Source organism: Blennius ocellaris (assembly GCF_963422515.1).
Source record: "Blennius ocellaris genome assembly, chromosome: 10".
NCBI lineage: Eukaryota > Metazoa > Chordata > Actinopteri > Blenniiformes > Blenniidae > Blennius > Blennius ocellaris.
In genome coordinates, this window is record NC_137659.1 from 23,250,742 (window position 1) to 23,302,638 (window position 51,897).

A 51,897-nucleotide genomic window follows, 5' to 3' on the forward strand; every position below is an offset into this window, starting at 1 on the left:
GGCAGAACCCGGCTGCAAAGAAGACTGATGAGTTTACAAAGTGTTAAAATGGAGCAGTGATGCAGCAGTGAAACCGAGAGTGAACTTGGTGATAGCAAAAGAGCATTAGCATCAAGGACAAACATTAGTAGAAATATGAAGGAAACTGCAAAACTCTTAAATTCTGACAAGCTGTAGGCTTTTACCAAAACTGTTTGTATTGGAACTTGGAAAAAGTGCATTAAAAATGAACATATCAGAATGTTCTATGAGAAAACACATATTACTTAGGAGACAATGTATTTATAGGTTATTATTGTGCCATTAAACTATTCTGGCATAGTTTGGGCTTGCATGTTTCCCTTAAGTTAAACATTTTAACACCTATAAATTAAATAATCATTTCTGTTTATACAATAATGAGATTACCAAGTGGCATGTGCCACCCAAAAGCTTTATTTTAATCCATTTAACTTGGTAGTACTGTAGAAGTGATATATTCTCTTTGTGTTGTGATAAAAGATCATTGTGTTTGTGATCAAAGCACCACTGGAAGTTATGACGCCATCGTTGTTGCAGTGAGAAGAGTCACATGGTTCATAGCAGAGGTGTTGCAATGGGGCAGTGGAGACCACCGGCATTGGTCCTCATCAATGCATTATAATGGAACTCAACCCATGTGCCATAAATGTCAATTATTTCTGATTCAAATCCTGTAGGGGGCAGCGCTGAGCACTAATGTTTGTGTTTTTTCCAATGTTGTTTTCTTCTACCACTTTTTCTCTTTCGTTTGTGACCATCTATATAATTGTAATCTATAATTTTCTAAATTACTTCTACATATGATTAAAATAAGATGAGTTTTGATAAACTGTGTTTTTAAGCTGAAAACTTTACATTTGCCTTTTTTTCTGTGCGAGTTATTGGACATAGACAGCTGGTAGAAAAAGTGACGACACATAAAGAATGAGATATGAAATAATCTATTGGGTTCAGTTGTTTGGAGATCAGACTGCTTCACTGGTGAATCTTCAAACTGTGAAAAATAAAATAAGGAAAAAAGTAGTTTTCACAGAGACACTCTTCATGTTTTTCACAGTAGATGAAATCCAACAACAGATCCAATGGATTCTGAATATCAAAGAGAAACATCTGTGGTAGCTGTCTTCTTCTTTTCTTTTCTTCTAAACCACTTTGGATGACCTGGTACTTCCTGGGTCGCCAGTCTGCCATTGTCCCAGAGCTGTGCCTCCCTCTAGTGTTAAACACCAGTCAGCAGCCACGGATCTGAAACGCTTCATCAACATAATGCTTCCACACACTGCATCTCTCAGCACTTATTGCAAAAGAGGAACGATCAGATATGAGGCTTCCTGCTTTGCCTCCTGTGATAATCATCCCCTCTCAGAATGTGAAAAGAGAGGCAGTTAAAGATCTGACATTTACCTCCTGAAGAGCAACCATTGTCTCGGTGTATTGTTGGCCTGCTGGCGTTGTAGCCCTCATTGCTCAAGGTCAGCGGGCATTTCCATTCAGAGCTTTATCATTAGAGTAGATGATGAGCTCTGACAATGGAGCAGGTAGATCGATGCACCTGGCCGGCCTCCTTCCACAGATCAATAATCTCTGTCAGCCTCAGCAGGAGCCCTGCGACTGGAGCGCCGTGCACGCTCGCTGACGGGGGGCGACTGGAGCGCCGTGCACGCTCTCTGACGGGGGGCGACTGGAGCGCCGTGCACACTCGCTGACAGGGGGCGACTGGAGCGCCGTGCACGCTCGCTGACGGGGGGCGACTGGAACGCCGTGCACGCTCGCCGACGGGGGGCGACTGGAGCGCCGCGCACGCTCGCTGACGGGGGGCGACTGGAGCGCCGTGCACGCTCGCTGACGGGGGGCGACTGGAGCTCCGTGCACGCTCGCTGACGGGGGGCGACTGGAGCTCCGTGCACGCTCTCTGACGGGGGGCGACTGGAGCGCCGTGCACGCTCGCTGAAGGGGGGCGACTGGAGCGCCGTGCACCCTCGCTGAAGGGGGGCGACTGGAGCGCCGTGCACCCTCGCTGACGGGGGGCGACTGGAACGCCGTGCACGCTCTCTGACGGGGGGGCGACTGGAGCGCCGTGCACGCTCGCTGACGGGGGGCGACTGGAGCTCCGTGCACGCTCGCTGACGGGGGGCGACTGGAGCTCCGTGCACGCTCTCTGACGGGGGGCGACTGGAGCGCCGTGCACGCTCGCTGAAGGGGGGCGACTGGAGCGCCGTGCACGCTCTCTGAAGGGGGGCGACTGGAGCGCCGTGCACCCTCGCTGACGGGGGGCGACTGGAACGCCGTGCACGCTCTCTGACGGGGGGCGACTGGAGCGCCGTGCACGCTCTCTGACGGGGGGCGACTGGAGCGCCGTGCACGCTCTCTGACGGGGGGCGACTGGAGCGCCGTGCACGCTCGCTGACGGGGGGCGACTGGAGCGCCGTGCACCCTCGCTGACGGGGGGCGACTGGAACGCCGTGCACGCTCTCTGACGGGGGGCGACTGGAGCGCCGTGCACGCTCTCTGACGGGGGGCGACTGGAGCGCCGTGCACGCTCTCTGACGGGGGGCGACTGGAGCGCCGTGCACGCTCGCTGACGGGGGGCGACTGGAGCGCCGTGCACGCTCGCTGACGGGGGGCGACTGGAGCGCCGTGCACGCTCTCTGACGGGGGGCGACTGGAGCGCCGTGCACGCTCGCTGACGGGGGGCGACTGGAGCGCCGTGCACGCTCGCTGACGGGGGGCGACTGGAGCGCCGTGCACGCTCGCTGACGGGGGGCGACTGGAACGCCGTGCACGCTCGCTGACGGGGGGCGACTGGAGCGCCGTGCACGCTCTCTGACGGGGGGCGACTGGAGCGCCGTGCACGCTCGCTGACGGGGGGCGACTGGAACGCCGTGCACGCTCTCTGACGGGGGGGCGACTGGAACGCCGTGCACGCTCGCTGACGGGGGGGCGACTGGAGCGCCGTGCACGCTCGCTGACGGGGGGCGACTGGAGCTCCGTGCACGCTCGCTGACGGGGGGCGACTGGAGCGCCGTGCACGCTCTCTGACGGGGGGCGACTGGAGCGCCGTGCACGCTCGCTGAAGGGGGGCGACTGGAGCGCCGTGCACCCTCGCTGAAGGGGGGCGACTGGAGCGCCGTGCACCCTCGCTGACGGGGGGCGACTGGAACGCCGTGCACGCTCTCTGACGGGGGGCGACTGGAGCGCCGTGCACGCTCTCTGACGGGGGGCGACTGGAGCGCCGTGCACGCTCGCTGACGGGGGGCGACTGGAGCGCCGTGCACGCTCTCTGACGGGGGGCGACTGGAGCGCCGTGCACGCTCGCTGACGGGGGGCGACTGGAGCGCCGTGCACGCTCGCTGACGGGGGGCGACTGGAGCGCCGTGCACGCTCGCTGACGGGGGGCGACTGGAACGCCGTGCACGCTCGCTGACGGGGGGCGACTGGAGCGCCGTGCACGCTCTCTGACGGGGGGCGACTGGAGCGCCGTGCACGCTCGCTGACGGGGGGCGACTGGAACGCCGTGCACGCTCTCTGACGGGGGGCGACTGGAACGCCGTGCACGCTCGCTGACGGGGGGCGACTGGAGCGCCGTGCACGCTCTCTGACGGGGGGCGACTGGAGCGCCGTGCACGCTCGCTGACGGGGGGCGACTGGAACGCCGTGCACGCTCTCTGACGGGGGGCGACTGGAACGCCGTGCACGCTCGCTGACGGGGGGCGACTGGAGCGCCGTGCACGCTCGCTGACGGGGGGCGACTGGAGCTCCGTGCACGCTCGCTGACGGGGGGCGACTGGAGCGCCGTGCACGCTCGCTGACGGGGGGCGACTGGAGCGCCGTGCACGCTCGCTGACGGGGGGCGACTGGAACGCCGTGCACGCTCGCTGACGGGGGGCGACTGGAGCTCCGTGCACGCTCGCTGACGGGGGCGACTGGAGCGCCGTGCACGCTCTCTGACGGGGGGCGACTGGAGCGCCGTGCACGCTCGCTGACGGGGGGCGACTGGAACGCCGTGCACGCTCGCTGACGGGGGGCGACTGGAGCGCCGTGCACGCCCGCTGACGGGGGGCGACTGGAGCGCCGTGCACACTCGCTGACGGGGGGTGACTGGAGCGCCGTGCACGCTCGCTGACAGGGGGCAGTAGGCCGCACCGAGACTCACGTCCTGATTGATGAAATGAAAGCTAGCAAGATATCACACGGGGTAAAGAAAGGATCAGGGGCCTCATTTATAAACGTTGCGTACGCACAAAAGAATGCGTACGCCACTCTCTACGCAAACCGTGGGATTTATAAAAAGAGAACTTGACGGGAAAATGTGCGGTCCACCACGCCAACTCTGACCCTGGGTCACCCTAACCCTAACCCAACTCTGACCCAGGCGTACGCACAGAACTGGGGGAAGGAGAAACTGCGCCACCGATGGCAGAAGAAAGAAACGGGAGAAACTGTGTGAAACCGATCGTGTAAAATAAATAGTTATATGACCTCTCATATATGGACAGTTTATTTGCAAGAAGTGGATAGTAAAAAATAAAATTTCTACAATGAATAAACAAACATACTCCCTGGAGTGCACACGGGAAACATATGATTAAGACAGTAGTAAGACAACAGTAGGGTAAATGATGTTTACACTGATATGAATGCAGTGTAATATCCTATATCATAAAGCCCATATAGCAGTGTTGGGCGCAGACTGGAGGCCGGCGCTGTACGTGATGGGTGGCTTCTAGGTGCGGAGAATTAATGTGGAAATCCTGAGACTTGCAATTTTGTAGTAGTGTTTAACCCGTTCACGACCTTGCAGGCGACAGTGGAGAACCCTAACCCTCAAGCGGTGGCTGCTCACCCCTTTTCCTCACCCACAAGGCGCAGAGGAGAGGACCTAGAATCTGCACCACAGCCAGGCGCGCAGTATTGTGGAGCGCACCATCGGGCTCCTGAAGGGCAGGCGGCGGTGTCTCGACAGCACAGGAGGAACGCTAGCCTGCAAGCCCGAGAAGGTCTGCAGTATTGTCAGAGCGTGTGCTGTGCTGCATAACGTGGCAAAACTGAATGCGGGTCTTGGCCCCGCCCCGGACCCCTATCCCCGACCCGGACCCCTATCCCCAGGCCTTTGAGCCAAACGCTGCTGCCGTGCGCCAGCGTTTGGATGTGATGCGTCGTTTATGAAAAAACAGGTATGGAAACAAATTCAAAATAATCATTTATTGATCAACTCTTTCATGGTGGTGTTGAGCTCGGACAGGACATGTTTTGTCTCCCGCAGTTCTCTAGCAACTTCATTTATTGCAGTGATGGTGTCTCTCTGCACGGCTGCTGCAGGGCTGGATGCACGAGGTGCAGTGGAGACGCTGGGCGCACATGGCTCAGCTGCGGCGCCACTGACCTCGCTTGGACCCGCAGCAACTACAAGACATGTTGAATAAAGTCACTTGTTTTGTGAACGGAGTCTCAATCGTTTCTGTACATAAATGTGAACACAACTTTGGTTTACACTCATTTCAAATATGGGAATACAAACTACATACCTTGGTCTTCTGCTTGTGGGCCGGCATCGGTGTCCCCCTCCACCTCCGTCACCACTCCACTCAGGAGGGATTCCCCGATGATCCCCTCCAGTGTTTCCTCCAGCGGGGTGAGCTCCGGAGGGCCCGTTCCCCCGCCCGGGGCACAGACGCTCTGCCAGTGTGACGCCAGGCGCTTTTTTGCGTCTACTTTGATGTCTGACCACTTTTTTTCACCTCAGCCACACTCCGACCTTCTGAGGCCACAGCATTGACACCATCCGCCACATGCTGCCACTCTAGAGCCTTTTTGGCGTTGGTGACCCCAACACTGTGTCCACCAAATAATATCGCCTTCCTCTTCTCCACCTCCCCGACCAGAACTTCCACCTCACACTGGGTGAAACTGCGTTTCTTGGCTTTTCTTTCTGCTTTCGGCATGCTGTCAGTCATGAATCAATATTCATGAGAGGCGTTCCTCTGAATATTTACAGGCCAATATGGGCGTGGTCTGACCCGCACACAGGTGCGCCACATTTAGAGTGGATTGTGATTTATAAAGGGAAATCGGCGTAGGACGTGCGTGCGCACTGTTTTATAAATCAGGATATTTTTGTGCGTACGCACTTTCTGTGTTTCGTGCGTACGCCAATTTTGATGTCAATCCTACGCACAGTTTTATAAATGAGGCCCCAGGTCTGGTGTTTTTCAACACCCCCCCACCACACACACACACACACACACACACACACACACACACACACACACACACACACACACACACACACACACACACACACACGCCGACAGCTCCTTGACAATATCCTCTTAAAAACATACAACTTTTTGGTTTCATTGATTCATTTCATTCATTGGACCAAACGTTTTAAAATTTCTGAATGAAAGCAAGCAGAAAGAAGAATAAGTTATTTACTTGCCTTCGTCTTAATTGATCCTTTCCATGGGAAATTTCAATCAATCAGCAAATATCAACAAAATGACTCAAAAAAAGTCCCAGTAGCCGACATAGCCACTCCCACTTATATCAAATATATACTGTATTTACAATAAATCAATCAATCAATCAATCATCAATCAATCAATCAATCAATCAATCAATCAATCAATCAATCAATCAATTGATCGATCAATCGATCAATCAATCACCAATCAATCAATCAATCAATCAACACTTTCAATTTCTAGTATAATATTTGCTCTTTCAATAATAACCTTGCTTTATCTCATAAACAAACTTGGTGATAGTTTGATTCTTTAAATTTATTCTGCTCAGTCAAAAAATAATCTTTAACACTAAAGCAAGCGGATCTTTTTTTTACCTGCATTCACACACACAAAAGAAATTGGATCAGATTATTTAATCAATGATTTTATCTCCCACAGTTTCTGGTGAAAATTCACATAATGAATGCTGGGAAATACTGACCCCTGGGTTTTTGTTTGATTTTCTTGTTGTTCTGCTCTCTGGAGCCCCCTAGAGGAGACATCCACCACACTCAAAAAGACGCATCTTGCTTTTCCTTTTTCCATTCCTTTCATTTTAAAGCTTAAAAAAGTGAATAAAAGAAGTCTATTGAGATCTTTGTGTTGTGTTCTATGTAAGGCTACTGAATTTAGCGAGCTTAACAGCTACTGTCATCGTGTCAAATCACTGAAGTCCAGAATTACTTTGTTCTGAGGTCAATAATAACTCATATAGAATAGAATAGAATAGAATAGAATATCAAATGTCAAAAGCTAAAAGATAAAGTACTTGCTACAACAACCTTCTACTGCCACCTAGTGGCCTAAAGTGGTAAAAGTCTGACACACTGCCCAATAAACAAAGCACATGCCATATGACAGTGGAACATTTAGCTGATTTAATAGAGACACATAATAGCTGGATCTATGACGTGATTGTGGGTTTTGGTTTGTTTTTGTCGTATGAACTGGATTTAAAATCAAAAATAATGCAGAGAGCAGAACACTTTCATCAACGAACGGCTTCTGGAATACAAGGAAAGTGCTCCTTCCGTGTAATAAAATAGGAAGAGAAAAAGAATGAATTACACACTAGAGTGCTTTTTTTTTTTTCAATTTCATTCAGTTTCTTTGTGTCCAGAGATCACATAAGTCGAGCACAGCCTCGGTGTCTAATTGCTCTGACTGTCTGTCAGTGTGTGTGTGTGTGTGTGTGTGTGTGTGTGTGTGTGTGTGTGTGTGTGTGTGTGTGTGTGTGTGTGTGTGTGTGTGTGTGTGTGTGTGTGTGTGTGTGTGTGTGTGTGTGTGTGGGTTGCAGGGATTAAACACTGTTGACAACAGAATCAATGTGTTTTGCTTTGACACGTCGGTCGGGGTTGAAGCCTTCTTGCCCCGGAGCTCCGCCGGCTGCTGCTCCGTCTCCAGACCAAACCTCTAACAATGTTATCTCTCTCTTTTTTTTTTCCTCTGCCGTCTTCTTTATCTCTTCATATTGGCCCTTTGCTGCCACCCCCCACTCCGTTCTTTCATGTTCTTAGATGTCTTGCTGCTGCTTTCTGGGTTATTCCTCCTGACTTTGGGCCCTGTGGGTAAACAGCCCATGTGGGAATGAATCCTGAACATTTGAGTGACTGTGTGCCTTATGGCTCCAAATAAGAAAACATCTGATTACCTGTTTGCTTTTGAAAGACAGTGGAAGCGTGTCACAATTGAACACAATAATGCTGACTGTGGCTCGTCATCATGATTTGAATTGATTAAAAATACAATGTTGTTGGATACCAGTGAGAGCATAGACCTCTAATGATCCATCAATAGCATCAACATTCATATTGATAGGATTGCAGTAACAATCGATGTAATAACAACCAATAATGTAGAAATTCTGGCCATTTTAAATATAAAAACAATCCAAAAGCATGATAACTTTTCTAATAGAGTAAAAATAATATTTGGCATCAGTGGAATCATATTTAAAAAAATTTTAAATACAATAACTGCAGCCAAAAATATTATCTATTATTAATATATAATAACACTGCAATTCTTGGGGGGGAAAAATTATGTAGTTTTTATGCAGTTTTCTTTTCAACAATAGATTTAGTGTGAAACAAAGTCATCATCATCATTCATTTCCTTTACTCTTTTATTATCATGTAAAATATAAATGATTCACAAATGGTAAATGGTAAAGATTTATATAGCGCCTTCTAACCACACTGAGGTAGTCCCAAAGCGCTTCACATATCAGCTCACTCACCCATTCACGCTCACATTCACACACCAATGGGACAGAGCTGCCATGCAAGGCGCTAATGAACCACTGGGAGCAATTTAGGGTTCAGTGTCTTGCCCAAGGACACTTCGACACATAGACCAGTGTAGACTGGGATCGAACCTCCGACCTCTCACTCCGAAAGACGACCACTCTACCACCTGAGCCACGGTCACCCCAAATAAATAGCTTGGTTGCATTTATAATTACAAGGATTATGCTGTTATTGGCAATTCATATTATTATATTATTACATTGTTGGATCCTACAGGGTTTAGTAGTTTTTCCAACATGTTTTGAGCGCAAACGTCTCTCTCTCTCTCTCTCTCTCTCTCTCTCGCTCACATGCACGCACACACACACACACAGTTCAAGGTCAGCGTCCTCTCTTTGACCACAGTCATATCGTGTGATTGATGAACACCCGCGGAGCCTGAGGCAAACAAACACAACAGTCAGTCATGAAACGTGAGGTGGAGAAGAAACATCAGACACGTCGTCCTGACTCACCGTCAGCAGGACAGACGTCTGTCTTCTCGGTTTATTTGTAAAATCACAATTTAATGTCCTTTCTATAATGCACAGAAAGGTCTGATTAATACATGACCCCATCAAATACTGACAAAAATTAAATAAAACCTTTCTGTGGTCTGATTAAACGCTGGCAGAGTTGTTGGCCGTTCGGGGAAACAGCAGAGAAAGTGATGTGTGACCTTGCTGGCAGTGAGAAACGACTCCAGTGTAAATGTGTGATTCCTGCTTCGGTCCAAGGACGAGCAGTTCAGATGTCGAGAGACCTCGGTGAAGCTCACAGGCACCTGATCATCACTAATCCATCTGCAGCAGCTCCTCAGTAAACACACCAGCTGTCCTGCTCTTGTCATGTGCATGTTGTCCTGGATCAGGTCCAGTTTACACAAGTTCAGGAGAGATGATTATTTTTTAAAGAAATCTGTCCATCTTTATATCTGTAATTATATAATTGTGTGACCTCTTCAGTCATGTATTTTTAAAGAATTTAAAAAATCAGGTTGATAAGCTCTAATGTTTTCACAGATATAGTGAAAGGTTATTGTACAATAAGTCTTAATGAATTGATAAGTGGCTGTGTGTTTATAAATGCACTTCTTCAATGTGAAGTGGTGACCTAGAGGTCAGACACTCGGGATCAGAAGTTCTCAGGTTCAATCCAGTCACTGCTTTGGTCCCTGAGCAAAACCCCATCGGCTTCCTGCAACTAATGTGATTAATGTGACTGCACCTCTGCACCCTAGAAGTAGGACTGGTCAATGTGGAAAAGGAGAAAATATATTATGATGAGTTATTTAGTTGCTCAGACCTCGGACACACAGGCTTTCTTTAACTGCAGTAAAGGATTAGCCAAGCTGCTCAATCTAACCACCATCGGGTCTCCTGACTCCTGTTGCATTTTGCCTCCAAAGGTAGCGTTGGTCCAGCAGCACTCCGTCCTGCCAGGAGTCCTGCTGCCACTGCAGTACAGCATGTAGCCTCTAGAGCGGCGGTAGAGTCATTTAAAACACGTCCAGGGCCTTTCCACTCAGCCTCACCAGCACAGTGCTCTTCCAGACGAGCAGCATGGTAAAGCTTCCCCTCAGCAGCAGCACTGACAAATAGAAGGCGGGATGTGCAAGAGGAGGCGTGCTGTACAGGGCCTGCAGCAGCTGCAGTGAGGAGGGCAGGAAGGAAGAGCAGAGCCTGCAGTGGAGGAGGGCAGGAAGGAAGAGCAGAGCCTGCAGTGGAGGAGGGCAGGAAGGAAGAGCAGAGCCTGCAGTGGAGGAGGGCAGGAAGGAAGAGCAGAGCCTGCAGTGGAGGAGGGCAGGAAGGCAGAGAAGAGCCTGCAGTGAGGAGGGCAGGAAGGCAGAGCAGAGCCTGCAGTGGAGGAGGGCAGGAAGGCAGAGCAGAGCCTGCAGTGGAGGAGGGCAGGAAGGAAGGGCAGAGCCTGCAGTGGAGGAGGGCAAGAAGGAAGGGCAGAGCCTGCAGTGAGGAGGGCAGGAAGGAAGGGCAGAGCCTGCAGTGGAGGAGGGCAAGAAGGAAGGGCAGAGCCTTAAGTGGAGGAGGGCAGGAAGGAAGAGCACAGGCTGCAGTGGAGGAGGGCAGGAAGGAAGGGCAGAGCCTTCAGTGAGGAGGGCAGGAAGGAAGGGCAGAGCCTGCAGTGGAGGAGGGCAAGAAGGAAGGGCAGAGCCTGCAGTGGAGGAGGGCAAGAAGGAAGGGCAGCGCCTGCAGTGGAGGAGGGCAGGAAGGAAGAGCAGAGGCTGCAGTGGAGGAGGGCAGGAAGGAAGAGCAGAGCCTGCAGTGGAGGAGGGCAGGAAGGAAGGGCAGAGCCTGCAGTGAGGAGGGCAGGAAGGAAGAGCAGAGCCTGCAGTGGAGGAGGGCAGGAAGGAAGGGCAGAGCCTGCAGTGGAGGAGAGCAGGAAGGAAGAGCAGAGCCTGCAGTGGAGGAGGGCAGGAAGGAAGAGCAGAGCCTGCAGTGGAGGAGGGCAGGAGGGAAGAGCAGAGCCTGCAGTGGAGGAGGGCAGGAAGGAAGGGCAGAGCCTGCAGTGGAGGAGAGCAGGAAGGAAGAGCAGAGCCTGCAGTGAGGAGGGCAGGAAGGAAGGGCAGAGCCTGCAGTGGAGGAGGGCAGGAAGGAAGGGCAGAGCCTGCAGTGGAGGAGGGCAGGAAGGAAGGGCAGAGCCTGCAGTGGAGGAGGGCAGGAAGGAAGGGCAGAGCCTGCAGTGGAGGAGGGCAGGAAGGAAGGGCAGAGCCTGCAGTGGAGGAGGGCAGGAAGGAAGAGCAGAGCCTGCAGTGGAGGAGGGCAGGAAGGAAGGGCAGAGCCTGCAGTGGAGGAGGGCAGGAAGGAAGAGCAGAGCCTGCAGTGGAGGAGGGCAGGAAGGAAGAGCAGAGCCTGCAGTGGAGGAGGGCAGGAAGGAAGGGCAGAGCCTGCAGTGGAGGAGGGCAGGAAGGAAGGGCAGAGCCTGCAGTGGAGGAGGGCAGGAAGGAAGAGCAGAGCCTGCAGTGAGGAGGGCAGGAAGGAAGAGCAGAGCCTGCAGTGAGGAGGGCATGAAGGAAGGGCAGAGCCTGCAGTGAGGAGGGCAGGAAGGAAGGGCAGAGCCTGCAGTGGAGGAGGGCAGGAAGGAAGAGCAGAGCCTGCAGTGGAGGAGGGCAGGAAGGAAGAGCAGAGCCTGCAGTGGAGGAGGGCAGGAAGGAAGGGCAGAGCCTGCAGTGGAGGAGGGCAGGAAGGAAGAGCAGAGCCTGCAGTGAGGAGGGCAGGAAGGAAGGGCAGAGCCTGCAGTGGAGGAGGGCAGGAAGGAAGAGCAGAGCCTGCAGTGGAGGAGGGCAGGAAGGAAGAGCAGAGCCTGCAGTGGAGGAGGGCAGGAAGGAAGGGCAGAGCCTGCAGTGGAGGAGGGCAGGAAGGAAGGGCAGAGCCTGCAGTGGAGGAGGGAGAGCAGCTCATCTCAGGAGCTCTCCAAAGGCTCCTGCAGATGGGAGCGATCCTCATGAGCTCAGGAGAGTCACATTACTTCATGACTGCGTTGTTTCTCTGTCGATACGGAACAAATGTCAGGTCGTCGTCATGACGTCACTCTGGACCTTCGGCGGTAATTCACTGCGGAGGAAGTCGAGTTTGTGACGAATCTGTTGTAAGAGAGAAAGTCGTTGGTCGAGATGCCGGGTCGTCACACGCTTGAATTGTGTTCAAAGCATGAATGATTTCATTTAAAATGTGATTTGTTATAAATAAACATGAAATTGTTTTCAAATAAAATGAGTTTATTTCTGTGTATTTATGGAACAAACCAAAGAGTGTGTGCATGTGTGCGTGTGCGTGTGCGTGTGCGTGCGCATGTGCGTGTGGAAGGTTTTTGATTTTATCACAAAGAGCGAAATCAAAAAGCACGATAAAAAAAAATCAATAACTGTAAAATAATTCTAACATTATACAGCATGTCACATAAACATAACATAGACACAAACCTTTATCTAATAAACTTGTTCCACATAAAGTGTTATAAACTTTCCATTTTTATATTTGTTTCATTTGTTGTTAAAGTTAACTATATTGTCCTGGAAAAAGACTGAAAACATAATTCAAGACACTTTTAATCCTCTTCTGTAGAAAGTGAAGGGTGGCATCGTCTTAAGACTGATTATACATATTTACATTTGACGGCTCATTGCGGTGTGTGATATATTGTGTATACATCTTATTTTTCCATTTGGTAATTTAGTTAGTGTGATGAAATCACATCATTGTGAACCTGGATAAAGGCTGAGTGTGAAAAGAGGGAAGCGAGTCAACCAGCTGAAGACGGAGGACAGAGAGGAAGGAGGACAGGAAGGTCATAGAAGGATGTGAGCTGGGGGGTGTGTGGGGGGGTTGGGGGGGGGGGGGGGGGGGGGGGCGTCAGTGTTGAGAAGGGAGCTGGAGCGTCTGTGTGGCTCCATGTCAGTTGAAGGGCTTTTTCCATCATCTGCCAGCGCCCTGTAGAGAGAATCCTGACGGCAGGGCGATCCCCTCTGCCAGGTCAGCGTCTTCCTGCAGGCGGCGTCACGGGGTTTTGAAGACGAGGTGGAAACCTCAAGGCTGATGGCATCAGGGCATGAGAGTCAAGAGGAACATCACTAAGCAGGCCAGTGATTAGTCAGCTTGTCACCAGAAAGCGGCTCATTCACCTGCCACTTTTTTAAACCAGTCACAAACAGACATAGACGCACAGAAATCCCTCCCCCGGAGCAGCGGCCGTGTGCAGGTGTTGTTTCTGTCTGGTGGCGACCAGAGGATTCAGGAGCTCGACGGAGCGACACGCTACGAGCATCAAGAGGTCGCCAAACCACAGACTGGTGTGTCACATTAACCGGTTTCCCTGTTAACTGGTGTCTCGAGCGCCCTTTGTCAAGGCAGACGTTAAAAACCAGGCCGAAATCCGTAGCTGTCATGTCGAACGGTGCTCGGACAACTAACCCGGACAACTCTTCCAGGACTATTTTTTTCAGCATTATTGATTTAAAAGATTGGATTTAAAAGTATATTTGACACATGTGGAAGGTTATTAAGTGTATTTGACACAAAAACAGAAACACTGGCAGCTGGCCAGAGCACAAACTCAACAGGGGGCGCTGTGCACCGGCTCACATGCCGTCTTCACAAATACTGTTTTCAGAAAAGTATTTCTGAAAACTAATAAGCCGTAAAGTTAAAACGCAGATTCGTAGATGACGGCTTTGAGTGGTGCGTTCAGGTGCTCATTAACATGTCGGAAGCCTTCCAACATGTTAATGAGCTGCGAGGCTCATACAGTAGCGATGTTACCGGCTTTTTCAGCATTATTGATTTGAAAGATTGGATTTCAAAGTATATTTGTAACGGTGTAAAGTCTATGTAGTGCCCCGATGTCGGAACGGGATAACACTGCTACGTACACAGTCAGTAGTGAGCTGGAACGTGCAGCACACTGCAGTGCTGGAATTTAGCTGGGGGGCGTCATGTGCACAAATAAGACTGTTCTTTGTGAGAATAAAAAGTCATATGATGCCATATTAAATATATATGGACATACACTAGATATATGAAACATATATAAAACATCAATTACAAAGAAAAATATTTTCTCAAAGAATTCTGAAATCTCATCCGTGGACGAGTTGTCCTAGAATCATGGCAAACGTCTATATTAAATCTTTTAAAGTTTAAAGTATCATAAAGTTTGTTTGTCTTATTTTAACATCAAGCTGCTGCTAACGGCTGGTGGCTGAAGCCACCAGTTAACACGGGCACCAGTGAAACCGAAACACCGGACAGTGAAGCACGATCTTAACAACCCACATTTTGTAAGATTAATAATAAATATATAAAAATATATATTATATGATTTATTATTTGAGCTAATATCTAATGCATGTTCACTCCACATCATATTGGGATAATTACTTGTTTCACAACGGAGAAAAGCTCAGCCGTTGTATTGTTGTGAAACAAAGGAGAGTGAGGGGAGTTGAGGCGAGGCGATGCAATCCCAGTCCAGTAAGGCTGAGGAGCCACTGGAGGAAAAGCACCACATGTGTTTGTTCTGCATGGATCAAGTGAACCTGGTTGTATTGAATTAAAGTCCATTAGTGGGACTCACACTGCTACACTGCAGTGGCTGGTAGGAATCAGTCCAGGTGAAAGATAAACCAGGGTTTTCCTCTAATCTTTGAATTGAGTCCTGCAGGATCTCCGGGAGTGGAACAGAAATTCATAATCTGATCCTCCTGCTCTTGTCGGGTGTGAAGCGAGTCGATTAACTTTTCTTTTCTTTTTCTTTCTTTTTTTTTTTTTTATTAAAAGAAAGACATTTTTAAATACATTACAGTCATTCCAATTTGCTTTTATAGAGAAAATAGAAAAGTCCAACATATCCACATGAGCAAGCAGGTGTGTTTGCGACTGTGGAAAGAAAAAACTCCCCCAACAAGGAGAAACCTTTGCAGAAACCAGAGTCAGAGGTGGAGGAATTCTGTGGACCGGTTGGGGTGAAAGGATGGAGGAGAGGAGAGGAGAGACAGAGAAACACTTGGTGGAGAAAAAAAAAACAAAAAATACATACAATACCCTTGTTAGTGCTAAATAATTTTTTTTTTCCTTTTTCTTTTTTTTCTTTTTGATAATACATTAACCACAGTGATCTAACTATTTTCCAACTGCCATGAGATTAAGACCAGCCTGAGCAACAACAGAACAAAAGACCTAAATAATGACAACAATTATAACAAAAGCAAAAACAAAAGGACATAAAACAAAAATAAATAAATAAATAAATAAATAAATAAATAAATAAATAAATAAATAAATAAATAAATAAATAAATAAATAAATAAATAAATAAATAAAACAAAAAAAAGCAAACAACAACTTGGTTTTGATAATTAACAGAACAATCTCGTCAATGAGGAGTGGAAGTGTGTGCGTGTGTGTGTGTGGTTTGTCCTCTGGATGTGATGCGATAAACTTTTCTGATATCAACATATTTGTTTGTTTGTTGCTCTCCTATTCTGTTTGATTGTTTTCTTTTTTTTTCTTCCCAAGTGTGGTTCTGTGGAGGTTCTTACTGCTCGAAGGAAGAAAGTCGGGTTTTGATTTCCTTTTTTCATCTGGAAAACATAGAAGTATAAATAAGAAGTATAAATACATGGGAAAACACTAAGTTAGTCAGTCTAAAAACATGCATGTGAGGTTAATTGGTGATCCTACCTGAACTTTTGTTCCGTATTGAATTCGAGGGAGGCGGAGCCTCTCGATCACATGGATCCTGGAGCTCCAGGCCGTAATGAGCTACAGGGAAAACTGGCGCTCTCGAGTGAACACCATCTCAAAACACATGATTCTGGAGTCACTCTGTGGTCTTGATTGTCCCTCCATACCAACACTCGTACTGAGGGTCTCCAAAATAAACCTTCCATCCAATCAAGAGAAGGAAAAAGAAAGGGAAAGGTGGATGTCCTCCGTCTCCTTCCTAGAATGTATGTCTTCCATGATACCTAATTATTTTTCTCCTCCTTTCACCATGTGTCCAGACACCCGCTTCCTAAATGTCTAAATAATGTAATGAAATGATGCTAAAACAAATGTGGTTAATGCAAACACAACAAGTGAATGTGTTGGTTAGATATGTTGATTAAAATCAAAACAAGCAGCAAAACCAGCGTCAAAAGGCAGAACGGATCAAGTCAAAGCTCCATTAAGATAATGAAAGTTTCAAATGTGTGTGCCTCTTGAGCGCCATGTTTCCTGCTGGCTGCACTGGTGAACCATGTCACCACCCATGTTGCATATGTGGTGTAATTCACATGCACCGCGCATGCTGACGTCAATGACGCCTCCTGGACTTGATGAGGGAATTGTTTGCAAAATATTTAAACGATTCCAAGGAGTTGAGACTCCGGCTCTCAACAAGAACCAGTTTTCAGTCCCCATCCTGAGGACTAGATGTGTTGCAATACAACAAACAGCACATTACAACCAGCGAGGCTGAATGAGTCTGTGGCTGAAGCTCTTGAGGTTTCATGATGGGAGACACGGTCCAGCATTCTGTCCTCAACCAAATCCTCCAGTGACGAGCTGCAAAGAGAACATCAGACCCGGCCTTTGTTATTGACTTTATTTAGTCTGTTGGCCTTGACGCCTGCACACAGACACGCCACAGCAAAGGAACTTGAACCGACATGCTGGGAGAAGATCTGGAGCATCTTGCATGCTGCCCTCGGGCCAAGAGTATAGAGAAGGAGAGATAATATACTGTATGTATATCTGTGTCTGATAGTGTATACGTGTGTGTCTGTGTCCATTTTACCTCCACTTATTCCTATTTCGTCATGATTTCTGAGGCGTCTGTATAGAACCTGAAAATATCTCTCAATGCTGTTGTTTCAACCGATGATCAGCTTTGTTTCTTAAACGCGCTCATTCTTCCTCAGTTCATGACCCTGAAACAAATATGAGTTAGATTATATCAAATACACATAAAGATAAGGAAGAAGAAGAAGTGATCCTGCAACACTAATCGCTCTTCTCACGAGCTGCACAAAGAGCCCTGAAGCATGGGCACGTGTTTTCTTTGCAGACATCGCCACCTGATGGTCAACAGCGGGGACAGGCTTTCCCGAGTGGTGTGTGTGCGTGTGCGTGTGCGTGTGCGTGTGTGTGTGTGTGTGTGTGTGTGTGTGTGTGTGTGTGTGTGTGTGTGTGTGTGTGGTCATATTTGTTATTACTATACAATCATAACATAACATCAAGTAAATATAGAATAAAGGCAGCAAAAAAAAGGTTTAGCTCCCCCACAAACATCTGAAAATTAAAAAAAAAAGAAAATAGACCTAAAATACTGCATTGTAATGCTTTGTGGATGACGAAATACTACTTTCTAACGTGATAAATTGTAGGGCCAGTTGAGATTGAACAAACCAAACACCAAATAATGTATTATGGAAGAATTATACTTATTAAAAAGCACATAACTGAACCAATATAAAGATGATTCAATATATATCCATGAATATAACGTATAGAAAGAGGTATACAGAAGAATTACCGAAAACAATATGTCAGGGGCCACAGTCAGTCCAGTTTCATCTCGAGTGGGCTGGGCTGGTAATATAACGCTATAATAACCTTTGAATTTACACTTGAAAGTTTTGTTTTTTTGTGGTGGACGGGGTAAGTGATGAAACTCTATAAGTTTGCAAGATAACAAAAATAGTTCTGAAAATGATTATAATCTAACCCTAACAAAAAGTTCATTTTAAGGAAACGTTCTACTGCACAATACGATGAAACATTAAACCCCCCCAAAAAACCCTCCTATAAATCCAATGTAACCAATATAGCTTGATGGTTTGTGAGGCCAGATTGGATCCTTTTGCGGCCTAAATCAATATGTATTCTGTTTTTACCTTTGCTGTTTTGCAAGATTCTAAACTTTTGTTTTTTTCCTTTCTTGAAATTAGATTGAACTTGGATTTGAAGGCACTTGTTAAAAAGGCAATTCCGTTGGGTTGATGCCTGGTATTGATGGAGATACGCAGCTTAAGCATTACCTGGATAGGATGATTGGAGTTCACATGGTTTTCATCGTCTGGGGGTGAGATTGTGTATTTTTCCGGGGGGGTCGAGTTCTGGCATTAGTTTTGTTGGGTTTAGGAGGGACACATGCAGTTTTTTAAATATTTCTATTAATTTGTTGATTCTATTCTTTTTTTTACTGTTTTTTGTTGGGGGGGGGGTTTGCTGTTACAATATGGAGGGCAACACATAGAAGAATTCCTCAAACAGCTTCTGAAATGGCTAATACATTAAAATAGGGATGTCCCAGTTGGATTGGTAGATATCGGATCTGAGCCGATATTGGTGATTTGTGAGTGATTGGGTGTTGGCAAATCCAGCCGATAACCGTGCCGATCTTAAAAAAACCAAAACAAAACCATTTCACATCAGCTGCCGTCAAGTGAGCCCTATTTACAGCCATTGACAATGACGATTCAGGGCAAACCTCTCATACTGCTTTCAGTGAAACTGAAATTTAATACACAGTGAAGTTACATTGTAGCCTAAGAGCATTTGATTAAGATTTATTTATTTTGATTATTGTATTTGCACTTTTTTAAGGACTTATTTTCAACCCAACCTGCCTAAGACACTTTGAAGTGGAATTGGGTTCTTCTGATTGGTAGAATACTGTTTTTTATTTTCTTTTTTATAGTTTGTATGTTAGTCAAACTGATTCCCTGGGTTTCTATTTGTTGTTTTTTTTTATATTTGCTACAAAATCAAGGTGAAGTTGTTAAAGTTAATAAAAACAAGAGATACAAGAGTGCAGAGTGTAAGTGGGATTTTTTTTGTTGTTATGACTGAATAAAGTTAAAATAAGTTCTTAAGTCATTCTGAGAAGAACTTTGATTCAATAAGTGAGTTTTACAATAATTTCTAGCTAAGCAAAGCTTCTGCCAATAGTGCTTTTAGCTTCAGACATCTTAGTGGCTCCAATAATAGACTATTGAGTACCATATTTTCACGACCAAAAGGCGCACCGCACTAAAAGGCGCAGTCTCAGTTATGTGTGCCATTACTGCATTTAACACACACATACTGCACACCTGCTCATAGGGCGCGGGTTTGATATACAATCCATGCCCACACTTCCCCCTTTAACGTTCTCATGGTGTCCGCCATACAACCACACACACACAAACATACAAGTGTGCGTATTTAAAAATAGAGCGGGAGCCAAACTGAGTTTGGTCGTGCTTTATTTAAGTATTGATTACAAAGTACTAACATTTTTTTTTTTACCTGTAATGGTCATCAATCAAACCCATGGAAGTCCTCATCCTCTGTTTCTGAATTGAACAGCTGCGCTAAATCTCCATCAAACACACCAGGTTCACTTTCTTCACTGTCAGAGTCACTTTCCGTGCGGCTCCTTGGAAATGATGCCGGCTTTTGCGAAAGCTGGAACCACAGTGCCAGCAGACACGTTGGCCCAAGCATCTACAATCCATTTGCAAATTGTGGCGTACCTCGCCCGGCGCTGCCTTCCACTCTTAGTGAAACTGTGGTCTCCATCGGTCAGCCGTCGCTCCCACGCCGCTCGCAGCCTTACTTTGAACGGCCGGTTCACACCGATGTCCAGCGGCTGGAGTTCCTTTGTCAGGCCTCCCGGAATGACAGCAAGCTCAGAGTTCATCTGCTTCACTTGTTTTTTCACATCGGCTGTGAGATGAGCACGCATAGAGTCACAGATCAACAGCGATGGTGATGCGTGGAAAAAACCACCTGTTCTCCTTACATACACCTCCCTCAGCCACTCTTTCATCATTTCCTCCTCCATCCAGCCCTTTTCATTGGCCTTAATGATGACTCCTGATGGAAACTTCTCTTTAGGCAAAGTCTTTCTCTTAAAAATCACCATTGGCGGCAGTTTCTGTCCATTAGCATGGCAGCCAAGCACAACAGTAAAAGAAGAGTTTTGGTGCCCCGTTGTGCGTATCGCTGGTCCCCTTCTTCTCCACAGTGTGACTCACCGGGATGTCGAAGGTGACGGCACCTCGTCCATGTTAGTGATGTGGCTGGGCTGGATGTGTTTGCTGCAGTCGGAGCGGAAGATGGCCAGCTTTTCATTATAATCCGCTGGAAGTTGCTGCGCGACCGTCGTCCTGGTCCGGATGGAAAAATGGCACAGTTTCATGAAACGAAAGCACCAAGACGGACCTCCTTGGAAATGTTCCATTTTCATTTCTTCTGCTAGCGTTACTGCTTTTAGTCGAATGGTGACCGTGGAAACGCTTCTCCCACTCGTTCTTTGCGCGATGATCCACTGCTCGAGTCTTTCCTCCAGCTCGGGCCACCTCGCCTTGTGTCCGCGGAAACTCAGCTGCGTCTTCTTCACCTGTCGGAGCTCGTTTTCCAGCTTCATCCACTTACGAACCATCGATTCATTAATCTTAAATACTCTCGCGGCTGCTCGATTTCCATGTTCCTCCGCGTAGCTGATGGCCTTCAGTTTAAACTGCTTCAGAAGCGTGTCTCTTTGCCATCTTCAGGGTTGGTAAAACAACGATGTTCTGCATAACGCACATACCCGTTCATTTATATACCCGCTACAATCCACGCCCACACTTCCCCCTTTAACGTTCTCATGGTGTTCCCTACTACGTCCGCCTTACAACAACAACACACACATAGGGAGCACTGCAAAATGTGCGTGCCGCACATTTTGAAGAAAATCTAAGACTTTTATGTGCACCTTATAGTCGTGAAAATACGGTATATTTGCAAGAGCGACGCAAGTATCGGATCGGGAAAGTTAAAGGAATAAGAAATCCAGTTAAAAGGTCGAGTGTATTCTCATCTACAGCGTCATGATGCAGAGATCACATTAATATAAGGAACCCATTTGCAACATAAATAACTTGGAAAAACGCTCATGCCCATGGGCAGAAGATACTTTTTTTTCACTCGGGCTTCACCAATAAAGCCAGAGGAATCTCTATACTTGTTAATAAAAGGATTCAGTTTTCTCACACCATGATCAAGTCAGATAGAAATGGAAGATACAGTTACTTTACTTTGTTCTAATGTGCCAATAACAATCAAGTACAGTGGGGATCTAAAGTTTGGGCACCCCTGGTCAAAATGCGTATAAGTGTGAATAATGAAGCCAAGGGAAGCTGAAAATATCTCCAAAAGGCATCAAATTACAAATGAGACATTCCCATAACACGTAGAAAAAAAAACTGGGTTTTATTTACACCGTTTACACTTTCAAAATAACAGAAAAAGAAAAAAGGCTTGTGCAAAAGTCTCTACACCCAATATAGTTAATACCCTGTAGCACCCCCTTTGACAATATCACAGCTTGCAAATGCTTTTTGTTGGTCGCCATGAGTCTTTCAATTCCAGTGTGAAGTATCTTCGCCCATTCTGCCTTAAAAACGTCTTCCAGTTCTGTGAGATTTCTGTGCTTTCTGTCACGCACGGCTCTTATAAAGTCTATCCTCAGACTTTCCATTATGTTGAGGTCAGAAGACTGTGAAGGCCATGGCAAGACATTCAGCCTGCACCTCTTCATGTAATCCGTCTTGGATTTTGAGGTGTTTTTTGGGATCATTGTCCATTTGTAGAAGCCATACTCTCCTTAACTTCAGCTTTTTCACAGACGGCATCAAGTTAGTGTCCAGACTTTGCTGGGATTTAATTGAATCCATTCTTCCTTCTATCCGTGAAATGTTCCCTGTGCCACTGGCTGCAACCCCACAGCAACATGGATCCAGCTCCATTCTGAACAGCTGGACAGATGTTCCTTTCATGAAATTCTGTTCTCTTTCTTCTCCAAACGTACAATTGCTCATTCCATACAAAAAGTTCTGCTTTTACCTCACCAGTCCACAAGACTTGTTTCAAAAATGTCTCAAGCTTATCCACACGTTCTTTTGCAAACATCAAACTCTGTTTTTTGTGGTGAGGACGTAGGAGAGGATTTCTTCTGAGGAATCTTCCACGAGGCCGTGAATGCCATCTCGTAGTGCTTATTATGAACGTGGAGCTAAAACAGGCAGACTTGGAGCCCACCATATGAGACAACAAACAGCCTCTAATATTAGTCCCCAGGTTAAGAGTTCTTTGGGTTCAATGCTTTATGACACCAAATAAATGAGTGACACATTTAAGAAATGGTATTTATCCCTTTACAGTTCTGAATGTTTACTAGAATTACTTGTGAATTTCTCTTGGAGATCATTAAAGTATTTATCTATCTATCTATCTATCTATCTATCTATCTATCTATCTATCTATCTATCTATCTATCTATCTATCTAGATTCCACTGACATGACCTTGTTTCTTGATAATCTGGGAATTCCTATTGTTGATTCTAATGTTACTGTGGAACTAGATTCTCCATTAGGTTGAGAAGAAACAATGATATCAATTAAGCCCATGTAAAACAACACAGCCCCAGAAACAAATGGCTTCTAAGGAGAGTCTTGTAAGAAAAAAAAAGTCAAGATAAGCTGACTCCCCTTCTTCTTTCAGTGTACAATGAATCATTGAAGAGAGGTTTCTTGACTCTGTGAAGCTGCGTCCTACTCTATGCCAGCGCTGCAATAACGAATCAATAAAATCAATTAAATACAATCATTAAAAGTGCTTTTCAAAAGATGCTTTTCATTGTAAATGAATCAAATTTTTGGAATCATACTTGCTGTTTTATTAATGAGCACAAAGGTGAATGAAATGTCGACCTCTTCTGTGTCAAGAACTCCAAAATCCTTCAAGCTTTACTGTTAATTCTGGTAATTGTAATTAATTTAACTATTAATTCAAATTCCTGATTAACTGTTTAGTATATCTAATAAGACTGATATAACTGAACTGGCTATCATTTCCTGTTAAGACAGGTGGTGCTCCGAGGTTCTGATACAGATCAGATTAAATTTCAATAACATTATTAATAACTATTAATAATAATTGATCATTATTAATCATTATCGATAGCCAACCACAACATAAATAGTGATCCTTATGAGGTAAGAAATCCCGACATAATTGGTGCAGCCTGTGTGAGGCATCGCAAAGTCGACTTTCATTCATATTTGTGCAATATTAATATCAGCGTACTTTGGTACAAACCAAAAAACAATCTGATTCCGGTGTGAAATCTCCCAAAGTTTTCACATCCACCATTGTCTTCCTGCTACCGCAGTAGACATCCAGCAGTACTTACAAAAGTGCGATGTGGTGAAAATTATTTTATTCACAACTGAATGAAAATTGAGAGACAGTGTGTGAGTAAATAAGTCCTTTGAGTTTCACTAGAGTTGCTGCTCCAGCTGACGTTTCCAAGTCACTGCCCTGCAGTGAAACATTAGCATTCGAATGACACCCATTCAACTAGAAGCAAAGTTGGTGATTCCATTGTCCTTAAACTTATCACACCAGTGCCACCGGCCGTGTGATACTTGAAGAGTGAGTGAGAATCAGCTGATACTGCCAACGCATATCAGCATAAGAGCATTTTAGCCACAGTGACCAAAACACTGTGAAGTTTTTACCTCGCTGTTATTCCCAAATTCCAGCTTGAGTTAAAGTTTAAAACTATTCCTAACTGATACTGCCATGCATTTTAGTTAGTGTATGTTTTTACCCTGGTACGCATTTACAATCGTAAATTCCTACCTGATCTTATCTGTGTGTGTGAAGCCTTCTCTCCACAGGGGGTCCCCCTCACCACACAGAGAAGAACAATCCTTTGATCAGGCTAACCACAGGAACATTTATGGTGTCTGCTAGGTAACTCCATAAACACACATTTAAGTTTTCAAACAATAATTTATTCTTAGCCTCATCATCATCATCCCTTTTGAAACAATGGAAATCAATAATTTGGACGAGTTGATCACTTCAATTGCAAAAAGCTTGAAACCTGGTTTCACGGAACTCATTGGCAGATTGAGTCTGGTTGAATGCAATGAAGAGATAATCACTCTAATTAGTGGTTTTGGTAATGCACAGACTGCATCCCATGGTTCATTGTTGAGATGTTTGCTTCTAATCTTTCATAGGCAAACCACCCTCGCCTGTAAAATTAAAGCAGACTTAGAAAAGGAAGTAGAACTGTTAAAAGTGCAAAATGCTTCTCTCCTCCATGAAGCTGGAACGGCGAGTAGAAAAGCATTACACTACTTAAAAGATCTACATGCAGCAGAGTCAGAACTCTGCTCACAAATAGAAGAACTGTTCAGGCTTAGATCAGATAATCTAACCCTAGTCAGATCTTCCAGCCAATGTGACTCTGGTTTTTCAGATTCATCTTCTGTGGAAGAGGAGCAGGGACCCCACAGACGGTGAAATCTGTCCCAACCGAGTCAATGTCTTTGGGACTCCAGTCATTTGCAACCTGTCTGTCAACAGACAGAGTCAGCAATGACTTGACTTCCCAGTTTTCCGACTCAGATTTTGAGGAGACAGTAAGATTATCTTCCAGATTCTCTGATCCAAGTCCCTCTCATCCATCTTGTGACTCCCAGGTCAACAGGAGAAGGGGGGTCAGCTGCATCACAGCTCCCCCCCCGACACACCTCCCAGACCTGAGGTATGTGAGTCAAGCCAGACCTTTTCAAATGCTAATTTAGTCCAGCCTTTATCAGAGAGGAAATCCAAGTTACCTCAGTTTAAAGAGCTGACATGTTTAGCAGAAGACATGCCAATATTTGATCCAGACAACTCTGATCAACATGTTGAGGATTATTTGAGAGAGTTAGACACTGACAAAAGGTCCCCTGGTTGATGATGAATCTTAAAGAAGCACATTTCATTATTATTTCTAACAATGCTGCTTTTTGTGTTTTGAAAAATGTGAAGTTAAAATGTTGTATGAGCAGATGTGAACTTTGAAGAAATGGAAGTAAAATGTTGACATGAATCCAATGGGTTTTGTTATTCAGTGTTTTTATTGAACATGAATGAGTTGTCATTTCATTTTTCACTCTTTTTACACCACGTAGGAAAAACTAGTGTTTGTTTACATGCAACATGTGCTGAACTACATATCATGAAGGAAGACATTTCAGTGGAAACATGCAATGATTTCCTCGTCTCAAACTATTTCTTCAAACAACAAGTGACGGCCGTTTCCAGCTTTGTGGGGGCCCTCGGCGCGATGCTGTCTGGAGGTCCTCAGTTTGTCAAACTAGAAAGGGGAGATTCCTCATCCTTTAGATTTTCCTCCAACAACCTCACATATTAAAATGAAGGAGCTCATTTGGAGCCACTCAGACACGTTAAACTGTTTAAAGAAAAACCTAGAATATGAGGAAAACAACAATCCTCCATACCTCAATAAATAAAACCAGACACTGAGTGATTTAAAAAATGTTTACTTTAAATCATAAAGTACAATCAACATCTAATCTAAAGTGCAACAATGAAAACCAATCAACACTAAAAGTGTCTCACACTTGATGTTTTTAGTCTCATTATTAAAGGACCCATATTTGTCTATATTTCATGTTTCACAGTCCATCCTCTGCTCATGTGGGATAATCATTTGGGTGATACAGTATACAACACTCAAAACATGTGAAATTATAGCTATTTCTTGGATTAAGCTAACGTCACTTCTCATGAAACGGGTGGTTCTCAGCTCCTCCACCTCCTCCACCCACACGGAGACTGCAGCCCAGCCCACAGCCGCCTCCTCCACCCCCTGGGTGACGTAGCCAGCAGCTCACGCTCGTAGTTGCAGTAATGTACTTACAGATCCCGGCGCCTCGTTGGCGTCTTTTATTGTGGGAATAGCAGCAGGTTTCAAGATGAGCTTCTGAGTAAGTCCAGTTTCAAAGTACCGTAGTTCTGGAAGCTTGTTTGGTGAAGAGTCCCTTGCAAACAGATTGTTTGCGGAAAAGAAAAAAAGTCCAGCCACATTCACCGCTGTGCTTCTTTCGGCAAGCCAAATAGTGTGGACACATACTTGCACCTGAAAACACATTTTCTCCAAGTGGACATGAAGGTGAAAACAGTTATCGACAGTAACAAAAACAGCAGTTCAATGTGAAGCAGCAGAGACTGAGATCGCACAGAGAAGAGGTTACGCTTCTTGGCACATTCGTGGGCGTGTCTTGTTTTGGTTTCTCCTCGTCAATTTTCCTGGAGGCGGAGCTTCTCCAGCTCTGTGCTGCATCAGCACGGTGGTGCGTCATCAAATTGAATCAAGGTGTTGAGCTCCCCCACCAGTTAGAATGGAGAAAGATCGCTGTGAACTCAAGCTGGAGGGAATCAATGAAAAAAACACTTTGGGGATGCATATGAACCCCAAATAACACTTTTATGATGTTTAAAGCACAGAAAAGTCGATTTAGTATAATGTGGGTCCTTTAATAAGACACATGTAAGGTCACAGTATATTGCCTTCAAAATGTCTGCTTCCTGGCTTGTTTTGACTTTAAAAGTCATCAATGATGTCCTTATATGACGGCTGCTTGTCTTCTCATGGTTGATGCTGATTATTGCAGGACCAGTGAGGCCATCCTGTCCCTGGATGACCTCTGACCTCAGGTTGGTCTTGATGAGCTTCAGCTTTGAGAAGTTCCTCTCTGCTGAGGCCACAGGCAGAGTGCAGCTCGTTCTCAGGGCAATCCACAGATTGGTTCCACTTCCTCCGACAGGCTTCAAGATCTCACTTCATTTCATTGTCAACTGTGGAAAAACATCAACATTTAAAAACCGTCAGCATAGTGAAGGTAGAAGTAAAGTGAGGCAGGAAATTCCTGGCAGTGTGAAAATAATAAGTGTTGTTGGAAAAGAAACTTGCATTTCTACCATTTCTCCATAAAATCAGTGAACATATAACTTTGATATTTCTATTATTATTGTTTACAGCAGGGGTGTCAAACTCCGATCCTCGAGGGCCGAAGCTCTGCACGTTTTCCACGTCTCCCTCGCCTGAATGTCCTGATGGTTCATCACCACATTCAGCACAAAGCCGGATAACGAGCTGCTCACTGCAATCAGCTGTGGGGAAGCTGGGAGACGTGCAAACCTGCAGGGCTGCGGCCCTCGAGGACCGGAGTTCGACACATGTGGTTTACAGCAAAGTCACCTTTATTCAGACATATTTCTGTTCTTATAAAATTTGTATTTTTTTCTCCAGCAAGATTCACGCCAGCATTTTTCCCCCGTTACAGAAATGTGGAGATGTGTTGACATGTTTTATTGGAATCAACTTGTGGCCAGTCAAGCATGAGAGGCCACAGTTTAGTTTTGTCTGGGAGCTGATTGGATGATGCAACATGAATTGAAAGGACTGATTCCAGCCGATCACTCTGACCTCCATGTAGAAGTACGGCCCAGTGTGGCTGAGCTGAGGTTTGGCTTTATCCTCCTTGAAACACAAAATATCGTGTAAGATGAACCACAGAGATGAATCTAAGTGTCTTGGTGAAACTTTGAAAGTTTTCTACTGAGCTAACAGTTTGAATATTTGCACAAGCAGATCTGTGCTCCATCTGAGGTTGTCACATTCAAATGCATGTGTCTCGTAAGCGATTAGAGATTTAGCATTTTGACTTCAGAGTCACAATCCTGATGATTTTTGCATTATGTATGTACGTCTTCAGATTCATGAAGCAAAGTGGATTTTTCACCTAAAATGGCAGTGGAATGTAACTCAGGTCTTGAAGCCTGTCCTCCAAATGTTTATTGTGATGAAAGTGTGAAGCTCTGGAGCAGTGATGTCATCAGAAGGTAAGGTTGGAATGTTTTCTTTTGACCTCCTACTGCTTCACCAAAACAGGGAGCTGATCATGTAAATGTGCAGATGAAGACACTCTGCTGCTTCCTGGTCAGGAGGAGGTTCTGAGGAAGTCAGTCAGTCGGTCCAGTCCGGTTTTGTGAAGGCTTCATGGAGCCACTACAGAGGGTCTCAAGAGCCACATGTGGCTCCAGAGCGGCAGGTTGCAGACCCCTGGTGTAGATACGAGTACACTTCAGTTCTCTTTGTTGATTAGAGCTGCTCCGTGATGCTCATGACAGGACGAAGACGTCATGGGAAGTGACCACAGTCCTTTTTCTCATGTCGTCCTCTCAGGTCACAGTTAAGGAAGGATGAGGCAACATGTTGCTGTTGGATCATCTCAGCTCAGTTTTCATGTTCCCACTTTAATATCCTGGTAAGCTGGTTTGGTATGTTTAATGGTACTTTTATTGATGAGATCAAAACACTGGGCTGCCTCCACCACAATGTCATTTATCGGTGACTGGAAGTGTTTCAGACAAAATGCAGAAGAACAGAGAATTGAAAGTGGGCAGAGTGGAAGAAGGTCAACAGGAAGAAACGGCCCTGGAAAGACAATTCTCCCACTGTCAATAAAGCAACTAAGTAACTTTTTTAAAGCTCTGAGTGCCTTTTCTATCAGCTACTTTTCTTTTACTTGAGTATATTTTCAACTAGAAATGTACTCCTGCAATCAGTAGCACACAGTAAAATATATTTGTTTGGGGGTAAATCAAAGCATGGAGGCTATTTGGTGGGCGATGCTGCAAAATTTGATATTAATCTGATACCAAGTAATAACAGAACCAGTATTGTAGATACTGAGGCTTTTTACCTCAGAAATGTAGCTCATCTACTTTGTTGCAGAGGAGAGCAATGTGTAAATATTTATCGAGGGAATCATCAATATGCAAATTTGAATGAAAATAAAAATTAAAGGTTTTTCATGATCTTTGAATGATTTTGGAACTTTATTCATTGCTTTAGTTGATTATTACCATAAGAACATGCAGTACAGAGATTGTAGGCAAATAAAATTGAGTTGTTATGAACTCATTCAATATATGCAGGGTAAATAAAATCTGTAGAAAAGTATCACTGCAGAACAGGTCGTTATGACACAGAACGTTTTTATAAGTATTGTGTAAAATAAAAATGTGGAATTTCGGGCAAAAACATTCACGATATCACAACTTTAAACACATTTCCTCTCATGTAATTAAAACATTTTAATCGCTGAAAAAAAAACATGATCTGAACGATCACGTGACGTCAGACCGGAAACAGGAAGAAGAAAGGCGGAGCCAGCACGAGTGAAGCGGTAGGAGCGTGCAGACCAACGAAGAAGAGAATCGACCTGAAATGTAACGATCCATCTAATCACGTAAGTATTGATCAACACTAATACCAACGTTGGTTTTAATACGTGGATATTGTCGCTCTTCCCGCCACCACTACTGTTTGGAGCTTGTTGGACTCTCTCGCTGTGTTGTCGTGTCTCACAGAGGAAACATTTCATCTCCTGCAGCAACAATGACTTCAGTTCAGGCTTTGGGAGAGTTTGAACAAACTCTCGTCCAGCACGAGGAGGAGGCTGATTCTCAGCACAAACCGCTGGAAAACACCTGGAAACCTCAAATCAAGTTCCACACAACAGGTATGGAAAAGTGTGAATGAACACATGAATGTGACTGGTGCAGGATCTCCATTGTTCTGGCTGTGTTTGGTTTATCCAGCGCTCACAGAAGCAGGATTTGTGTCTCTGGAGGGAAACTTGGATTGAGCTCACACTTTGACTTTTTTACACATTTCCAGCTTTGAATCAATACACAGTTGTAGTTGAGGTCACAAACTGGAGAAGAGCGTCTAGAATCACGTGGATCAAGTTTTCAGAATAGTTATGTATTTGTGGAGGGTTTTCTATTCGTGGATTGTTTTCAACGTGTTTTGTGGAGTATCCTTCAGGTTGTTGAATGGACTGATTGCATGCACAGGACACAATACTGCTACAGCCATTTGTTATAGCATGTCGGCATCAACACACACACTGATTCACATAGAGACAGAAGAAATCCCCATTTTCCCCCGTTTGCATGTCCAAAGGTACTAAAACAATAGAAATGGTAACCGGAGACTCCCTGGTGTCTGAGAGACTGCAGGTCCCTTTGTCTCCATTGTGATGAGCAGCAGCTCAGTGAGGGAAATGAGTGGTTTGAGTTCCGTTGTTTCTACAGTAGGTATTTGAAGAGAATTGACCGGTTTTGAGAATATTTACTCAGATTTTCAATATTTTTATGTTTTCTTCCATTATGGTATACGGCAGAAAACTAGAAAAACGGACCTGCTGCTGTGTGGTTAAATTGGCTTTGGCACTTTTGCTTAGGCAATGGCTTCTGCACATCGTGCAGCAACAGCTTGAAGTTCTCCAGTTGTTATATTTATACTGACCTGATTCAGAATACTGCAAGATGCTGCAGAGTTACTGTGTACAACAGACTGCTGCTTGATTTATCAGCTCATAGTCATGCCTCATTGTAGATTACATTAAAACCATGGTGGTGGATCACTTGCTTTGTCTAAAAATACTCCTCCAAGTTACTTCCTCCTGTGTTGCATGCATTTTAGTATTATGTAGTATCTACAGGACTGAGTCCAGACTCCTCATAATTCAGCTTGGCTCCCTGCATGTGTGCAGTGATTTCTGCACTTTCATCACCTTTGACATATTTTGAGGGCATGCAATGTTTTTAAGTTATCGTCCAGGTTGTTCCAGAGGTTCACCCCTCTGATGGAAATACATCCACCTTTTTTAGTTCCTCTTGACATATTTTTTAACAAAAACCCCAGAACCCATACGGACTGTCCCTGTTTGAATAGTTTGTGGATCTGAAGTGGAAGGTTATGATGAAGTGTCTTATACAGAAGAGCTGCTGTGTTAAGGTTGACAGTGTCGTGTATCTCAAGTGTCTTCCATGTGCCAAACAGAGGATTTGTTGGAGCATGATCATTTGTTTGATTTATGATTGTAATGGCCTTTTTCTGAAGTAAAAAAAATAGTTCAACACTTGATTTATATTTATTTCCCCATAATTCCACCCCATTGTTCACATAGGGAAGAATGAGAGGGTTTAATATTAAATTGAGTGAATTTCTTTTTACGAGACAATAGTGTTATATTACACATAATGCTGATATTTGTAGCTAATTTTGTCTTCAGAATATTGATATGTTTTCTTTAAAAGAGATTCCCAAGAATGGAATGACCTGCACTTGTTGAATTAGTTCATTATTAATTTGAACATGGGTTTGGCTGTTCGTATCCTTGTTTCCAAATATGACGCGTTTCGTCTTTGACAAGTTCATTGAGAGTTTGCTATTATCAAACCAGCTTTTTAATACTGTTCAGGTCTTTTCCAGAGCGATAGAGACAGAATCATCTCCATATAATATACAATTAACTTTCCATAATATTACATACATCGTTTATGTACATAATGAATAATTTGTGCCACAATGTAGAACCTTGTGTGATGGGCTCTTTATTGGAGTCCAAATTATTAATGTGCACATGTTGGTCTCTATTGCTGATTCAGATTCCAGTTCCTAACGATTCCTTACTCCAATTCCAAAATAGTGAAAAAAATAGGTCAATTGTTTATTTAACAAAAGTTCCTTTATTCCTTTATGTTTGAAGAAACTGGTTAATAAAAAATAAAATCCTGTCTGAGCAGCATTAGTGCTGAAATACTAAAGTGCATTGCATTCACAGTAAAACAACAAGTAAACAAGTCAATAATTAAAGTGCATTCAATATATAACAGCTGCTTACGATCAGTAGATATCCCTGAGAAATAAACTGAAATAAACATTATGGGTACAGGAGCTGCTCGATTATGGGAAAAACATGATTATTTACACGATTATGTCTTTGAATTTGGAACAGCATTTTTTGAACATGTTTAAAAAAAAAAAAAAGACTTTCCTGTTAAATATATAACAATATCTTTTAATGTAGTAAAACACAAACTGTTGTACTGCTCTGTACTGTTCCACTGTATTGAGTAGAGTTCACACACGGTGTAACAACAAAACTACTTCCGCTCGAAAACCCTGCCTCTCTACAAAATAAAGTTCCCCAGCGCCCCACAGTAACTGGGTGAATTATGACCTGAACTGATGGGGATTACGTTTGCCGTTTTCATTTTAGATGGAAGAATACCAGTGAGAAGTGACGCGTTCCTTTATTGCTTTAACATCATCATATCTATATTATAGTTGGTTTTTTTATTCTCAAAATTCCTATTATTTTGTTTTCTTCCACACCAGTTAAAAAAAGAGTTGGAATCCTGGTTGATAATATTGGTGCAATACTTGGTTATACTGTCTGTATCCTTGGATTCTACAATTTCATTTGCCAGTGTTGGTCCTACATTTACAAGATAATCATTAAAAGTATTGGCTATGTCCTTACTGTTTGTTAATTCGTGATTATTATTATTAATGAAATGATTTGGAAATTCAGTTGTTTTCCTTCCAATTCTAATTATACAGTTTAGTGTTTTCCATGTTCCTTGGATAATGTTTTTATGCTGTTCCAATCCTTTGTAGTACCGTATTTCTTTTTTTTCTTCCTTTTCCACACTATAAGGTGCACCAGATTATAAGGCGCACCTCCATTGATTGACATAATTTACAACTTTGTTCATATATAAGGCGCACCACATTATAAGGCACATGCAATAGACCTGTGGTCAACAACCTTTATAGCTCAAAGCCTTTAGGTTACATTTTCCACTGATTCTAACACCCAGAGAGCTGCACACGCTTTATTTTGATAGTCCTACCTGCAGCCTATGCCAGGAGGACACTACACACAAAACCTTCTTCACTGCTGGTTGACAACTTACAACTACCGGTAATAAACTAAACTACATGAACTAAGCAACAAAAACACAACACAACACAATTATTACCGACACCACAAACCAAATAGAACCCCCAATAATTGCATTTAAAACACCACAAACAGAAACTCCCATAATTCATTGCAGCTCTCGGCTGCACTGAGGAGCTCAGGGTGCAAGGCATGATGGGAATTCATGTTTTGTGTTGTTGGAGGTTATTGTGGGTTGTTGTTGGGCTTGGTGTTGTGTTGATTGTGTTTATGTGTTTTTGTTCCCCAGTTTAGGGAGTCATTATTTCATCTAGTTTATTTTGGTTTGTTAGAATGTTGGTGTGCAACCATGAGTGATGAAGGTGTTGTGTGGAGTCTCGTCCGCTCTGAAGATCCAGTTGAGAAGTTAGAGTTGTCAAAATAAAAGCTTCTGGTTGTTCAGCTGTCAAATCGCAGTCTCGAGTAGAACAATTCTTCCATATATAAGGCGCACTGGGTTATAAGGCGCACTGGCAGCTTTTGAGAAAATTTGAGGTATTTAGGTGCCTTATAGTGCGGAAAATACGGTAATATTTATGTGCTCATTATACTTGACTGGTTTTTATACCGATCCAAAAGTGGATCAGTGCATCTCTAATGTGAATGGAAGTTTTACATTTCATTTCTTCGAGTCCCACATTTTTGTGTGAATGAATGTTTTATTTCATTCACAGTTTACAGTGCACGGGCCTCATTTATAAAACATTGCAAAGGATTCCTACTAAAAATGTATGCACCCCAAAAAAAAAAAAAAAAAAAAAGACGTACACCAAAAAGATTGTGGATCAGAAAAAGCGTGCTCCAGAATAGATGTGTGTTGTGTTGGGGCTGCAACAACGAATCCATTAAATTCAATTATTAAGCGCCAACAAATTTCATTATCAATTCGTTGTCGCATGATTTACGTGCCACTCGGCCGGCGTTCGCTCTCTCAGAAACAACAAGGTTGCGGCGCGGCACTCAATTGAGCCTGCTAGCGGGAAGACAAAACAAAACAACTAGTGCAAAGTGGAGCATGTAAACAACAACAACAACAGAGGATTCACAAGGTCCAGATCTGCCACCCTGGCTAAGACGACTGTTGTAACGTTGCATGTCTGAGAAGCTCTAAGCCCCGCCTACTTTTTCACCTCAGGAGGAATGGAGGTGTAGAATGATAGAATGCAGCTCTACAGAATGGAAACTCACGTAAACACGCTGATTAAAGTTCTCTTTCACATGAAACCATTAAAATACTTATTTTATGGTAAAAAAAAAAAATCCAAGCTTTCATTTACAGTAGTATGTGGTGTTTTTTTTTAGGTGCTGATGAACCAAAAGTGTCGCTTCATTGTACATTTCTGTGGGCTACGATGAAAATCGTGAGAACAATGGAAAACTGCTTCAAAACTATATACAGTGGTCCCTCGTTTATCGTGGGCGTTACGTTTAAAAAATATCCCGCGATAAGTGAAATCCGCCAAGTAGTTTTTTTACAAGTATTATATGTTTTAAGGCTGTAAAATCCCTCAACACACACTTTTCTCAGAGAGAGAGAGAGAGAGAGGGGGGGGGGGGGTTGGATCAGAAGTAGTTTTGTTGTTCCACCATGTGTGAACTACGTTGGACATGAGAGAGAAAGGAAGAGCATTTCTGAGTGTTTGAATGGAAATAAAGTTAGGAGTCCCTTGCGACTTTTTCTGTCTAAAAACCTCCCAAAAAAATGCTAAAGCCTCTCTAAAACTTCTGTCCAAGGTTAAAACTGAGTTAAAATGCCAGTAGGCGCTTTTCGCTACAACATTCCTGATAAAAATACTATTTAAAAGTAAACAATGATCAGAAAAACCAACAGGTAAAATGTCACATTTCTTAAAAACATTAAAATGATGTTTAAAACAATAAATACGATCTAACCTGGCTGAGGAGATCCTGCTCTCTCTAAAGTGGGACCACGTTTACTGACGGCAGTCTGGATGCATCCTTCTCCAAACGTCCACTATGTCCTGAGAGTGGACCAGCTGCTTTAAGGCTGGACTGTCCTCCAGACGTCCACTATGTCCTGAGAGTGGACCAGCTGCTTCAAAGCTGGACTGTCCTCCAAACATCCACTATGTCCTGAGAGTGGACCAGCTGCTTTAAGGCTGGACTGTCCTCCAAACATCCACTATGTCCTGAGAGTGGACCAGCTGCTTCAAGGCTGGACTGTCCTCCAGACGTCCACTATGTCCTGAGAGTGGACCAGCTGCTTCAAGGCTAGACTGTCCTCCAGACGTCCACTATGTCCTGAGAGTGGACCAGCTGCTTCAAAGCTGGACTGTCCTCCAAACGTCCACTATGCCCTGAGAGTGGACCAGCTGCTTCAAGGCTGGACTGTCCTCCAGACGTCCACTATGTCCTGAGAGTGGACCAGCTGCTTCAAGGCTGGACTGTCCTCCAGACGTCCACTATGTCCTGAGAGTGGACCAGCTGCTTCAAAGCTGGACTGTCCTCCAAACGTCCACTATGTCCTGAGAGTGGACCAGCTGCTTTAAGACTGGACTGTCCTCCAGACGTCCACTATGTCCTGAGAGTGGACCAGCTGCTTCAAGACTGGACTGTCCTCCAAACGTCCACTATGTCCTGAGAGTGGACCAGCTGCTTCAAGGCTGGACTGTCCTCCAGACGTCCACTATGTCCTGAGAGTGGACCAGCTGCTTCAAGACTGGACTGTCCTCCAGACGTCCACTATGCCCTGAGAGTGGACCAGCTGCTTCAAGACTGGACTGTCCTCCAAACGTCCACTATGCCCTGAGAGTGGACCGGCTGCTTCAAGGCGTGCTGAGAGGCTGGATGAGGCTCTGCATGGTTGCGGTCTAAAGCCGCGTCTTCCGTACAGTTAAAATCCCCACCCAGAAACAAATAGTCCTCCGACCCACACCCACTTACCACCTCAGTTAACTTGAGGACAAACTGCTTCCTCTCTACACCGGCTGTTGGGGCATAACAATTAATAAAAACACATTTAAAATGGTGGAACTGAGCTTGAACTAAAAGCAACCTCCCCCCTACACAGTGCTGGACCTCCAGTGAGTTGGGGGCCCAGGAGAAGAGGAGGCCCACTCCTCCACTAGAGAAGAGGAGGCCCACTCCTCCACTGAGAGGAGTGTGGTGGCTCAAAATGGCCTCCCCTTTCCACTCCTCCTCCACTCAGCCTCATTGCTAAAATCACTATGTGTTTCCTGAAGGAACAGGACGTCTATCTTTTTAAGTGTGGCTGTCTCATAGATTGTTTGTCTTTTCCTCAGATCTCTGGCTCCGTTTACATTTAAAGTACCCAGTTTAAAAACATCCATAATAAAGGAGATGTTTAAAACCAGGATAAAAACAATAACATTAGTTAAAATAAACTTGGCTATCAGCTGCATCACTAAGCTGCTTTTTTGTTTCGTCTGTTGTAAAAAGATTTTTAATTTTTCTGCACTGTAGGGTATTTTTGTTGTTGTTTGCGAACTGTTAAAAGAAATATCGCTGCTGCCTGACACACATTCACTTTCACCGTCTTCTGACACTCTGTTTTCTCCACAGCTTTTCTTTGCATCTGTGTTTTTGGTTTTTTCCCTCCTTTTTGTAGGTTTGTTTTTTGCACTTTTTTCCTCCTCCATCTCTGCCTCCTCCACCTGCTCAGCCCAGGCTGCACTCTTTCCTGCCTCCTCCACCTGTTCTGCTCTGCAGCTCCTTCCTGCCTCCTCTCCTTCCTCCTCTACCTGCTGCTCCTCAACAAGCTCGCTTTTTTTGTTGTCTCCTACTTTTTCTCCTTTTCTTTTTTCTCCCTCCACCTCACCAGTGATATCTACAATTGTTTCATCCACGCTGCATTCAGTGCCATTCACTCTTCCTCCCTCCTCCCCAGCCCCACCCGACACACTCTCCTCACTCTCCTCACATTCACACATTCACCCGGTGTATTTACATCACTCACCCCGTGCTTGATGCTCTCCTGGTAGGTCACAGCAGCGCGTCTCCTCGGTGAAGCCCGAGGAGCGGCGATCGGTCGCTCATCCGGGCCGCCGCCTTCACGCTGCTGTAACCGACCTTCTCCCCCACAGCCAGAGCAACCTGCTCCACCTGCTGTAACCGACCTTCTCCCCCACAGCCAGAGCATCCTGCTCCACCTGCTGTAACCGACCTTCTCCCCCACAGCCAGAGCATCCTGCTCCACCTGCTGTAACCAACCTTCTCCCCTACAGCCAGAGCAACCTGCTCCACCTGCTGTAACCCACCTTCTCCCCCACAGCCAGAGCATCCTGCTCCACCTGCTGTAACCGACCTTCTCCCCCACAGCCAGAGCATCCTGCTCCACGCTGCAGGGGAAAGGTGCAGAGATGCGCACCCCGTGTTTGCGGGTGAGCTTCCTGAGCTCCGACATGGCAGCAGTCAGTCCCCGGCAAACACGAACCACACAAACCCACCGAAACCCAAGAAAGATTGAAATAAACCAAAAGGTGCTCTGTGATTATTAAACTACAGTGATTGTGAACATTAACAAAGAACAGAACAAGAAAAAAAATCACATAAGACTGTGACAAACGCTCCCCGCTCACACACGCTCCCAGCCCTTCTGCACTCCCAGCATGCACCGAGAGAGAGAGAGAATTTCTGAGTGTTTGAATAGAAATAAAGTTAGGAGTTCCTTGCTGAACACGCTGCCTCCGACTCAATTTTATTTTGTACAAATTTATCGTAGTATTTATGTTGAACTTATTTATTGAAGTATATCTAACTGTTATCGTATTTTATTTATTTGTTTTCAAAAGATTACAGTACAAAATGTTGTACTACAGAGTGCAGTACAACATTGTGTTACAAGATATTTTTATATATTTAACAGGAAAGTCTTTCTTTTTTTAAACATGTTCAATAAATGCTGTTCCAAATTCAAAGACTTAATCGTGTAAATAATCGGGATTTCAATCTTGCACAAAATAATCGTGATTGTGATTTTTGTCCATAATCGAGCAGCCCTTGTACCCATAATGTTTATTTCAGTTTATTTCTCAGGGATAACTACTGAGCGCAAGCAGCTGTTATATACTGAATGCACTTTTAATTATTGATGTTTATTTGTCGTTTTGCTGTGAATGCAATGCACTTTAGTATTTTAGCACTAATGCTGCTCAGACAGATTTTTAAGTAAGGAATCGTTAGGAATCAGAATCGATAAACACAACTGGAATCTGAACACGATTAATTAAAATCCTAGCGGTACCCATCCCTATAACCTGCCCTCAGTGCTCCTGGTGATTTTATTGTAATCAGATTACTTGTCTGACTTCTTTTAAAGCTGGAACTGTAGAAGTAATGTAACTTTTATTTTGTACTTTTTGTCTCTCCAGAACTCCAACTGCACCGTGACTGTAAAGAGGAGCAGCTCTTTAAACTGGAAACAATCTGCAGTTTGGTGCACGAAGAACCAGAACCTCCACAGATCAAAGAGGAACCAGAACCTCCACAGATCAAAGAGGAACCGGAACTTCCACAGATCAAAGAGGAACCTGAACTTCCACTGATCAAAGAGGAACTGGAACTTGTACAGATCAAAGAACAACCAGAGGAACCAGAACTTGTACTGATCAAAGAAGAACCGGAACTTGTACTGATCAAAGAGGAACCAGAAACTCCTCAGATCAAAGAGGAACCAGAACCCCCACATATCAAAGAGGAACCAGGAGAACCAGAGCCTCCACTGATCAAGGAGGAACTGGAACTTGTGCAGATCAAAGAACAACCAGAGGAACCAGAACTTGTACTGATCAAAGAAGAACCAGAACTTGTACTGATCAAAGAAGAACCAGAACTTGTACAGATCAAAGAGGAACCAGGAGAACCAGAGCCTCCACAGATCAAAGAAGAACCAGAACCGCTACAGATCAAAGAGGAACCAGAAGAATCAGAACCTCCACAGATCAAAGAGGAACCAAAAGAACCAGAACCTCTACAGATCAAAGAGGAACCAAAAGAACCAGAACCTCTACAGATCAAAGAGGAACCAGAAGAACCACAACCTCCACAGAGCACAGAGATTGAGGAACACCAGGAAGTCGGTACCAGCCAGGAGGGAGAGAGGCTTATACTGAAGTTTGAAGGTGGCTCCTTTAGGGTTCCTTCTATTGAGGAGCAAAGTTCCCTGAGTGAACCAGAAGAAGTACCAGACACTGAGCAGTTCCTCTCTCATGACTCTGAAGTCCACGATGTGAAAAAAAAACATGTTGACTCAGAATCAAGTAGAAATGCAGAGACGAAAAGAAGCAGCATATTTCAGAGTGATTGTGTGGACAAGTTTCCTGTGTCAGAGAAGCAATGTCACTCAGGTGAGAAGCCGTATTCTTGTGAAATATGTGGTAAATGTTTCAGTCAAAAGTATGGTTTAAACAAGCACAAGATAATTCACACAGGTGACAAGCCGTATTCTTGTGAATCATGTAGGAAAAGTTTCAGTCGAAAGTGTGATTTGAACAATCACAAGAGAATTCACACAGGTGAGAAGCCGTATTCTTGTGAAACATGTGGGAAAAGTTTCAATCGAAAGGGTACTTTGAAGGGTCACAAGAGAACTCACACAGGTGTGAGCAGCATGTTTCAGAGTGATTGTGTGGACAAGTTTCCTGTGTCAGAGAAGCAGGCTGAATGTGAAGTTAAAAGTTGCACCGGACAGGATGGTTCGTTGGTGCAGAAGAGAACTCACACAAGTGAGAAGCCATTTTCTTGTGAAACATGTGGGAAAAGTTTCAGTCGCAAGTTTATTTTGATGCAACACAAAATAGTTCATACAGGTGAGAAGCCGTATTCTTGTGAAACATGTGGGAAAAGTTTCAGTCACAAGGGTAATTTGGTGACACACAAATTAATTCATACAGGTGAGAAGCCGTATGCTTGTAAAACATGTGAGAGAAGATTCACTCAAAAAGGTGATATGAAGATTCATGAGAGAAGTCACACAGGTACGCCATTTTCTTGTGACACGTGTGGTAAAAAATTATGTTCAAAGGCTACGTTGCTGCGCCACTATAGACTTCACACAGGTGAGAAGCCGTACTCTTGTAAAATTTGTGGAAAATGTTTCAGTTTACCGGCTCATTTGATGTGTCACAACATGATTCACACCGGTGAGAAGCCATATTCTTGTGAAACATGTGGGAAAAGTTTCAGGCTCCAGTGTAACTTGATGGGTCACAAGAAAGTTCACACAGGTGAGAAGCCGTATTCTTGTGAAATATGCGGGAAACGTTTCACTCAAGGTACTACTTTGAGGAGACACAAGCTAACTCACACACGTGAGAAGCCGTATTCTTGTGAAACATGTGGGAAAGGTTTCATTAGTCGGACTGTCTTTAGGATTCACAATAAAAATCACGCAGGTGAGAACCCATATTCTTGTAAAATATGTGGGAAATGTTTCGATGCAAAGAATGATTTGCGGCGCCACTTAAGAACTCACACAGGTGAGAAGCCGTATTTATGTGAAAAATGTGGTAAAGGTTTCCGTCAACACAGTGACTTGACCATTCACAAGAGAATTCACACAGGTGAGAAACCATATTCTTGTGAAACATGTGGGAAAAGTTTCAGTGACAGTCGTGCTTTGAAGAGTCACAAGAGAATTCACACAGGTGAGAAGCCATTTTCTTGTGAAACATGTGGGAAAAGTTACTATCTCCAGAAAGATTTGAACAGACACAAGACGACTCACACAGGTGAGAAGCCCTTTTCTTGTGAAACATGTGGGAAAAGTTTCAGTCTCCAAGCTCATTTAAAGAGTCACAAGATTACTCACACAAGTGAGAAGCCATATTCTTGTGAAACATGTGGGAAAGGTTTCATGCGACCGTGTACTTTGAATGATCACAAGCGAACTCACACAGGTGAGAAGCCATTTCTGTGTGAAACATGTGGGAAAAGTTTCAGTGACAGTCGTGCTTTGAAGAGTCACAAGAGAATTCACACAAGTGAGAAGCCATATTCTTGTGAAACATGTGGGAAAAGTTTCATGCGACCGTGTACTTTGAATGATCACAAGCGAACTCACACAGGTGAGAAGCCATTTCTGTGTGAAACATGTGGGAAAAGTTTCAGTCTCCAAGCTCATTTGAAGAGTCACAAGAGAACTCACACAGTTGTGAAGTCATTTGCTTGTGAAACATGTGGGAAAAGTTTCAGTTACAAGAATAGTTTGACAAATCACAAGCGAATTCACACAGGTGAGAAGCCATATTCTTGCGAAACATGTGGGAAAAATTTCCGTCAACGGAATCATTTGATGGCACACAAGACAATTCACACGAATACTGTTGAAGGTGTGTGAATGAATTTCAGTGATGAAGCAGGTTTCCACTGCATAAAGGTCGATTCATCCTCCATCAGAACAAGAAGAAAGTGTTGCCAAACAAAATGAGGTGGTCTTCTTCAGCCAGCTCCCTCTGGCCAAAGACATTTTGTTCAGCAGTACCAACCGTCCGGCCCAAGTCTCTCGGTGCCGCTCTGCCGTGTGCTGCTCATGTACCTTCCTGCTTGCTGATGACTATCAGTCATATTTTAATCATGTTTAGCATGTAGCCTCGCTACTGTGTGAGCCCTGGAAAACATTAGCATGTAGCCGTTAGAAGGTTTTACAGAAGTGTCTGCTGTGAGGGGGCGTGGCCTGCCAGTTCAACACTTTCTTCTCAGAGTATGAACTCTCCTGCTGAACAAGCATTTTCTCCGGCAGCTGGCTGACGTCACGGCTGAACTTTTCTTCTTGTTCTTATGGAGAATGCAGAGGCCTTTAGCAGTCCCCACAGTGCTTTACACTGTTCATCACATTCACCCATTCATTCACACACCAATGGAGGCAGCTGCCATGCAAGGCACTCAGTCCATCCACTGGGAGCAGTTTGGGGTTCAGGGTCTTGCTCAAGGACACTTGGACATGTGGACAGGTGGAGATGGGAATGGAGCTACAACACATCTGGTTCAGGAAGTCCAGCTTGAGGACAAAATCACAAGGTCTCATCCAGTTTGAAGTCAACATTGCTGATTTCAACTCTGTTGAGACGCTTCAGGAAATCATTGACTTTCTGCTTTGTCACAAAATGAGAAGATTTCAAGAAGTTTGGTTTCCATTTGTGTTGAACTGCACAGAGGCTGACAAAAGGTCCCCTGGTTGATGATGAATCTTAAAGAAGCACATTTCATTATTATTTCTAACAATGCTGCTTTTTGTGTTTTGAAAAATATGAAGTTAAAATGTATGAGCAGATGTGAACTTTGAAGAAATGGAAGTAAAATGTTGACATGAATCCAATGGGTTTTGTTATTCAGTGTTTTTATTGAACATGAATGAGTTGTCATTTCATTTTTCACTCTTTTTACACTACGTAGGAAAAACTAGTGTTTGTTTACATGCAACATGTGCTGAACTACATATCATGAAGGAAGACATTTCAGTGGAAACATGCAATGATTTCCTCGTCTCAAACTATTTCTTCAAACAACAAGTGACGGCCGTTTCCAGCTTTGTGGGGGCCCTCGGCGCGATGCTGTCTGGAGGTCCTCAGTTTGTCAAACTAGAAAGGGGAGATTCCTCATCCTTTAGATTTTCCTCCAACAACCTCACATATTAAAATGAAGGAGCTCATTTGGAGCCACTCAGACACGTTAAACTGTTTAAAGAAAAACCTAGAATATGAGGAAAACTACAATCCTCCATACCTCAATAAATAAAACAAGATACTGAGTGATTTCAAAAATGTTTACTTTAAATCATAAAGTACAATCAACATCTAATCTAAAGTGCAACAATGAAAACCAATCAACACTAAAACTCTGTCTCACACTTCGTTTTTTATCTCACTCTTCCACACGAGGGGTCAAAAATGACCCCAATTCAAATCAATGCGTTTTGGCAATACACTGGGTTGTTGTTCTTCAAAATCTTTAAAACAAAGAGTTGAAAGGTTTTCATAGTCTAGGTACTCCTCATAAAACATGTTTGTGACTATTTGCATTTTTATTTTCATTAATTTTAAGAAATTGCAGTTTTTGTATCATGACCCCACTGTTCCACAAGCAGTTCCTATGGAATCTTCTATGAAAATTAATTCTTAGCAACTCTGACTGTCCTACTTACACATGTGATGTCAGCAGTCTCACCACCCTGGAGCTAGCAGATACATAAATAAAAACATTAGAAAGGACAATGTTTGAAATGCACAGAAAACTATAACTCATAACAATACAGTTGGCTACTGTTAGCAAACACAATCCTGTGTTACCTACCAAAATGCACTGTTAGCTCATAAAGTCGACTAATCTGATCACACATTTGATCACACATCAAAATCTGTCAATGAAAATAAATGAAGATAATACATGTACGTTACTGGGTAAAATGACCTCCAGGGTGGTGAGACTGCTGACGTCACATGTGTAAGTGGGACAGTCAGAGTTGCTAATATTTATGAAGGGAATCATCATCAATATGCAAATTTAAATGAAAGTAGAAATTTAAGTTTTTTCATGATCTTTGACTAATTTTGGAACTTTATTAATTGCTTTAGTTGATTATTACCATAAGAACATGCAGTACAGAGATTGTAGGCAAATAAAATTGAGTTGTTATGAACTCATTCAATATATGCAGGGTAAATAAAATCTGTAGAAAAGTATCACTGCAGAACAGGTCGTTATGACACAGAACATTTTTGTAAGTATTGTGTAAAATGAAAACGTGGAATTTCGGACAAAAAAATTCACGATATCACAACTTAAAACACATTTCTTCTCATGTAATTAAAACATTTTAATCGCTGAAAAAAAAATCAATCAGAGTTCCACAAGAGTTGTCAGTGGGGAAATCCAACATGGTGGTGTTGCGGGCGCCGCCATACTCATTTACAGGTCGCCGCCATCTTGAAATTGTGCAGGGCGGAAGCAAATGACGCACAGGAAGTGACGTTCAATAAGCAACATACAGGAAGTGACGTGTAGGACTGAAAAACGTAACATATTCCGGAAGTTTGCGTGGTTTGCGCCAACTTTGCGCGAAGTTTGCGCCATGCGCGTAATCACACTTCCGGTTTAGCTCCGCGCTCCTTGATTTGCGATACGAGTCTGTTTAATTGTTTCCCATTTAAAGCACAGTCACAAGTCAGTAAGATTACATCGCTGTGGTACGACATCATGGAGGAGAAGTAGGCCAATGTAGGCTTTGTTTATTTGTTTGTTTGTTTATTTGTACATTAAAATTCCTCCTGAGCTCCTCAGTGCATGTGTGGTCTCTTCCCATGTCGTTCTCTCCATGTTTCTGTGACAGACAGTGAAAGACAAGTCATTAGCAGATTCAGAAAAACTAAGTTTTACAAATGGAAATACAATATAACAGACTATTGGTGCAACAGAAAGTATAATAAGAGATAAAGTAGCTGTACTTCAGTTTTTACATTCATGCTTTACTGTTCTCAGTTTTAGAATAGACTATCATCATCAAATGTCTGGGCCTAAGGTGATGGTAGTGAGCATTAATTAAAATCTAACCCTAACCCTGCTGCTCGATTGGCCTTTTTGTATTAATCTGCTATTTCATATTGATTTTGTTGTGTCTGCTAATAGCAATTAGCTTTATGGTTATTTCTGTTCCTGCAGCAGCTAAATATTCCCCGACATGGACATGCTGCATATCTTTACAAAGCATGTTTTGGGTAGTTTTTAGTTGCTGGGTTTGTTTAATAGATGCCTTAATTTCCTAAGCAAGACGCGGCTTAAGAGTCGCTCGACCGGCTGTAAGCTAGCTAGTTAGCAATGTTAGCCTGTCGTCTTGTAAACACTGCCAACTCCGCGCTGCGGCACGATAATGACAGCATGTAGCACTGGACACACTCTGATTTAGACTGTAGTCTGTAATAAAGTCAGCTCTATATGGAATATTGTGTTTCCACACTGAAGAATCCTCCAGATTGTTGCTCTTTGCTCTCCTCAGTGAAGAGGAGGTCCATACTGAGCACACAGAAGGGAGGTCATCTGACCGGCAAACGGGCTCTAGAAACACCTCAAAGTCGTTTTCAAACTATCAACAGAAGCAATGCATCGTTTACTCGTTGGTGTACATGATCATAGCACATTTGGCGCAAAATAACCTCCCTTATGTGATATTTTAGATGCAAGTCTTCCCAGTAGTTCTCCATTGAAACGAACGCGATTTCGCTGGAACAGGAAGTGCGTTTCAAACGGAAGTGTGGGACAGAAGTAAAAGTGGGCGGGGCGGAATAAGGTCAATACAGGCTATGAATATAATAAGTTAAGAGAAGTATAAAAAGAAATCAACACAGTAAAGTGAACAGAAAGTTATAACAAATATAAATGATGATGACTTTTCAGAGGCAATCTTCTATTTTAAATGAAATTAAACAAAAATAATGTGAATACATCTCTTGTTTTGCAGGATTTTTTAATCCAGACACAGAAATGCTGGAATGGATGCAGTGCAAACTTTGCAAAGGCTGGCTGCATGTCTGTTGTGCCTTAAAATCCCACAAACATCTGGACGAGTCATCCAGCTGTGGATGTAAGACCACGAATGAGAGCACAAGGTACTACAACAATAGTTTGTACAGTTATTCAATAGATGTGTGTCGTATGGCAGAAATGACTGAACCACTTGGCTGAGATATTTATTTTACACTCTGTGTTGATGTTGTCTTTATATGAGGTCACTACTTTCATAAAGGTTTAATCATAAACAGTAGTTTGATGTGTCTTTATATGAGGTCACTACTTTCATAAAGGGTTTAAACATCAACAGTAGTTTGATGTCTTTATATGAGGTCACTACTTTTATAAAGGTTTAATCATCAACAGTAGTTTGATGATCACATTGTCAAAGTAAAATATCAACTGATTCTGCATCTTGTCTACAGTTGGTGATTAATATTGTTTAAATCACAGAAACAATAATTCCCAGACAGTTTTGACTTTAATCAAAGTGAAACTTTTCTGCTGCGTCTTTTCATTGGTTGTCACAACGTATTTTTCTCTGCAGGATCATTGAGGCTGTTGAAGGAGGAAGAGGATCCTCACTGTGTTTTCCAGAGAGCAGATCAAGGTGAGTGAAACAAACTGTGCTGTCAGTGATTCTATTCTCTTGTGTGTTCTCTCTTCTCTCTTTGCTCTTTGGCTTCAGAGCTTCATGATGACCTCATGGACTGGAGGGTCGTTCAGACAGAAAGAACCTCTGGAAGATGTCGTCTGCATCACCTGCCCTCCAGCAGCTCGTCATCATGAAGACGTTGTTTCAGTGACCAGCAAGTCACAAAACATCTCTTCAATCAAGTTTGAGAGTTTTTACGTAAAAAAGCTGGATTTGTTTATTTTTATTCCTCTGTATTGTAACAGATGTTGGAGCTACTGGAAGAGATGGAGGAGGTCACAGGAACCAAGAAGACCAGAGACTCATCATTATGTTTTTGATGTTCTACTTCCAGAAGCAAGACGATCAATCAATGGAGGACATCATAGAAGTCGAGTGGTCGATATTTTGTGTCTTTTGAAACCATCTACATGCAGCTTGTCAGTGTTTTTCAGATCATCATCAACATCCTGATGGGCTCAGGTCACACAAGGCTGGAGGCCCAGGTCCTCATAGCCAGTGGAGAACGTTCTAACTCTCTCACTGGAGAACCAACCTACATGATGAACAAGAGAGTCTGAATGCATCTGGTGATGGTGTAGTAATCTGATTACTTCCTGTTTTCACCTGAGTGTAGCTGCGCTGTTGCTGCTCATTACCGTCTTATCTATTGGAATCTTTACCTTTAATTTTGGTTCTCAGAGTTCTGTTTACTGGAAGTTCCTCGGTTTACGAAAAGTAGAAAGGAGGCGGAGCTTTCAGAGTGGATCTCTCTCTTATCTATCTGTCTGTCTTCTCTTCTGTCCTCTCTTCTGTCTTCTCTTCTGTCCTCTCTTCTGTCCTCTCTTCCATCTTCTCTTCTGTCTTCTCTTCCATCCTCTCTTCCATCCTCTCTTCCATCCTCTCTTCTGTCCTCTCTTCTGTCTTCTCTTCTGTCCTCTCTTCTGTCTTCTCTTCTGTCCTCTCTTCCATCCTCTCTTCCATCCTCTCTTCCGTCCTCTCTTCCATCCTCTCTTCCATCCTCTCTTCCGTCCTCTCTTCCATCCTCTCTTCCATCCTCTCTTCTGCCCTCTCTTCTGTCTTCTCTTCTGTCCTCTCTTCCATCCTCTCACCTCAACCTCTCAGCAGAAAAGACGCCACCTCTGACTCTGGTTTCTGCAAAGGTGTCTTCCTGTTAGAGGGACTTTTCCTTTCCACACTTGCTCATATGAGTTTTCTCTATCAAAGTCACCTGAGCTTGTGTATAAAATAAAGAACAATGACATGATTCATGGATGTTTTATTCTTTTAAAGTTGTCAGAGGTACTTTTTGAAGGTTTGTCATGGACATTTACTCCTTTCCTGCTGAAGTAACTACAGTTACTCTCCATTCTTGTAGTTTGTTTTGCTTAATGCACCACATTGTCACTGTATGAATGAAGCAGGCAGATCAGTTTAGTAGCTGAACTCTACAGATGTGGTTCCAGCTGCAGTGTCTTGCTGAAATAGGTCCAGAGAGAGTTAGACAACTTGGTCAATCGTGTCCACAGCAAGTGTCTACAGAATAAAGGTTTGCTCGTGGCTCAGCAACAATGTGGGATATAAAATAAGAGGTGCAGTGATGTGAAATGTAAATGTACTGCAGTATTTAGAACAGAGAAGAGTAAATGTACTGCAGTATTTAGAACAGAGAAGAGTAAATGTACTGCAGTATTTAGAACAGAGAAGAGTAAATGTACTGCAGTATTTAGAACAGAGAAGAGTAAATGTACTGCAGTATTTAGAACAGAGAAGAGTAAATGTACTGCAGTATTTAGAACAGAGAAGAGTAAATGTACTGCAGTATTTAGAATAGAGAAGAGTAAATGTACTGCAGTATTTAGAATAGAGAAGAGTGGGGTTATATGAGACACTATGTTGTCCTGAAGGTAAGGAAACATGACAAATAGAAAGAAAGCTTATTCAGGATGTCTGAAATAATTCTGCCTCATTTCATTGTCAATAATTCCTTACCAGTAATATTATTGCCTCAAATAGCAATGTTTAATTTCTTTTCAGAAATGTTTGTATAGTTATTCCATCTGAGCCTGGAGATCAGAGGCTGTTTTTATGATTATACATTGAATTAAATTGTTCAAAATGTGGTTACATCCTCTTCTACATTTGTAAAGTTTTCTTTGTTTATGAGAATCAGATCATTTATATAATTGAAAAGTAATTCAGCATTTTCTTAAGAAGATGCATAGCGGTTGATAAAGAAACTCAAAACCTTCATTATACTTTTTGTTCAAAGCATTATTTTTTCTAGGCTGTGTTTGTATACATTGAATATGGAATATGATGGGGGGGGGGTTCTCCCTCTTCAATCCACTTGGCTCTGGACCTTATAAATACTCTCTGAGCTTTATTCACATTATATCTACTTGGATGTTCCTCCAGTGTTCTTGTGCTTCTTCAAACTGAACATGATCCATGAAACCGTGACGTAACTGAAGCAGTGACGTCACTTGTCCTTTTAAATATTGCGGAGACCACAAACACGTATGGTTGCGACCACAAACAAGTATGTCGACAACCACAAACGAGAATGTCGGCGCCCGTAAGCCACCATTGTGATACCGCACTGGCGAGGTTTGAGTTTTGAGAGTAGTATGGCGCTGACCGTGAGCAATAATGGCGGCGTCCGGAAACAAGTATGTCGGCGCCCAATAACAAGCATGTCAGCGGCCGTACGCCGCCATTTTTATACCGCACTGGCGAGGTTTCAAGTCTGGAGGAGCATGGTTGTATTGCGGATCATGTACTCTTGCTTCTCATCGACAGTGACGCTGGAATTGTGCGTCGGAACAAAACAAGGCGGCGACCGAGAAGCCGTCGGTGGGGAATCCACCGCCGCCATCTTGTTCGGCCATTTTGATCCGAATCACCACCCCAGCGCCACTGTTGGTGGGAGGCAGTACTACATGCAATGTTTTGTTCCGACGCACAATTACAGCGTCACTGTCGGTGGGAGGCAAGACAACATGATCCGCAATGCAACCGTGCTCCTCCAGACTTGAAACCTCGCCAGTGCGGTATAAAAATGGCGGTGCACGGCCGCTGACATGCTTGTTTGTGGACGCCACCATGCGTGTTTGTGGACGCCGCCATTATTGCTCACGGTCAGCGCCATACTACTCTCAAAACGCAAACCTCGCCACTGCGGTATCACAATGGTGGCTTATGGGCACCGACATACTTGTTTTTGGCCGCCGCCATGCGTGTTTGTGGTCGCCGCCATATTTAAAAGGACAACTTACGTCACTGCTTCACTTACGTCACGGTTTCATGGGTCATGTTCAGTTTGAAGAAGCACAAGAACACTGGCGGAACATCCAGGTAGATATTATGTGAATAAAGCTCAGAGTATTTATAAGGTCCAGAGCCAAGTGGATTGAAGAGTGAGAATCTTCCCCCCCCCCCCCCCCCCCCCCCCCATCATATTCCATATTCAATATCTCTCTGAACCTATTTCAGCAAGACACTGCAGCTGGAACCACATCTGTAGAGTTCATCTACTAAACTGATCTGCCTACTTTATTCATCCAGTGACAATGTGTGGTGCATTAAGCAAAACTAACTACAAGAATGGAGAGTAACTGTAGTTACTTCAGAGTAAATGTCCATGACAAACCTTCAAAAAGTACCTCTGACAACTTTAAAAGAATAAAACCATCCATGAATCATGTCATTGTTCTTTATTATATTTACAAGCACTTTAAAAGAGAAAACCCAACAAATCCACATGAGCAAGCGTGAGCGACTGTGGAAAGGGAAAAAGTCCCTCTAACAGGATAAATCTTTGCAGAAACCAGACTCAGAGGTGGCGGCATTCTGCTGGCCGGTTGGGGTGAGAGGATAGAGGAGAGGACAGACAGATATATAAAAGATACACTCTGAAAATCGGACAGGAGACTTCAAACCACTATATTGATAGACATCCGGCAGGGAGGATGAGAGCACAGACGACAGGAGCTTGCTAGAACTTTCTCCCACTGGCTATGATGACCTCTGCTTGAAGCCTTGTGTGACCTTCAGCCATCAGGATGTTGATGATGATCTGAAAAAGATCGACAAGGTGCATGCAGATAGGTTTCAAAAGACACTAAATATTGACCACGACTTCTATGATGTCCTCCATTCGATTGATCATCTTAATTCTGGAAGCACAACATCAAAAATGTAATCGATGAGTCTCAGGTCCCCCTTCTTGATTTCCGTGACCTCCTCGATCTCTTTCAGCATCTCGAAGATCTGTTGCAATACAGATGAATAAAAATAAACAAATTGAGCTTATGTTACATAAAAAATCTCAAACTTGATTGATGAGTCATAGGAGTGTTCTGCATGCAGACATGTGACACTCAATTCCTTTACGGTCTCTGGATCCGTGGTCAGCACAGATGCTGTGTGCATTGTTGGGTGTGCATATGAATGCTCTATGCCCAAGCATTCGCTGCTACGATGACGTGACATTCTGATTGAACACTGCGTCTGAAAAAATATTTAAATCAGAATCATTAGTATTTGTTCAAATGTACTGATCTCTCATTGATGAATGCAAACTGACAAGCATCCAAGTGATTCATTGCAGTATGTTATATATAAGATATTCAATCTCCCTCATAACCATTAAACTTTCTCTAATTTGGATGCACTGATAATAACACAGAAATCCCAGTCAGGTTGTAAAAATCCAGTAATGCAGTATGATAAAAAGTACGGGTCTAAATAAATCAACACATGGAACAAAGATAAAAAAAAGAGCAACATAAACTTTGAGCTGATCTTACTTGAATTGCTCCCAACATAACTATACAACAACTCTTCCTCTCACTAATACTCATATAATGACACCTATCAACCATGTCCTACTTATTAGTGCAGGCTGATGCACACCGTTTTGAGGCTTTTCACCCACGTGACAAAATTCAGCCATTTAGGACGTAAACGCAACTAAATGTTGTGATGAAACTGCAGTTAGCAGGAGTGATGAGTGAAGGCACACAGTAAACTGTGAGTTGTCTGGACGGAGAAATAAAGCAGCAGAGATATGTGGACAGACGGACACAGTTGGGGATAGATGAACATATCTGTTCCCTCATGGAAGCTTGTGAAGCTGATCTGGCTACGGTCTTCCAGTGCGAGTATAAACATAGTCTCTAAATACTGGTAGAACTCCACCTACCATTTCATTCTTATTAGTGCAGGCTGATACTTTACACATAGAAAAAAATGCAATTATTTACCTTAGCAGAAGACAATCCTTTACTCTGTTGAGCTTCCAGTACACGTGTGAAGAAAACAATGCAATGGGAACAAATGTGCGTTTGAAGCGCGGCGCACAGTTTTTTTCCGGCGAGTGGGTCCTCCTACGTCATTTCCGGTGGGTGGGCCTCTGAAAACGTAATTCCCGACGTTCCTGCGGGGTCTGATACGTCACTTCCTGTATGTCGCTTCTGTAAACGTCACTTCCGGTACGCATATTTTCAAAATGGCGGCGACCGGTAAATAAGTATGGCGGCGCCCGCAACACCGCCATTTTTGATTCCCCACCGACATCTCTTGCAGTGAGGAGGGAACTCATCACGGAGCAGACGGAGATGAAGTGGCTGCGCTTTTCGCTCCTCGTCCTCGGGGTTTTCTCGCTGTGCTGCGCCTCGGCCGGTGACAGCAGCAGCGGGATCAAGAAGATGAAAATGCAGTTCGCCACGGGACCTCTGCTCAAGTTTCAGATTTGGTGAGTAGTAAG

General features: G+C 43.9%; 2 protein-coding genes and 1 long non-coding RNA gene across 3 annotated transcripts; 2 read left to right on the forward strand and 1 right to left on the reverse strand.

Moving 5' to 3' along the window:
* The first annotated feature begins 29,391 nt into the window (after positions 1-29,391).
* On the forward strand, positions 29,392-46,218 carry LOC308135771 (uncharacterized protein). Its single transcript, XM_080503876.1, has 5 exons — positions 29,392-29,464; positions 29,609-29,737; positions 38,365-39,339; positions 45,444-45,591; positions 46,041-46,218. The coding sequence occupies exons 2-5, from the start codon at positions 29,614-29,616 to the stop codon at positions 46,105-46,107; spliced, it is 1,314 nt and encodes a 437-aa protein (XP_080360002.1). The 5' UTR covers positions 29,392-29,464; positions 29,609-29,613; the 3' UTR covers positions 46,108-46,218.
* Positions 39,639-41,740, forward strand: LOC308135057 (uncharacterized protein; the record flags this gene model as incomplete). The annotated part of the gene is made up of 2 exons (XM_080502930.1): positions 39,639-41,001; positions 41,733-41,740. The coding sequence occupies exons 1-2, from the start codon at positions 39,777-39,779 to the stop codon at positions 41,738-41,740; spliced, it is 1,233 nt and encodes a 410-aa protein (XP_080359056.1). The 5' UTR covers positions 39,639-39,776.
* A 3,610-nt stretch (positions 46,219-49,828) lies between the features above and the next one.
* On the reverse strand, positions 49,829-51,532 carry LOC308135777. Its single transcript, XR_013936811.1, has 2 exons — positions 51,395-51,532; positions 49,829-50,639 (listed from the first exon to the last, which is right to left on the reverse strand). It is a non-coding gene; the product is annotated as an uncharacterized lncRNA (long non-coding RNA).
* Positions 51,533-51,897: the final 365 nt, after the last annotated feature.

Coding starts and splice junctions, on each gene's coding strand:
- LOC308135771 (XM_080503876.1), top strand. CDS start 29,614: ATGACTTCAGTTCAGGCTTTGGGAGAGTTTGAACAAACTCTCGTCCAG. Junction 29,738..38,364: donor AATCAAGTTCCACACAACAG/GTATGGAAAAGT, acceptor TTGTCTCTCCAG/AACTCCAACTGCACCGTGAC. Junction 45,592..46,040: donor ACCACGAATGAGAGCACAAG/GTACTACAACAA, acceptor TTTTCTCTGCAG/GATCATTGAGGCTGTTGAAG.